This window comes from Homalodisca vitripennis, chromosome 4, assembly GCF_021130785.1.
Source record: "Homalodisca vitripennis isolate AUS2020 chromosome 4, UT_GWSS_2.1, whole genome shotgun sequence".
In the NCBI taxonomy this organism is placed as follows: Eukaryota; Metazoa; Arthropoda; class Insecta; order Hemiptera; family Cicadellidae; genus Homalodisca; species Homalodisca vitripennis.
Genome location: NC_060210.1, coordinates 30836137 through 30908225, shown reverse-complemented (window position 1 = coordinate 30908225; position 72089 = coordinate 30836137). Strand labels below are relative to the sequence as shown.

The window sequence follows — 72089 nt, the reverse complement described above, 5'->3', positions numbered from 1 at the left end:
CTAAGGTAAGAGTGGACCTCTGGTCCAAACCGGGGCAGGGTAAATAAAGAAAGTATCAAAGTATCTCTCTCTCTCTCTCTCTCTAGACAATCCGCTGGAGTATAGGCATTACAGATCAATTAATATTTTATGTGTATTGGGCAAGATCGCTGATAAGTTAGTTTACAAACAATTGTGTGATTTTGTAAATGAAAATAATATTCTTTATAAGTATCAATCAGGTTACAGAAAATCATATAGTACTCAGACCGCTTTAATTAAAATTACTGACGACATAAGATCAGCTATAGACAAGAGAAAACTGACAATTTTAATGCTTTTAGATTTCAGTCGTGCTTTTGACTGTGTCAGTCATAAATTGTTGCTTTCTATTCTTAAATCATACAATTTGAGTGAAGTAGTCATAGATTGGTTTGATTCGTACTTGAGTGACAGGTATCAAAGAATTAGGACTGTAAATGGTACCTTTTCAGATTGGAAATTAAATTCAGTTGGTGTACCCCAAGGTTCCACTTTGTCTGCTCTATTGTTCTCATTGTATATAAACAGAATAAATGAACCAATTGTTTTTTGTAGATCGTTGCTTTATGCAGATGATATGCAGTTGTATATTAATTGTGACATTGATAAAATTGATGATGCTGTTAATATGATGAATGTTGATCTGGAAGTGTTATTTAAATGGTGCAGTGATCATGGTCTTAATCTGAATATTTCAAAATGTAAGCCAATCATCTTTGGTACTCAAAGACTGTTGTCACAATTAAATTTAGAAAATATTACACGAGTTAAAATAGATGGAGAAGATCTGGAATACCAGAAATCTGTAATTAATTTAGGAATAAGGATAAATAATTCTTTATCATGGACAGATCAAGTAAATTATGTCCATAAAAGAGTTTACAGTAGTTTGTACCAATTTAAGAAATTGTGCTTTAACCCACCTGTTTATGTTAAAAAGTTGTTAGTTATGTCCTTAATTTTTCCTGTTTTTGATAATTCTTTGGCCGCTTATTGTGATGTAAATAATACGTTAATTACTAAGTTACAGAGAGCACAAAATGCGTGCGTACGGTATATTTATGGTTTGAGATTAGATGATCACGTCACACCCATTTTATAGAGATTTAGGGTGGTTAAAGATAAAAGAAAGGATTGAATATAATGTTTTAACAGTTATGTACAGTATTCTTAAGGAACATAAACCTGATTATTTGTTTGAAAATTATACCAGAATGGATCAAGTACATGCAAGGCAAACGAGATTTGGAAATGTCACGTTACAGTTTCCAATTCATAGGACTACTACGTACTCCAATTCTTTCCATGTTCAGTCTATAAGAAACATGAATACACTGGATGACGATGTAAAAAATGCTACAAGTAAAAGATTGTTTAAAGAAAAATTGAGAGGAATCCTTTTACAGAGATATACCTAATTATTATAAACAATTTAATTAATTTGAGACAAAAGTGTGTTTTTTTTGTGATTATACTGTTTAATGTTATTATAAATTTTTGTATTTAATAGATTTACATTATTCATATGCAGAAAAATATTTTATTTCTACATTTTGTAAAATTTATTGTTATTATTATTATGTTGATTCTTGATACAACTTATATAATGTCAATACTTTGATAATTGTGGTAATTTATTTATTTGTTTTGTTTTGTTCTTTTTTCATGTACAGAAACAGATTGTATTACTATTAATTGTTATTATGTAAAATTTTGTATACAATTTTAGTACAGTTAAAATATTATTGTAAATGATGTATTCGTCACAACTCTGTTTTATTTTGTAATGTATTATTTTGGAGCCTGTCCTGGCGGAAGAGTGGTCTAAGCCAGGGCAGGTAAAATAAACGAATTGTCAATTGTCAATTGTCTCTCTCTCTCTCTCTCTCTCTCTCTCTCTCTCTCTCTCTCTCTCTCTCTCTCTCTCTCGTCTCTCTCTTCTCTCTCTCTCTCTCTCTCTCTCTCTACATGCAACCCAACAAACCCTGTGACTCAAAACTTGATGTGTCACATTTCTACATTGTATTATATTAATATTTTATTTGGCATATTTATCATACGTCATACTATCTTGTACTCTTGTACTTGACCACACAAATGCCTTGATTTCTATTAAACTTCAAACATCATAAAAAGGGTATAAGGAGCCGAATTGCTATTTGACAACTTACAATTTGAAGATAGTATATATTTCTTATTTGCTAAAAAACTTAAAACTATTTATGCCAACAAATAGGATGACGTAAATCACTTAATTGCATTGAATTACCTCAATCACAAACAAATTAACATTTATGGCAGTAGGAAAACAAAGGAAAGCTGGGTAATTGCTGATTTGGAAATAGCTATAACATAGTAAAATGTCAGAGAGTCTCTTAAATATAATTGAGGTTTAACCTTCACGTATCTCCTCTCTCTCTCTCTCTCTCTCCTCTCTCTCTCTCTCTCTCTCTCTCTCTCTCTCTCTCTCTCTCTCACTCTCTCTCTCTCTCTGACTCTCTGTCTCTCTCTCTCTGTCTCTCTCTCTCTCTCTCTCTCTCTCTCTCTCTCTCTCTCTCTCTCTCTCTCTCTCTCTCTCTCTCTGTGACATCTATTAGATTATTGAATGTACTAGAAAGAGAACTGCGGGAAAGTGATAGGGAAAGCAATGCAGCTTTGTTAAGAAAATACAAAATGAAACTTTTAGAAAGATATGAATTATAAGTTCATAGTACATCAATACTGTGTAAATTATTCTTTCTTGTGTAAGATAAATTTTTCCTATATGTATAGGAATTTAGAATTGAGACCATACAAAAAAAAATAATAAAAAAATAAATTATGATTGTATTGAATAAATATATAAAGCAAATAGTAAAATATAGAACTTAACTGTAAGTAGGGTATATTTAAGTGATAAAATTAAATATATATATATATGATTTAAATAAGAATATAGTTATAGAAAAAGAGTTTTATAACACATAATAAAATAGAATAAGATAATATATATAAAAAAATGTAATTTGTAAAATCAGGCTACTGCTCAAATATTGTATTACATATTATGAATGTGTTGCCTGTCATGGTGGTGGAGTGGACCATTGGTCTAAACCATGGCAGGATAAATAAAGAAAGTATCAAAGTATCTCTCTCTCTCTCTCTCTCTCTCTCTCTCTCTCTCTCCTCTCTCTCTCCCTCTCTCTCACTCTCTCTCTCTCTCCTCTCTCTCCTCTCTCTCTCTCTCTAACTCTGAGATCAGTAGAATCTCAGAAGTTATTGGCTTCACTTTTAATGAAAACATGATTGATAATGTGTTCAGATACAAAGGAGCCGGTACAAAACTTGGAAGTATTGTTGTTCGATTCGTACGCAAGTTGGACAAGGAAGCAATGGTGACAAAACGCAGAGAAAAAAGGAACCTTAATTCTCGTGACATTGGATTTATGGAAGGAGAGGCGACCGTCATTTACTTCAATGATAGATTGACGATGGAAAGAAGAAAGTTATTGAATGCAGCACGTGCTTAAACGTGGTTTAACCTTCACGTATCTCCTCTCTCTCTCTCTCTCTCTCTCTCTCTCTCTCTCTCTCTAAGGTAAGAGTGGACCTCTGGTCCAAACCGGGGCAGGGTAAATAAAGAAAGTATCAAAGTATCTCTCTCTCTCCCTCTCTCTCTAAGGTAAGAGTGGACCTCTGGTCCAAACCGGGGCAGGGTAAATAAAGAAAGTATCAAAGTATCTCTCTCTCTCTCTCTCTCTCTCTCTCTCTCTCTCTCTACATGCAACCCAACAAACCCTGTGACTCAAAACTTGATGTGTCACATTTCTACATTGTATTATATTAATATTTTATTTGGCATATTTATCATACGTCATACTATCTTGTACTCTTGTACTTGACCACACAAATGCCTTGATTTCTATTAAACTTCAAACATCATAAAAAGGGTATAAGGAGCCGAATTGCTATTTGACAACTTACAATTTGAAGATAGTATATATTTCTTATTTGCTAAAAAACTAAAAACTATTTATGCCAACAACTAGGATGACGTAAATCACTTAATTGCATTGAATTACCTCAATCACAAACAAATTAACATTTATGGCAATAGGAAAACAAAGGAAAGCTGGGTAATTGCTGATTTGGAAATAGCTATAACATAGTAAAATGTCAGAGAGTCTCTTAAATATAATTGAGGTTTAACCTTCACGTATCTCCTCTCTCTCTCTCTCTCTCTCTCTCTCTCTCTCTCTCTCTCTCTCTCTCTCTCTCTCTCTCTCTCTCTCTCTCTCTCTCTCTGACTCTCTGTCTGTCTCTCTCTGTGTCTCTATCTCTCTCTCTCTCTCTCTCTCTCTCTCTCTCTCTCTCTCTCTCTCTCTCTCTCTCTGTCTCTCTCTCTCTGTCTGTCTGTCTGTCTGTCTCTCTCTCTCTCTCTCTCTCTCTCTCTCTCTCTCTCTCTCTCTCTCTCTCTCTCTCTGTGACATCTATTAGATTATTGAATGTACTAGAAAGAGAACTGCGGGAAAGTGATAGGGAAAGCAATGCAGCTTTGTTAAGAAAATACAAAATGAAACTTTTAGAAAGATATGAATTATAAGTTCATAGTACATCAATACTGTGTAAATTATTCTTTCTTGTGTAAGATAAATTTTTCCTATATGTATAGGAATTTAGAATTGAGACCATACAAAAAAAAATAAAAAAAAATAAATTATGATTGTATTGAATAAATATATAAAGCAAATAGTAAAATATAGAACTTAACTGTAAGTAGGGTATATTTAAGTGATAAAATTAAATATATATATATATATATATATATATATGATTTAAATAAGAATATAGTTATAGAAAAAGAGTTTTATAACACATAATAAAATAGAATAAGATAATAGATATAAAAAAATGTAATTTGTAAAATCAGCCTACTGCTCAAATATTGTATTACATATTATGAATGTGTTGCCTGTCATGGTGGTGGAGTGGACCATTGGTCTAAACCATGGCAGGATAAATAAAGAAAGTATCAAAGTATCTCTCTCTCTCTCTCTCTCTCTCTCTCTCTCCCTCTCTCTCACTCTCTCTCTCTCTCTCTCTCTCCTCTCTCTCCTCTCTCTCTCTCTCTAACTCTGAGATCAGTAGAATCTCAGAAGTTATTGGCTTCACTTTTAATGAAAACATGATTGATAATGTGTTCAGATACAAAGGAGCCGGTACAAAACTTGGAAGTATTGTTGTTCGATTCGTACGCAAGTTGGACAAGGAAGCAATGGTGACAAAACGCAGAGAAAAAAGGAACCTTAATTCTCGTGACATTGGATTTATGGAAGGAGAGGCGACCGTCATTTACTTCAATGATAGATTGACGATGGAAAGAAGAAAGTTATTGAATGCAGCACGTGCTGTGAAGAATGAGAAACAATACACTTATTTGTGGGTTCGAAATAGTCGAATCTACATGAGGAAAAATCAAGGTGATCGGTATGTGATTATCCAACAGTCAAGATGACATTGATAAACTTGTATGAAGAGTGAGAAGTGTCATACAGAATATTTGTATGAAAAATTTGTTAGAATGCAAGATGTTCATTTGAGACAAACAAGATTTGGTGATCATATCTTGCAATTTCCAATTCATAGAACGGTGATATATTCTAAATCTTTTCGTGTGCAATCAATTAGATTATTAAATAAACTAGAACGAACATTAAAAGAAGAGCAAAATGAGAGAATATTTGTGAAAAATATAAGACGTTTATTGCTTTTAAAATATAGTGAATAGGGTTAGAAAATAAAAATGTTATTATGAAATCATGCTTAAGATAAACAGTGTAATAAAATAAGGCTATATTTGAGTTGTTAATATAGATTGAAGTGTATTTGGATTATAATTGTTTTCTTCTTTATATTATGTGTTTGTTTTGTAGATTGTATTTACAAATACACCTAGCAATGCCTAGCATCCAAGTTACAAATTTTGTTTTAAAAACAATGTGAAATTAATATATTGTGAATGTTGAGTATAGCTTTTAGGTTATCTCACTAAGCGGAAGGTGAATTAGACATTGAATAAACCTTTCCCATCATAGTTACGTTAATATATTTAGTTCAGTTGAAACGTCATTCGTTAGAAGAGGAATTATACACATAGTAACTTTATTAAATAGTAGACGCTAGTTTAACGTTTATGCTATAAAATATATTAAACATCTTATTTTAGCGTTTTCCTATAAAACATTCTGAAATATACGAGTACCACTTAGGTGTAAGTAATATGACCATGTATTTTAAACCCGAAATAAATTTAATAATAAACATTCATCTACTATAAAATTGTTCTCTATTTCATCTAATGAATTAAATAAGTAGAATATTCTACATGGGTTCAAGTGACTCAGTGATATCTGTTCTAATTCTTGAGAAAAACATCCACGTTAAAACTCGAAGAAAGAAAGAAATTCAGCAGGTGTATTACTTGCCCATGTAAATTTTGATGTTGAAGTTATTGTTACCTAATTTACGTTTTCGATACATCATCTTAATAATATTATAAATGCAAAAGTCCTTTGTTTGTTTGTTTTTTTTTCACGTGTAAATTACTCAACCGATTGCAGTGAAGTTTTACATGGACATTCTTACGGTGCCTGGGATAAATATTTAATATAATGATAATATGAATATAAATATAAATTCTTATTTCGAACACCCCTTTGGGTTACTCGCCACTGGTCTTTAAAATAGTGAAAATTCCCATCTTGATCTCTAAAGTTGTGTAATATCAGCCTGTCAAACGTAGTCGACTATTCTATGTAACCATTGTTTATTATTTGCATTTTATAATAAGTATCTATAATTTATCACACCGTTCTAGATTTCAGCGATTAAGTAAGTACTAACGTACTTAGAAAATGTCCTAAAACATAAGAGAATTTGACACTTAAGTTCCCCTTGAAGTTCGCTGCACTGTTATTTTGAACTAATGTACCAATTATACCTCTAAATGCTCTAAAATATTTTAAAACTTTTGCTATAAATTTAGACTGATATAAAACCCATCATTGTTCTCTTTTGACAGAAATAGGCTTCTCCGATCTGTCATATATATTTTCTTGATTGGGAGACAAAATAAAATCAACTAAAATGTACTACGAACGAAGTAAATTGCAATGGCTATAGTTATAAACTGAATGGTATATTTTTTGATCATGGAAACAAGGCAAACTCAAAATTGGTAAACTCGGAAATATAATCCACTCGAACCAGCAGTGATCATAAACGCGTACTAAATTACGTGCAAAGCAACGGGTAACTAGTAGCAGTGCACGTATAAGAAACAATTACTATAACGGATTTCGTTAACTTTTACTATATATGAAAACTATCTAAGTTGTCTTTTAACAAAAGTAGGTTTCTCAGATCTGTGTATTTATATATTTTTTCTTGATCGGGAGATAGAGAAAATCAGCATTAAAAACATTAGAGCGGAGTAAATTAAAATTACCATAAATATACACTTTTTAACATATTTTCTTGATTGTGGGAGAAGGCGATCTCAATATTGGCGTCGGAAATATAATTCACTCGAACCAGGAAGTGCTCATACCGGTGCAATACCTACGAAAGTGCGTACGAAGCTACGGGTATACACTGCTAATAAGTTTATATAATATGTATTGTATTAGTTGTGCTATGAAATCGTTTTATATCAAGTGGGCAAAGGTCCATGTTATCCTACTTTCTATCTTGGCACAATAATATAAATTGAAGCTATAAAGCAAGCTGCAGCTGGAGATATACGTATTATTTTAGCTAACTCTTCTCTTGCGCAGATTCAACAGAAATATACAGATTAGAGCAATTAAATATAAAATTGCTAGATTTAATATTAAAACACTTTTGTAAAACTTTCGCAATCACGCCATAAATTAGCATCAGTGGATTATTTCATCTGACTTATATAATTTTATGTACGACTTCCTTTACTACCTATTGTAGGAGGAGACTATTATAAACTTTACATAGTTTGTAAGTAGGAACATCGGAAGTTAAGTTGTTATCAAGTGCTAGTACATACTATCAAGTTATTGAGATTTAACACTTTCATTAACAAAGTTTATAATAGCAAGATACTATAATCGTGTTATTAAACTATATAATGTGTCGGTTGATAGAGAAAGTCTTATCGTATATTACTTATAGAATATGTAAGATTAGCATCTGTGTCAGTTGGCGGTGGAAACTCTAGTATGTCGTCATTGATAATAGTGTATTTTCATTAGAGCCTTATTCATATTCTTTTGCTTTCCCATGACTTATATTTCATAAATAGAATAGAATGGAAGATGTATGATTAGTTTTTGTGTCGGTTGGAAGTGCATTATCTTATTATTATATGTACTGATATTAAACCTTGTGTCAATCAACCGTACATAATTTGATCAAACAATAAACAGGATGACATTACTTAATTAATTGAGCTATATGCCAGTACTTTATGAGCTATTGGTAGAGTTACCTGCATGAACCTGGTCTCCGACTACAAAAATAATTAACATCGTAGCAAACATTTAGCCTTTCATTATTATTTGATTATAACGTGTAATTAACAGACAGCTCTAACTTTAATTACTAGATTACTAGGGGTTTCTATTGTATCCACACAGAATGGTAAGTGATTAAGAGTTTTATAAATTTTTAGACTGTTTATTGCATTTATGCCATTATAAATCTTTTTTTTATAGAAATTACATTAATATATTAGTATATAGTATATTAGTATATATATATACACACACACACACACACACACACACACACACACACACACACACACACACACACACACACACACACACACACACACACACACACACACACACACACACACACACACACACACACACACACACACACACACACACATATATATATTAAACATTAAAGTACTATGTCGTACAAACTAGAAAAAAGTAATCTTAATATGTGTAGTTTATGGTGAAATGCTTACATTTGATTATTTCATCAGAACCTACAAGCTTAAAAGATTCATTGAATTTTAAATAAAAAAAGATTGGTATAAGCCTACACCACATCTCGTGTAACAGTCTTCACTGAAGTTGAATGAAAATTTTTAAGTTTATAGCTCCTTTTATTCCCGTAATATCCAATGGACAGAAGAAGAGCCATATGAGCAATAACACTGAACAAAATATTACGAATCTACGTATAAATTTGGAGATTGAACCATCATAAAACACAATCTCTTTTTGAAAATAAAGTTTATACAAAATTATAGAAACATTTCTAAATTATAGCTTAATCTATTCTTGAAACATGTTGTGGGAATTTAGGCTTCGATAACGGTCAGCCACATTCTTTGCAGGGACATGCATCATCATCGAACGTGATGTTGCCTGTGTAGAAATGAAGATTTGTACAAAAGTTCTACACAGCTGAATTCGTTATCGAGATATTTGGACAGACATAGACACAGAAAATACATTTTGCGAGCCCCCTGAATTATAGTCTTTGCTAATGCTCAGCCAATGAGATCAACAAAGGTGTACTCACATCTATATTTAATTTAGTGTCTTATAGACTGTAATTTCATAGAGGAGTGATTTCAACTAAGCAAACTACACAACGTATAGATTTACATTACATAAAGTATGCCTCATCTATAGAAATCCTTAAGATCGTGATTAATTGAATGACAAGTTGCCGCGGGCGATATTCCATTGCGACGGTGAAGAACGGGCCTACTTCTCCATAATGTAGCCGACCGCTTTGTTAAGGAATGCTCTTTTGTGCCCTCGGCTCTCTTTTGCATTACTCTTTTAATTAAGAACATTGGCAGGATATTTCATCCTTTTTTGCATCTTGCCACAGTTGTACTGAAATAGAGACTTTTGCATATATTTAAATATGAATTGTACGAGGGGTGATCGGTATACGACGCCTGTATAAGTGGTTTTTATCATCATAACACTAATTAGAGAACTCAAGTGACCTTTTAATATGTTTATGATATATTTTAGCAGGGTTTGTGTCAACGCCATTAACGCAGAAATTCAAGCTTGTCGCTAATTTCATCCTGGAGATATCCTGCTGTCAGATAGGCAGCCATACACCATACAGAATAGAATCTTTTACATCCCCACGGCCCATAAAACAGAAATTTTATCAACGTTCTAATTGCTTTAATTCCATGGCTGGACATGTACCATCATAAAACTTCTTCTTGCCTATGTAGTAATTTAATTTAACGCAAACTTTAAAGCCTGCAGATGATATTTATCAAGAAATCTTGTGACATGATAGGTTTCATAGCACTGTATAAGTAAGAAAAAAACGGTAAGTTAGACAGTACTACCCCGCAAGAGTACACTTTTACTGTATGAATAATCTACATGTGTTAATACGTACTTGTTCAAACCTCATTTGATCGTACTTAGATCTTTACAAATGTATTTATTCTACTACTAGCAGTTACCCGCGGTTTCACAGGCAATTTTCAAAATCAAAGACCATAGCTTTCTTAGTGAGATAGCATTTATGATGTAATTTGATGAAGCCCTATATTCTTTATACGCTAGTCGTTTTTCTTCATATATATATTAGGCTGATTATATTTTAGGGGTTTTTGTATGAATATGTATAAAGTTTCGAAAAACTAATTTGATAAAAAAGTTTCAACTTCCGTCTATTTGGTATATGGTCTGTCTAAACTATTTCAAGTGCCATATTTGAGTTTCAAGAGTGCCACGATCAAGAAAGTATATACCAACAAAAACCAACTTCGATTAAAAAGTGTCTACTTTTGGCTCTTTTACTTCAGTTCCTGTTTAAATGTTTTTAAGTCGCATAGTGATAGTTTGCTTTTTTGTCTCCGTAAAGAGAATAAGTAATTTAAGTACAACTGAAAAGTTACTGCTGTCCAAAAGAGTAAGACACGACCGATTAAGTTCACTTCCGCTCTAATTTATTTACGGTTCCACAGTTGAGTTTATGTTGTTGCACTTAACAAGAAAATAAGCACATTTGGGTTTTAGAATCCAACTTAACGTATCCAACTAAACGTATATAAAACAACTCAAGACTGAGTATAGAAATAATTATTTTTAAAGCTTTCACTAACAGTCTACTATTTTCATAAATATCAGCAAATTCATAACTTCAGGCATTTGTTAATTAAGAATTCATTATAAATTTAATTTATTGGCTATTCATGATATTTCGGTACGGAATATTTCTTACAAAAAAAAATTAATATTCCCATTATTTACGAGCTTAATTACACATTTATGAACATTATAAGATCATAATAAACATAACCTGTGTGGTGCCTGATTTTATGTTATGTTATGTGAATTTGAACTTAACATGAGTTTTCTACTTATTCCTAAAGCCATGTTGCGCGATGATTAACCTCGTGTTTCAGTCTGCACATCGGATATTAATGACATACGAGTGACTTGTTTCTTATAGATCATCTGAATTCAAATTACCTATTAATTATTCACTTTATTTGGGCATCTGGTATGCAACCAATTTGACCATGTATATGCGAATCTATAGTTTGATTTATAATGATTCAGTTTTTAATGTCAATTAATTTAAACGAAGTTCTGTAGAAATGTATCAGATAGTGAAAATTAAAATTAAAATATTAATTACTGAACACTGTTTCTTCGGACCTTTTTTAAACCAATTTGGTGTGAGAAAATCAAACCATTATAAGAATAGAAACCATTATTCAAATCATATGTAGTCCAGTGCTTTTTAAACCTTTTCCTACTAAGGAATATTAAGCCCTAACAAATGCATTACATAAATAAAGATATATGACAGGGCTTATTGAGAACATACACAAAATGTTGGGCTAAACCTTTATAAAAGACGAATTGGACAAAACGAATGATGATGTAATTTTAAAATAAAAATGATCCATTAAGTATAAAATAAAACTAAGCTACGACACACGAGCTAAACACGAGAGTATATTTACCCTCGATTGAGGTTACTATTGAACATTGCATCATAAAGGCTACGTTCTTAGAAAGTTTTTTAATGAATAGTAACGTATAGTAAAGTACTGGCCAAGTGCTGAATACTTAATATCTACACAGAGAGCCGAACAAATGAAAAGCGGTGAGCGGCATAACTGCAAACCGCGAGGCGACCAAAGTGGCGGTCAATTAGTGAAAAGCTTAATCAATTAAGTAGGGAATATGCGGCACGATAGGTTTAATTATTACGCTAACTTACATGCTCTCACCTGAGATTCAGCCCCTGAATCACCCAGGCTGCCCGAGCACCGTCTGTTGCTATCATCCAAGCAGGTTGATTGGCAGCCCAATGAGAAGTCTGATCTGGTTTCAGGCTTTACATGTGATTTTACCTGTCCGGTTTATGATATGCAAAATATTATTAGAAATGTTATATTAAGAATAAATGTGATATTTGAAATTTCACACACATGGTTATTATATACTTAAAAATCCCCCTGATACTTTTATTTCAGAGGCATTCAATGTCATTTTTAAGGCCTCTAATAATATCCTGAATAATATCGTGAATCATGTAGAATAAATAATTATTAAATATAATTGAAAAATATCGATCCTGGCTTAGCTATTCTGTACTTATTTATATTGGATGTTATAAAACTAATTGAATTAATAGAATTGATTAGAAATTTTCTATAAACAGTTACTGGAAAAAGTCCAACCTAATTATTGTTTAAAATAACCAAGAAAAATATATAACAGTGCTTCAACTAAAAAGAAAATAATAATGATGTAATATTCTCTGAAAATTACAACGGATAAGAATTATTATTAAGAGAAACATGTCGGAAAGTCATCAATTTACATTGAAAACATATAATCAATTTTTAGTTATAGACGTTGAACTAGATTTAAGGTAACATTTGGTCTTTGTTTTAAAAATATTGTTAGATTCAAAAATGTTCACCAGTGTCAATAATACTTTATTAAATTTTATTTTTAAATTAACGAAATGTTCCTTGCTGGTTAGATTTTGAAATAGAGTATATGTTTATGAAAAAGATGTATTGTGATTACAGTTTTACTATATGTATATTTATACGTTATAATGTAATAACTAATTTCATTTAAAGTGTTATGTTTTACTCTCATTTATTGTAGGCTCTATGTCTTTTTAATTAATAGCGATATTTAACATTAACTTTGATTAATTATTTGACTGCAATCATGTGTACATAGTATGTTTATGTGTATTTATTTGATCTTCAGTCAAATCTAAACACTGTATTACATAATACAATACCTCTTGAAAGAGGTCTGAAAATAATTACCAGAAAAATGATTTTATTAAGCTGCCGAATGAAGAAGCACGTCCTGAAAGCTTAAGTATAATATCCTTAAGTGGGGCAGTAAAGCGGCTAAGTAACATTAACTGAATAGGAGAACTTTACAAAGGGTTCTTTTTAGCGGACTTAATTAAATATATCCTGGAGTTAAAAATAAAGCTATTAATTTAAATCTTTTCATAGCCTACCTAAATAATCTTCGATCTTTCTGAAAAATCTATATTTGACCTAACGTAGTATTAATCTTATAGCTAGATGTGTTTTGCTCCGGAAGTACCGTACGTTTAAATATGAAGAAACATGTAAGTTTATAAAAACATTCTTAATGTAATATCCGCATAAAGGTTCAAATAATAATATTCCTCCTTTAAGAAATGTTACCAGTAGTGTAAGTACGTCATCAGAGTATAATAATTATGACGCTAGGTTATAAAATAATATACACTATTAGATAGAAAGAATGATAGGGTATACTAATTATACTTAAATAGGATATGAAACAACTAGCTGAAAAATAAATTTACATGTAGGTTTTAGTTTTCACTTAAATTATTTATTTACACATTTCTAGCTCTCATTTGTTGCGAACAGGCAAATTATCATTGAATCCATGATGCAGGCCTTTCGGAGTGAAACATTGTTTATGTGTAAACCGATAAGTGCTGTTTCCGTGCAAGGATACATTTAAAATTTCTTGAAAAAGTGTGACATTACAAGTAAAAACTTGAAGAAATCATGTCAACAAAGTTTAACATAGATGATGTAAATAAGTACTTTGGTGAAATGGGTTATAATAATGGTACCGATTTAGATATTGATGGGTTCTTCTGGTAAAATAAAAAAAATGAAATGATAACAGATTTTAAATTCGTAGCTGTGAGGGGAGATGAGGTTAAGTCTGCTATGGATGAAATAAAAAGTAGAGCTGTGAGGATCGATAAAGTTTCCACACAAATGAGTCTATACGTATTAGGGGTGTTTACTGATTTAGTAAAGAAATGTTTAGGAACTGGTGGCTTCCCTAAAGAATGGAAGAAAAGTATTGTTCGGCCACTGCCTAAAGTTACAATCCCCAAAATAAAACAGTAACTAAGATGCATCTCCATACTGCAGACTATGTCAAAAATTGTGGAAAAAGATAGCAATAAAACAGATTTGGACTATTATGTCATATTAACAGATTATGCCCAAAATAAAGAAATTTTACCAAAATTACAGTCTGCATTTATAAGAAATCACAGCATATATACTGCCCTTACAAATTTGTTTAGTGATTTATATGAAGCTAAAGATAAGGCCATATATAGCTCTCTTGTAATGATAGATTATTCCCAAGCTTTTGATTCAAGCAGTCATGAAATACTTTTGGCTAAGATAATCCATTATGGCTGGGGGGTGGAGGGGTTGGAAGGGGGGTGGTGGTTGTTTCATGGATAAAACCATATCTTCAAGAAAGACAGCAGGTCACAAAAGTTGGCAATGAGATATCTCAGCCCCTTTTCAAATTGCTTGGTGTAAATCAAGGCGTTTACCCAATTTTGCTCAACTTGTGACATCAAACTTCCCGCTGTATATGCAAAGTAGCACCGTCCATTTGTATGCAGATGACTGACTGTCAGCTGCATCTCGCTTATGAGTCGGATACGATCGAAATGGCCATCGGTCAGATCAATGCTGACCTATTCATACCACGTGTCAACTTGGTTAATCCAAAATGGACTCAGGCTTAATATAAGCAAATGCACAGTCCTGCATATCGCTCCGCACAATCTGTTACAGACCCTTAGTGAAAGTCTGGTGGCGGTGGTAAGTTTGGCCATGTGTGATAAAGTTAAGGCACTTGGCGTCGTGTTAGTTCGTGACCTCACTTTTTCCGATGACTTTTCTCACGTTACCCAGCGTGCGCTCTGCAGATTGAATGGTTTGTGCAGATTCAGAATATTATTGCCAGAGACAGCGAACTGCGGCTAATGTAAACGACAGTCCTGTCAGTCTTGTTGTACTGCCTACCTTTTCATGGGAACAGGATTTCCAGAGAGGACGTTGGCAGAATCCAGAAGCTGCAAAACTCAGCCATTAGGTTCATTTTCAACCTGATACGGGTTGATCATATCTCCCCTTTCCGGGATGCTCTCAAGTTACTTCCCGTGGAGGCAGTGTGCAGGCTGCTGACGTGTTGCATGGTCCACAAGGTTTTCAAATTTAGAGAATCACAGTACCTCAGCAAGAAACTCTTGTATCGGGGGGGGGGGGGGGTGTGTCTTTAAACGAAGCATCCGCCAAGATAGAAGCCTCCCGAATGTGAGGCTGGAAGTTCGAAGAAGAGGCATCTATTACTTTGGTCCCAGCATTTTTAATGGTCTCCATGAATATATTAAAACTATTGCACCTTGTTCGTCTTTTAAAGATAAGACGAGGGAGTTTTTAATCAATATCAACTAGTATGGGATTACTGAGCTGTGATTTACTTACTTTAGTAAGTTTCAGTTAGTATTTAGTGTTGACCTGAGTAGATTTGAAAAACAGTTGTTTCCTGAATTACAGTCATGAATAAATGAAGCTGTATTTAATTATTATTTATTTACAAGTTGTGTACAAAAGAGTTCTGTGAAAGCAATTAAATGTGCTTGCGTGTGTATTTATAAGTGAATTTAAAGTCTTGATTATAGTTTTTGTATTTTATCAAAATTAGAATAATAAGTTAGATTAAATGTTAAACGTACCTAACAACACGGTACAAGCTGTATCTATCTAATATTTCTCTTTAAAACATGATAAACGATCAAAACAACCAACTGGTGTTTTAATGGTTTAAATGGTTGGCGATAGTTCAAATGAAACACACATAATAATAATAAGTTTTTGTAACAAAAAGAAATTTAAAATATACATTTTAGATTTAAGTTTAAAGAGCTGTGTTTTGGGGACGATTTCAGCTGATAGTGAAACAGTTTTTATGAGTATCATGAATAACTCTCCAATATTTCATGATAACGATTTGAGTGATAATTAAACTGTTTACTATTTTAGACCACCGTGGAGGGTTCCTAAAGTTGAAGTTATTATCTTTTCAGTTAATATACTTATGATGTAATGAATAATGTGGCACTGTCATTTAGAAAAAAATAATTGATTTTGCGACCGAGGATATACATTGTAAGAGTTGAAAATATACAACAAACTTTATTAATGTTGCTAGTATGAACCCTGTTTTTTATTTTTTTGTTATTGGGTAAAAGGCTCATATATAATTTTATTACTCAAGAAGATACTTTATTTAGAGTTGAAAGTATCAGAATATATTGTTGAGGAGCCGGCAGAAGTACCAATACAGTACAATAAAGTACCCGCTTCGAGACTTGTACCATCAGTTAAGTACCGGCGCTGCAACCCCTGCCTCGCAGTGGAAGGGCTCGAGAGGAGTGAAAGGACAGAGCTTGGGTCGCCGGGAGTAGCCAGCGGTCAATCCGATCCTGACCGTTACGCTGAGTGGTAGGTGGAGCTCACGTGTATGGTAGCCATAGACTTTTAATCTGACTTGCGCGGAGCGTTACATTATGAGGGGCGTGGGAGAGAGGCGACGTAGGCAGAGGAGTAAACTTAATTTGGGGAATAATATCTGTTATATAAGCGAATTCGCCAATGGTTACGACGAGAAGATCAATAAACAAGTCTCCTGGACTTGTGACCAGTTTCGACAGGTAGTCATAGTGTAGAAAGAAGCGTTGCTGTGGTCGTAAGTATTAAGTTACTAGAAACGGTGTAATCCACCGAGAGTTGCTGAGCAGAGGAATACTCTGAGGTTAGCATGCTGCTTACTTTGCTTCTTACTTTCATTTAGCGATCAGGCGCCTCGAGGAGTGTCGAGATGGCCATAAGTACTAAGTTACTTGACAACGGTGTAATCCACCGAGAGTTGCTGAGCAGAGGAATACTCTGAGGTTAGCATGCTGCTTACTTTGCTTCTTACTTTCATTTAGCGATCAGGCGCCTCGAGGAGTGTCGAGATGGCCATAAGTACTAAGTTACTTGACAACGGTGTAATCCACCGAGAGTTGCTGAGCAGAGGAATACTCTGAGGTTAGCATGCTGCTTACTTTGCTTCTTACTTTCATTTAGCGATCAGGCGCCTCGAGGAGTGTCGAGATGGCCATAAGTACTAAGTTACTTGACAACGGTGTAATCCACCGAGAGTTGCTGAGCAGAGGAATACTCTGAGGTTAGCATGCTGCTTACTTTGCTTCTTACTTTCATTTAGCGATCAGGCGCCTCGAGGAGTGTCGAGATGGCCATAAGTACTAAGTTACTTGACAACGGTGTAATCCACCGAGAGTTGCTGAGCAGAGGAATACTCTGAGGTTAGCATGCTGCTTACTTTACTTCTTACTTTCATTTAGCGATCAGGCGCCTCGAGGAGTGTCGAGATGGCCATAAGTATTAAGTTACTAGAAACGGTGTAATCCACCGAGAGTTGCTGAGCAGAGGAATACTCTGAGGTTAGCATGCTGCTTACTTTGCTTCTTACTTTCATTTAGCGATCAGGCGCCTCGAGGAGTGTCGAGATGGCCATAAGTACTAAGTTACTTGACAACGGTGTAATCCACCGAGAGTTGCTGAGCAGAGGAATACTCTGAGGTTAGCATGCTGCTTACTTTGCTTCTTACTTTCATTTAGCGATCAGGCGCCTCGAGGAGTGTCGAGATGGCCATAAGTACTAAGTTACTTGACAACGATGTAATCCACCGAGAGTTGCTGAGCAGAGGAATACTCTGAGGTTAGCATGCTGCTTACTTTGCTTCTTACTTTCATTTAGCGATCAGGCGCCTCGAGGAGTGTCGAGATGGCCATAAGTACTAAGTTACTTGACAACGGTGTAATCCACCGAGAGTTGCTGAGCAGAGGAATACTCTGAGGTTAGCATGCTGCTTACTTTGCTTCTTACTTTCATTTAGCGATCAGGCGCCTCGAGGAGTGTCGAGATGGCCATAAGTACTAAGTTACTTGACAACGGTATAATCCACCGAGAGTTGCTGAGCAGAGGAATACTCTGAGGTTAGCATGCTGCTTACTTTGCTTCTTACTTTCATTTAGCGATCAGGCGCCTCGAGGAGCGTCGAGATGGCCATAAGTACTAAGTTACTTGACAACGGTGTAATCTATCGATAGTTGCAAATAGAGTAATCCTTTGATAGCTTAGTACTAAGAACGGTGTAATCCACCGATAGTTACAAACAGAGTAATACTAAGATAGTTTTGTACTAGAATCGGTGTAATCCACCGATAGTTGCAAACAGAGTAATACTCAGATAGTTTTGTACTAGAATCGGTGTAATCCACCGACAGTTGCAAACAGAGTAATACTAAGATAATTTAATACTTAGAACTCAGTTTAGTTTAGAACTCAGATAGTTGAAAACAGAGTAATACTCCGAACGCTACAGGTTCTTTAATTGAATATAACTAGCAATTTAGCAGCAGGCCTTCACCGGAAGTATGAGTGAGGCCGTATTAGATTTCTTGGAAACGGCACTGTGCACTGTGTTTTTGGATCGGTGTTCCACTGAGGGTGGTATTTACGATTTCCAGTCGTTAACCTAGATAAATACGTTACACAGATATCGCACACGAACATGGCTAAATTGGGCAGGTGGGGTACACAATAAATCCTCAAGCATTTAGGCAAGTAGACGAGTGGCTTTGATGAACTGAAGTTCTCTGAATACTTTCTGTTTGACCTGTAGAATTTGAGCGCTCACCTACAAATAGTTTTAAATCGAAATCAAAAGACAGAGTTGAGCGGCAAGTGGTGAGATCTTTTTTATTTAGGGCTGGAAATAATCCGGGCTTAGAGTTACCGCGCAACCAGGTTTCAACCGGCTGTAGATTTAATTATAGCCTGAAAACCCCCTATAATGTACAGGTACATTTACGCAGGTCTGAGAAGCCTATTTCGGTTAAAACGTGAAGAAGGCCTAGGGCCATTGTACTTTATTTCGGTCTAAGGTAATTATTACGATGCAATAGCTGGGCTTGTCTAAAAGGCCTACTTCAGTCAAAAAACAACTGCGATATGTATTATAATAATCTTTAAAAATGTAGCAGAAGTTTGTAGAAACTTTGTCTTAGATATCTGCGTTACACAACTTACTTAATATGTGATAAAATTTGCAGTTAAAGTATGTTTTGTACTAATAATTCCTATTTTATCATATAATTAACCTCCGTGTCCATCAATAATTACAGAGAAGGTTAAAATACCATTGTTGTTATTTTAAACTTAAATAAATAACTATATTTATTCCAACGGTGCAGACCATTTTATAATAATGTGAAAATTAGATGGCAAATAATACAATGTAAATAAATACACACGTTACTCTATGTTTCGATATTATAAACGTAACGAAATTTAAAATTGTAATTAAATGATGAAACATACCATTGCATTGTCACATTGTAATGTTTACAAAGTTATAATATACAATAGTTAACTAGAAAAAACAAATTTACTATCTACTGATTAAGCCAAAAAGGTAAATTTCAAGATACTTGGGATTTGGTAGCCGGAGTGATTTTCAAAACAGGCATAGGCCTATATGTTAACCAGGGACTCTTAGAATGTCCATGTGAAATTTCAATAAAATCGGTCCAGTAGTTTTTACGTGGTTGAATGTTACACACGCATGAACACAAAAACATGCACTTTAGATTTTAATATAATAGTATAGATAACACCATTACTATGCAAGTATTACAGATGGTTGAAATACAATCAAACATGACTTTATGCTAAAGCCAATTCCGATATGAGTGTGCACGTACAAAGGGATCAGTATGGATTATCGAGAAAGTATGACCGAATTCTATACAGTTGTGGTATTCGTGATCACATTTTGTCATCGTTGGATTAAAGATTTCCATTTTTATACTTTCGTGTTAATTATGCGTATTTAAATGAAAATTTTGTGTTAAGTAAAATAATAAGCAGTGCAATTGACGGTTTGAATGTTTCCTCTGAGGTCGTCTAAGATCATGTTTTATTCAGGAAAAAGTTCATATAAAAAATGGTATAGGACTGTAGGGAATGATCTGTACTGACACCTTTATTGCTATGAGCACTCCCTTGCCAACCAGCCGTCGTGTTCCTAGCCACAGAAATGATAGTGTGAGACGGTAAATTGACTAGAGAACTTGCTGAATACATTTTGAGATAGAACAAACCTCAATTCATATAACAATTAAGGAGAGCAAACACTAAGTCAACCTTGCAGATGCCACTGATGCTACCAATATTAAAGAAAACATTTTTTAGAAAAGATAAAAATCGCAACAATTGAAGAAAAATTAGAAAATAAAATTAAAAAACCAGAGATAAAGAATGACATTAAGGCAAATTTTTTTAATTAATTACCTAAAAGGTAACCATTTTCGAAATGTATGTATTTTTATTTTCTGTGTTGTAACGTAAAAAGAATTGGGAATTTCCAAAATCCTGTTATTATTTTAAATCGCCCATAATAAATAAAATATTGTAAACAAAGAACTCGATGGATGTTAACGCGACGTATTAATCAATAAGGGTTCATTACTTACTACCCACGTATTCATGAAGTACAGGGGTGGTTTTGTTTCACAGAGACTGTATGTTACCACATCCACAACAGTATCCAACAACTGCAACTATACAACAGGCCAACCGTGATTGGATGAAACCGCAGACATCGTGTTCCAATGACATTTGTGTGACCAATCGTTACGATTGAGGGTAGCATATTTGTATACTTAGAGCAAATAAGAATTTAATTATCTTTATTAACTACTCAAAATGCGGAGGACTAACACCTACCAGTTATTCTTTATCAAAATTATATGACTTCTGGTAGAACGAACGGATCTAACGGTTATATCAACAGCAATTTTCCAATTATAATGTAACAATAGATGATAGGGAGTGAGTAATGGTTTCTAAATTTTAAACATAGTATTCGTTGCTGTAAGTAAAATATTTGAAGTCCATATCCAATTTCTTCACCCACATCAATGACCTAGACATCTCCTTCAAGACAACACTAAATTCTAAAAACGATAAATGCCAGAAATCACATATATATTTTAGTGAAGTCACAATCAGCACTGCAAATAAAACTATTGTTTATTATTGACGGTATACACGTAAATGTAGATTTATCCGCAGTAACTTAACCTTATACTAGTAACATAATATCACTTACTCTCTAACAAGACATGAAATTAATATTTGAAATATTATCATTATTTGATCTAAAATAGAATTACGTTCCCTGGAAGTGTTCATAATAATGATTGTAATTTATTAAGTTAATTAGTTTAACATTCATAAACAACAATAACAAAAGTTGTGTGTTATGCATTATATGTGTTAAAGATTGAACATATAATTCATAAACCTAAATTTGATGTTTTACCTCGTCTTCCTGTATGGACATTAGATATTAGTAACACCAGTGACCTGCAGCTTATAGATTATATCTGAATTCGAAGTATCGGTTAATTATTCATATTATTTGGGTATCTGATACGCAGATAATTTGGCTCTCTCTCTCTCTCTCTCTCTCTCCCTCTCTCGCTCTCTCTCTCTCTCTCTCTCTCTCTCTCTGTGAATAATGCCATTTAATTTTATTATTTAATTATAATAGATATGGCTGTAGAAAAAATGTTGGGAATGGAAATTAATGCGACAATAACACGTTTAACAATTTACAGCCAGATTGACTGACAGACTGAAGTTATTCCTTGAATGCCGAATGTTTCTTTAGGGGGTTTATTTAAGTTTATGCGGATCACTAAAATTTGTGGAAATATTTTACAATATACGCCTGTATGAGTTTAGCTAACCTCCAACAGCTCCTTGTATTAGGAGTGAATACTCATTACGGTAGAGTAATGACATTTTATCCTCAGGCTGTTTTCATTTATTCAATTAGGCTTGCTCCAGTACAGGGTCGCTGTAGTAACTTAGTTGCAAGACAGGAGCTGATATTCTCTGCGTTTACTTTTTATAATATTAATTCACGTTAGACTTTTTATGAACCGAGTGACAATGATAATTGGCTTCGTGTTGTGTGCTCCGTTAATACTAACCACATCATGTTCCTTTTGCTACTAACCGATCACACCTACTGGTTTTTGAAGTTGAAGTTGAAGCTTCCGCGACGGTGGACTGAGGTGTCCAGTGCGAACCGTCACCCACTGCTGCGGACTGAGGTACGCTGTGCGACTTATCGCAACAGTCTGTCGAGTGTGCGCGATGTGCCGGAAACACTGAGATTATTCGCAGCATGAAAACGACCATAGAAGTTCTAGAAGCAGAAAATCAGTGCTTAAAACATCAGCAAACTTCGTGCAAGGTTTCAAGTTTTAAATCTGAAGAGAAATGGGCCAAATTAAAATTAAAAATAAAAACAACAAAAGTAATAAACAAACGTTAACAATACCTATACATAATAAATTCCAAATTCTATCACATGAAAAACAAATACCACCGAATCACCAATCCAACAAAACATCTCAAAATATAAAAACAGATAAGAAAAAAACAAATCTCACCATTAACAGGCAACCTTCTCTAAATCATAGCACTCATTTTACTCGTAAATCAATAATTATCAGAGGTGACAGCCACACCAGTCACATCGCTGGACTGGTGAGTGACTTGACCGCCCCTGGAACCTCAGTTGATGGCGTGTGTCTGCCAGGCGCAAAGTTGCTTGACGTTCTAAACTCGGACCAAAAACCCCCTCGACCCGGAACGCGCTGTGAGGTGTTGATCGCTGGCACCAATGACCTGGCAGTGGGCAAGCAGCAAAATATCTACCGTCACCTAGAGACATACATCACGTCCCGATCAAAAGACACCAAGATCGTTCTAACCATCCTTCCACGCCGTCACGATCTGAAACCAAACCACCCTATCCACGATGAGACCGTGCTCGTGAATGCCTACATTGAAGAACTGGCATTCCGACACAACATCCGTGTCATAAACTTCAATGACATCGACCGTAGGAATTTCACGAGACACGTTCAGCATCTTTCAATGCGGGGCAAGAAACTACTGGCGAGGATGATTGTGGGCGGCCTCGTACTCTCGGGTTCTGCCTCTACAAGACTTGAGACGCGTTCACCACCACCACTCCTAGTGACTGCCCCAGCAGTGACCGTCTCTCCCCACATCTTGCCGACGCCTGCTGCTACCCACAAGGAATTCTGTTTTGCCCCTCGGCGGTCATCTGGTCTCCAGCTACTCACGTACGCGGAGGTGGTCAGAGTACCTTCTACACCGGGAGGTCCGGGACAGCCTGCGCCTCCACAGACACAACTGCATGATGCAAACATTAGTAGTATTTCACACCAAACTGTTTTTTTAGGGACTCCACTTGCCAACAACAGACTAAATTGACAGACACCTCTCCATCAAAACAAACAACCACTTCAAAATTTCTTAATCAAAACAATTCAGTCCGACTGCTTCACCAAAACGCCCAATCAGCGAGAAACAAACTGGAGGAACTGCAACTCATTTGTGAGGACGAAAAAACAGATATCCTCGTTGTGACCGAAAACGGTTTCACCGACAGAAACATTGCCCTCTGCAAAATTCCAAATTTCACTTTGGCCAACGCATTCTGTAGACAACTCTCCAAAGGAGGGGGTGTCGCCATTTTTATGAAGGAAAATTTTAAGTTCAACCTTTTTCCAGTCAAGGAAACAGTGGAAAAAGATTTTGAAGCAGTTGGAGTAAAAATTTATACAAAAAAGTCAAAATTAATCGTCGTTGGCGTTTATAGGTCTCCCAACGGGAACGAAGATGCTTTCATGTCAAAATTTGAAACATTGCTGACAGAATTGACTACCCAGCAACTGAACTTCGTTCTGATGGGTGATTTTAACATCGATGCGATGAACCAAACTCATCCGTCGACTAAACGCTTTGTCGATATGCTACAATGCTTTGGCTTGGAGTTGCTGGTCAAAAATCCAACGAGAGTGACGCCAACAACACAATCTGCTATCGACAATGTAATTTCAAATCTCCCAAATGTCGAAGTGTCCGTGATCAACACAGCAATCGCGGATCATTATGGCCAAGAGGCTATAATTACAGGACAACAAATCGAGAGGGAGCCCAAAATTAATAAAACAATAAGAGACATAAGGCCTAGCAACATTGCTCTCCTAAACGCCTCTCTTTTTAAAGAACAATGGCATTTTCTAAATTCAAGCCAAACTGTAGAACAGCAGTTCCAGGCATTCAATAATTGCCTAAATTTCCATCTAAATCTTTGCTGTCCTACAAAAACAATTAAAATATGTCAAAAAAAGACAAGAAATACTTGGATCACGAAAGGAATATTGGTTTCAAGAGATAAACTAAAATTCATTTCCGAAATTTATAGATCAGATTCAAATGAAAATTTCAAAATTTATTACCGAAACTACAAAAGAATTTACCGAAAAGTGATCCAAGCCGCGAAATCATATGATGTCTCAAAAAAAATTCTTTCTTCTAAAAATGTTTCTAAAACTGTTTGGGACATTATTAACAATAAAAATAAAGCTCACAAACAGATCAAAATTTAAATTGGAGATACCTTGGTGCAGGATGAAGCTGAGATCGCCCACGAGTTTAATAGATTTTTTGCGTCTGTTGCTTGTGGGCGAGGTCCTCGACCGTCAGAGCCCCAGGTTACTCACACGCGAAGACGTAGTCCAGTAGAATCAATGATACTGGCACCTGTACTTGAGGAAGAGTTGGAAAAAATTATTCAGCAGCTCCCGGCCAAAAAATCAACCGATCTAAATTTATTGTCTATGTGGATTTTGAAAGAATGTGCCAAGCATATTGTGAGCCCTCTGACTCAATTGGTAAATCTGTCTTTTCAAACAGGAGTTTTCCCCTCCCTCCTGAAAAATGCTAAAGTACACCCCATTTTCAAAAAAGATGAACCATGCTCCCTTAACAATTATCGGCCTGTCTCTATTTTGCCAACTGTGAGCAAGATTTTCGAAAAACTATTTTTGACAAGAATGCTTTGTTTTCTTAGCAAACACAACCAGCTCTCTGAAGACCAATTTGGCTTCAGAACGGGAAAATCGACGGTAGACGCGGTGGTGAGTCTGGTCGAAATGGTTGTTGAGGGGTTAGAGTGTCGGAATCCCACCATAAGTGTGTTTCTCGACTTATCCAAAGCATTCGACTGTGTTGACCATAATACACTTCTTGACAAACTTGAATCTCATGGCATTCGAGGTGTGCCCCTGCTATGGATTAAATCATTTCTAAGTCGTAGAACACAGACTGTCCAAATTACAAATCACCTTTCAAGTCCATTGGATTTGAGATATGGAGTTCCCCAAGGCTCCATCCTCAGTCCAATCCTTTTTCTGGTCTATGTCAATGACATCGAGTCATCACTTCTGTACGGGAATCTCGTGCAGTATGCTGATGACACGACTCTCTGTTTTAACGAAAAATCAAAAGAAGTTTTGGAACAAAAAGCTTTTGTTGACCTTAACAATTGCGTCCAACACTTTCATAGCCTCAACCTGACAACAAATTCCACAAAATCTAATTTTCTGAATTTCGCCCTGCGGTCAATGGACGTTGGGTGTGGACCTTCCGTCATGCTGGGAGACTCCACATTAGAAGAAGTTTACTCCTCCAAATTCCTTGGTATATACCTTGATCGAGGTTTGACATGGAATGTTCACATTGATTCAGTTTGTTCAAAATTAGCATCTGGCCTTTATGTTTTAAGATCTTTAGCCAAATACTGCCCAAGTCAGGTGCTGATGGCGGCGTATTACGGCCTGATTTACCCACATCTTTCCTACGGAGTGATTTTGTGGGGAGCTTGTTCAAACAATCAAATTTTGAGAGTTTTCAGGCTTCAAAAGAAAGCGATCAGAACAATCGCCAACATGAACTTCAGAGAGTCGTGCAGACCTGCTTTCAAAAAATTGCAGCTGTTGACTCTGCCATGTCTCTATATCTTGGAGGCAGTTTTATTCTGTAAGTCAAAATGTGCCCTGACTAGGGGCCGTGACGTGCATGAATATGAAACGAGAGGCAGAGATAACTACCGTACTGGGCGACACAGAACGGTGGTTTATGAACACCTGCCCTCGCAGGCAGGTGTCCGTTTCATCAACAGTTTGCCTGATTCCATGAAAAACGTACAAACGCCCAAGGCGTTAAAAACTCGTCTGAAGCGCTTTTTAGCATCTAAAGCATTCTATAGCGTCGACGAGTTTTTGAATTTTAGTTGGGAGACCTCCAATCTAGAAGACTGACACTGGCGTTGGCGGTGGAGAGAATTGGCGAGTAAGTGGTATGGATGAATGTAACGATTGTATGTCTGAATGTGGTATTGTGAACGAATGTAAAAATTTTAGATTTATTCGGTATGACCTTTGCCACACAATTGTATTATTATCAACGGCAATAAAAGACTTGACTTTGACTTTGAAGTTACATTTAATAATTGTTGTGGTTTTATTACATGATTTTGAAATTACTTTTTTTAAGTGCCGAGAAATGATTGGAACTAGCGTTTAAAATTATTAACAGTATTTGCAAACATTAACACGTTGTAAAAAACGGCTTCTAATTTATTCTACAAAATATTATGTAGCAGAATAAGAACATAAATTATAACGTGGTTGCAAAGTACATGGACTAATTTTATAAGAAACTAGTATACAACAATGGTCAACATATATCTTTACAACCCATAAAAATATTCCGATACAAAAAGTTAAGTTTCTCTAAAATACATCTCAATGATCCTGGTTAGGTTTTCTGAGCATGTAACAAAATTCTTACATTTTAATTTCTTTGTGAGAGAGTTGTTTCAATAATGTGAACAGAGTGAATACAAACATACAGACAAAATAATCTGCTAGCTGTCCATTGTGTAATTGTTGCACTGTTTGTTACCTCATCGTAAAGAAACTTCTCATTGAACATGCGTGGACTGGATAAACTTGCAATAAGTAAGTTTTAATACTGAAATATAGTAATTTTATTTTCACAATTTTGCTTGAAACTAGACGATTAATTCTAATAGTAAAATAAAAAAATAGAAATTATCTAAACAGATAAATGGTAACGAAAATAGATATGTATACAGTTGCTTACATTTATTTTAGCTCCTCTGGATACATGGCACAGTATTGCGAAGTTTGTAGTATACGTACAAATTGTATAAGTGAATTGTGTATAAGTATACATATATACAACTTAGTGTTAGAATTGTAATCTAAACATTATATAAATAACAGTATTCTCTTTCTCTCACTTTGTTTCAATAATGTTGTAACCGACGTAAGGTACGGTCATCACCATAACTATCTTGACGAGTTGAAATCGTGCAGTAACTGTCTAGTCAGTGGCACTAATTTCCTATAGCATTCACCGTTAGTTAGTGCAATATTGATGGGCAGCTGCATGAAATTACTTCTGAAATAACCCATTTAACAGTATGTGTCCCTCAACCTTCATTGTGGCTTCTACGTAACGTATTTTGTGTTACATTGTATTACTTGTATTAAGTACATTATGAATATATACACAATGTATAATATCGACCACTCCAGAAAATGCCCAGTGTAGAAGGAAGTTTTCTCGACGACCGTGGTGAGTGTGATGGATTGAACTCGGTGTCGAGATGACATCAGACATACATTTTGTTCTCAACTTCTTTCTATTCTACCTCGATTTGTGCTTACTGGTGAAGGCACGTTTCTTTTACAGCACAAACTATACAATATTAATAATGAAAGAGATATTATTATTTACAGAACCAATAACGCATACAATGCTTTAATTAGACTTATTAAGTTGTTTTGTATTTATTATATAATCAGTAGTTGTAAGATCAGTATTTATTTTATAATCGGTAGTAGTGGTTGTTAAAGTAAAAATTGTTTGACTTAATTACAAAAGAATATATAACAAGTATTGTTGCTGTAACTTTATCTAAACTAATCTTTGGTTCAGGACACTTAACTGTCTTAAACGACTTTCAAATGTTCTGTGACATTTTGATTTCGACTAGGAATGCACCAAGATGGACGGATGTCTAGAATACATTAAACTGGAAAAAGAGGCAAATACATTGAAAATTCTGTCTTAACTACTTAAACTGAATTAAAGTAGGTGTTATAGTGATATTAGGCACGAAACGACGGTATACCCAATGCAAAGTGAAACTTGTAGCTTGTGATGGTTTGGAAATTAATACGAGTACGTCACCAATATCAAATGTATAATAAAATGTTTCGAGCTAAGTACTCTCCTGTAATTCCTCAATTCAGAGTTTAGACACAATGACACATGATGTAATAAATAAACCAAGTTTATGTTTTCTTTAAAAAGAATATTAGGATGTAACAGCAAAATCCCGATGGCTTCTTTATAAAGAATACTACGGTGAACTAGCAATATCGGTTATACAAGTGCTATTACAGATATCTCTGCCACCAGATCGTATACCGCCGTCAGTCAATGTCAGTGCGGGTTCTGCCCCTTGAATTATTGAGAGTGATGTACAAATGGGCGATGATCTCTTTTTATCTCCTCCCATTCTATCCCCTCCATTCTAGCCACCCCTTTCTCTCTCTCTCTCTCTCTCTGTCCGTCCGTCTGTTTGTCACCTTACATGGGCTGGAGCACTTAGCATTTAACTGAAAGTTATTTGAACATAGAGGGCTGTAAGGTGTCATGCCTCCTCTTTTCAACAACTTGAGTAAATATCATACACTTCAAAATCTGAAACGAACATTGATGTTATAAAAGCTAACCAAGTATATCTGTATAAGCTTAGTCTACAGCTACTATTATAACTCTATGTGAAATGTACTACGCGATCTCATAAAACTATATATTCAGTTCAAAATATGTCTTGTAAAACTACATTGTTGGCATGAAAAGCTGAACTGTAAACATAAGCTTAGTCCATAACGTTGTAATGTCAATTATAGTTAATGAGCTCGATACATTTTATATTTTGATTTGAAACGCTTTGAAAATGCAACAATGTAATGTGAATAGTTATCCAAATAAACCAAGCATAATTGCACTTAATTGAGATTGTGAAGCAGATATAGATATCTGATTTATGAAAAGTTGAGTTTTGGTTGCGTGTTATTCAATTAGCTTTTCTCCGGACTAGAGTCGCTGTTGTAGTTTCACAACTTGGTTCCTACAACAGACTAAGTAGGAATGTAATTGTTTATGGTAAATTGCCAAATTATAACTTTTGTAACGGTTTATTAATAAAACAATGTGAAAATTATCATATTGTGTTTAATTGAAATGTAGTTCTATTTGAAGAATAATTATACACAAAATACTAACTTTTATTAAATAAAAAATGTACCGTCATTTTAATCTGTCAGGCAATACAAAAGTACAAAAATGTATATGAATATATTCTATTAGTATTTTATAATAAAATATTTAATAATCTTTTATTGAGTAATTAAAATTTTGTCCTTACAATATTTTAAGTTGAGCCGTATTTAATAATGCGTTATAACCAAACATCAGAAACGTGTACATTGCTTTCCGAGTTAAAGATACTAGTTTCACTTTTAGTGTCCTAAGTAAAGGCATTATCAGCATTGAGTCTAACTGACTATAATGCTTTTAGACTCTTGTAAGACATTAGTGTTTACTTTGCCATTTAAATTATTCTTCTATGATAACATTTATATTTTCTATATCCTACATTAATAATTTGTATCATACTTCTTTCACTACATTATCGTATCAAATGAGTAAAAGTCCTGCTATTTACTGAAATGTACCACGAAATTAAAATTAAACAAATAACATTATTTTTATTTCTTTATCATCAATTACATTTAGATAATCAAATAAATATTTATGGACTTTTAAAATAATATCCGACCTTTATGATCAGTAAATTGTATGTTACTATATTTACATGAAACGTGATTATCACATAAGTGTATATTGTTTAGAAATTAAGTTGCCAAGTACAACGTCCATTTGCATCAACAAACTTTATAGAAACTTTAAAGTGTCCTGGTTATTCCTTAAAAAGTTAGACCAGCTCCATAAAAGTTAAAAGTTTTTATGAAGTAAAATATTCTCCTGCTCGTATTAGTGTTTATAGTGGGATAAAACTTTACTCCATGTAATATATTAAATATCTATTTTACTTTTGTAAATTGTTATAAAAAAGTAAAATTGTCTGTATTCAAAACTTTACTCATTATTTCTGTTATATCTTTGATAAAAAGCTTATAATGGTCCACTTTTTTTATTACTGTAAAGATTTTTTCTGATATTTTGCGATGTGGAAATCACAACAATTAACAGGATATAATCTAAGGCTACATCTTCAAATGTTCTAAGACATAAATATAGCTGGATTTATTTTAAATCCTACATTAGAAAATCGCTCTTACTCACTTCGATTAGAATCATTTGTTATGGCCGATACCTAACAACTTTTCAAAAGTGGCAGGCAATAAAGTATCTTATGCTAGTTCTAAGGACTCATGAATTTTCTAGTGCAGTAGATTATATGTTGCCTTTTGTTTCTTACTTCCGTTTTTTACATTGCACTGTTCGAGATGAGCATTATCTGTTTGTAAGTACGTTAAAAGGACCTATCAAGAAGAAATGATCCTTGTTGTTGATGAGATAGAGAAGCCTGTTACGAGGAATGTGGTCTAGAGTACTTCGATATTAGCTTTATATTTAGTTATTACCGAAGCCACGTAAAACGTGATGGGGTACCCGTCATTCAGTCTACACATTAGATATTAATTAATAAAAACATTTATAATATGTAAAACTACATTACGAGACATATCTTTGCAAGTCTGGCCGTTCGGTTTTAATTGTTATTAATAACGTAAAGAATTCTCAATTAATATTCTAATACTAGTGTTATCGGAAGAAACTAATCTTCTATACTCATGCAAATTTTAAACGAATTCCTCAGATCTAAGTGCACTAAACAACAGTTTATTTGCCATAACCAAGGATTGCAATGATATATCTCGTTCTATAGTGTACTGTTGTTTATAGATTATAGATTTAAATTCAAGTTATCTCTTAATTATTTATATTATTTGGGCATCTGGTACGCAGACAACTTGGCTATGTATGTATATGTGAATCATTTTATATGCTCATGTAGTGCCAATAAGTTTAAATGATGAACTTAAATGAAGTCCTCAAGACCCTTATCAGATGATGAAAAAGAGATTTTAAATATTAATAAGTAAAATATGTTCACCACAGAGCTCTTTTTGAAAAACCATCTTGGGAAAACATTTTTAAGCACTCCCTGTAGTCATATTAATGCCTTAAATGCATTATATAAGTAACGACATGTAACAGGTTACTTATTAAATATTACGTCATCAAATTAGAATTAACCTTTTAATTTCCTTAATAAATATATACATCAAAATATGTCACCAAGATATGGAACAGTAAAATATTAAAGATTTGAAACTCTTACTTTATTGTAAAAAAATATGCCTTATGGGATTATTCTATTTAAATTGTCCGACGTACCTTGTTACTTTGGGTATACCCATAAAATACAATACAGTAGCCATCTCCTGTATTTTAAACTGCTACATATTCTGAATCAGAAAGTGCTATATACTGTATATCGTAGTAAGTATATCACTAGTAATAAAGTCTTATTCGAAACATATGTTCCCTTGTAATCAATTATTTAAGATCAAAACCTATAAAAAGTTAAGCTTTACTATTGTCACTAATAAAATTAAAATTTTCTTTTTAAATTGATAAACCAGAAGACAACTGCAACATTGTCGTATGAAGGAGACAATAAGCCGATGCTTGTATATCCGGCCCATTATGTCACAACCTTGAATATCTGAGAATTCTGTGAGTGACAGCTCTATTAGACCATTTAGAGCGGAAAATTGAGTCTTCAACGGTTTTAAATCCAGCTAACTGCCTTACTTCTGTAGTTGTCTTACGCTTGTCAGTTAATGATATCAAATTATATGGAACCACTATTCTGGTATTCAAACTATTTTTCGAATTTAAAACAATCAATGGTACCTAAATAATATTAATTTTAACATTATTTAACGAAGAAATTAAATTAAAGCTTTTCTTTAGATAGGCGTTGCTAGCGCTTAGTCAAATAGTAGAATCTCATTTTATATATCATCATCAAAAGATATAATAAAGTGAAAGAATAACTGAAACTTCTAACATGGGTCTGGTATTTTATCATAGTAGATAACTTTACCCTATAATCTGCAGAGAAATATTTCTGAGTCGTTTTCTTTAGAATATTTTTATTAGATCTTCCGTATCAAATAATTTTTTGTCAAAATTAATTTATGTAGTGAGAGTGGTGAGATAGGCAGTGTACCAAGTCTTAACAGGCTAATTTTAATATGTATGTTATATGTCAACTTTAAAAAGTAACAATTTAAAAATACGATACCTCTTGAACAGCCATATAAATACATATATTTATGTTTCATTCTTTATATACTTAATGAGGTGATTTTAATAGTTAGTGCACACGAGGAAGAAATATTTTAACGTATTGATATACGACTCTCGTAAATGATTTATATTTTAAAATGTAGATTTTATATTTGATTTAAGTTACAGTAAAGTATTTTTATGTCAAAGTGAAAGAAACTTTACAAAGTAGTTAATTGTATTACATTGCCTTTGAAAGTCGATCTTTATTTGCGTGTATACGAAGCACTCATAAAAGTTTCTCAATTATATTAATGTTACCCTCTATCCGCTTTAATACCAGGTATTTAATTCATTTATGATATTGCACGAACTTTTTTGTTCTGGTAGAAGGTGAATAATTAGTAATGTAAAAGTACTGTTAATTATTGAATTCGGTATTTGTCTTTCACTTAGTTTTCATTTCACACGAATCTGCTTGTTTATTTTATTATGTCTCTTAACGGGATTTATTGAAAAGTTTGCATACATTTTTCAATCGGGACTTTAATACACAAAATAAAATTTATTTATAAAATTGGCATACATATACGTGTATCTTTTAAACCTAAAAAAACTTTGCCAGAACATACTTATTGAAAATTCCTAAAAATTCTAAAACACTTGACAATGTTACTTTGTTGCTTCATTCAGAACTGAAATGCGAAGTAACTATAACTAATATATAACAATACCAGTTCTAAAATTTAAATATGTGCTGATTTGAAACCCATAGTTATAGAAGCACGTGAAAGAATACGTTTGTTTTTTTACAGCTTTCTGTTACACTTGCCAACTTTAATTACGCTCTAGGAAAGTTGTTCCAAATAAATGTAATGATATATTCGGGGCTGTAAAAATAACGGATTTATAATGTGAATCTGGCCAAAATAGGCACGTCAGTGGTATTTACACAAGATTGGGGGATATCTAACAAGGTCCAGACACTAAACATTTTTAGGTACTGTCGGTTCGTATTTGTAGTTATGTTCAAAAGGTTTTGGCTAATAATACTTTAAAATGATACTTTACATTAGATACTCGAGATTGTGGTTGGGCAAAAGTTATACACTTGTATAACTTGTACAACTCGTATGTACTTACATACGAGTACTGCCATAACAGCAATACAAGTAAACATATTTAGGATATCAAATTGTTATTAATTCCAACCAAACTACCATGCCACTTTGTTTTGTTCAGTAATCAGCCTTAGTCGGTAAACATTATGAAGATCATCACCGTCCCATGTTTAATAAATTGTTAGTTCAAAATGTCAAGACAGCTGTTGCTTAAGGTTTTCAAAGATTATATTTATACGTCAGTTGTTTAAGCATCTAAAAACAAAGATTAGAAATGGTTTTGAATTCTTTGGTCAGTTACCATACATTTTCTCAATGTATATTCTTTGGCAGGAAATAATGTTTGAGGTGTCGGATATACGAATTCTTATATGTAATTTTATTTGTTAACTGAAACGACCAGCTCGCTTTTAATCAGCACTTAAAACATTAATGACTCGGTTAGTGTATTTAAGTGGGGAGTGGCGCTCATTAAAATCATTATTACTATTCCGTTATCATTTGACGTAGTGAAATAAACATGGTATAAAGATGTTTATGAACATTTAAATTGTTATTGTTCCACAAGAGGAAGGTAAACTGGAGCTAAACTCATTATTCACAATTAATCAGCTTTTCTCACTAAAACTACATTATGTGTAGAAAACTCGGTTGCTCCGTCCTTATAGATGTATAAAACATCGTAGAGCACTTAATTGTGCATGTGCATCTAAAAAAGCAATCAGAATACCTCTTCACCTAGACTACGTAATATGTTATAGCATAGGTGTATATGATGTCAAAACGATGTAGAGTTCACTTTCAGCGTTTTCGTAGCCGAATTTTTTTGGACCTCCAGACGAACATGACTCTAGACTGCAGGAGTTATGTCTGTGACAGCGTCTGACTCTAGACTTCAGGAGTTATGTCTGTGACAGCGTCTGACTCTAGACTTCAGGAGTTATGTCTGTGACAGCGTCTGACTCTAGACTTCAGGAGTTATGTCTGTGACAGCGTCTGACTCCAGACGTTGCCTTAAGATGAAGATGAACTGGTGGTATACCTACTCAACATTCACATTAAATCTTCATATATAAGTAATATATTTTTCATTATACTTCTAAATTTTTGTTTTCTAGCTGCTACAGTTTACACATTTATCATGTAAACCACTTTGAAACCAATATAACATTTTTCTGAATGGTGTTTTAGAAATAGGTCCTAGACTAAATATTTAACAAAGTTTGGATATCTTTATTCACTTTAAAGATATGGCATTTTCCCTAAAACACATAAAGGCCGATAGAAAAATATTCAAGATTGGGCTATGATTTATGGTATTTCTTACTAATATTCACCACATAAAACAAGTGTTAAAGTTCGATAGAGTATAGTTTATATAGTAAATACGGATACTGTATATTAGCAATAATATTGATCAGAAAAACTATAATATGGTAAAAGATAATTTGATAACTACCTGGAGCGATTGTTAAATACAATCATGCGCCCTGAATGATTTTGTAAGCTATCTTTTCAATTAAAGGACTAAACCTGGTGGCTAATTATATTCTTTGGTGGAGTTTTTTTATTACACAATATAGAACTCTCAGTGAAATTAATTTAATTGTTAGACTTTAATATTCTAACATTTGTATCTGCTTGGTATGACCCAATACCAAGCAAAATTAAAGTGCTTCATAAGGTCTCTAAGTAGAAAGTACTTCCGTGCTTATAACTATTTATAAAAATAAGTAATTTATAAGCAAGTTAGTTAAATATAAGTAATTTTTATATAAGTTAGTTACACATTACGTACGTTACGAGTAGAAAACTCGGTTGCATCGTCGTGATTCGGGATCGTATCTAAAACATCGTAGACTTTACTTCTTCAACTAAATTACAATGAATACAATGGCTTGGTAACCTAACCTCTATTGCAGCATAGGGTGTCTGTGATGTCTCCTGACACTCTAAAATGTATTTCAGAAGCATTCACTGTAATTTTTGAAGGCCTTTAATTAAATATCCTTCAAAGGGATTCGGAAATATAATAAAACAAAGTGGAAATGGATATGAACGGTAGCAACATACGCCGTGAATCATGTCAAATTCATAATTATTATATCAAATTGAAAAGTAGCGGTCCTGGCCTAACGTGTTCTGTATTTGGTTAGATTGGTTGTTATTAAAATAATTTCATGAAATAGAATTGATTGGAAATGTTCTATAAAAAATATAGTGGTTAACTTAAACCTAATTAATGTTTAACATAAAAAAATTGAGCAATGTTTCAAATTAAAGAAATGTATCAAAATTTTCTAAACATTATGACAGGTAAGAATTTTTTACAGTAACATGTAGTAAAGTCATCAATTCACATTGAAAACATAACTTCTATTAAAACAAAGTTTAAAGTAATATTTGGTTTAGCTTTTTAACGTTTTTAGATTAAAAATATTTATTTGTGTCATATGTGTATTTATAAAGAATCTAAATGTTCCTTAGAGGTTTGATTTTCAATTTTATATATGCTGTGTTTGTGAAATATGATGAATTGTTATTAAAGTTTTATCGTCTGTTTATATTTATCTGTTACAATGTAATTACTAATTTAGTTTTCTTGTTACTGGCATGTATTGCAGTATTGTAGGTTCTATGTTTCTTTCAGATAATAGCAATTCAATTTACATTAACTTGGATTAATTTTTCTGCTGCATTCATGTAAACATAGTACATTCATGTGTGTTTCTTTGATCTTGAGTGAAATCTAAACACCGTCCTGTAAAAATTTAAAAAGTCTGAAAATAACTACCAGTAAAATTATTTTATTAAGCTGCCGAATGAAGGGGCTTGTCCTGAAAATTAAAGAGGAGATCCTTAAGTGGGGCAGTAAAGCGGCAGAATAACATTAACTGGATGGGAGGACTTTATCAAGGATTCTTTTTAGTGGAACTAATTAAATATACTTCTATATCCTCGAGATATAAAATAAAGGTATGAACTTAGATTTTTATATGAAAGCGTCAATAATCCCTCGAGCTTTCTGGCAACATTTTATTTTACTTACCACAGTATTAACCTTATAGTTAAATTTTACACACAGTATCACTCTGGAACTACCGTACGTTTAGAGATGAATAAAATATTGAATGTATTGCAGTAATATTAACGTAACATCCGCACATAAGTTAAAATAATAATCCTCCCACTTTAAAATATTTTATCTGTAGACATTTATGATGACGATCTGTAAAGTTATTTAATCATAAGAACGGCTGTTTTTTTTCACTTTATTATGTGAATAAGTGTTCTGTCTATGAGAGTTGTGTCCTATGGAAACGAGAATTGTGAGCTTTGGTCATACACGCTTGTTAATTTTTGGCAACCAGCTTAATGATAAATGTTTTTACATTTACATTTCAAGAGTAGAAGCAATATAATTTCCTATTATTAGTTACTGTAAGTCACTTTCTTGTAATATACTTGTCTTTACCGAGAAAATCTTTACAACCATTATGTATGAATAGTACTCAATTAGTATGAGTTATTGTGATTGCGATGCTTAGTAAATTAGCTGCATACCGCTTGGATTTGTCATCAGGTGTGTAGTTTGATCATTGATCATTTAATTCATTAAAATCATCACAAACCAATATCGAAATATAGCCCAGATTTATCACTATTTGTGTTATGAATTTTGTTACATCACATGTTCACAATGTCTGGTATATTTAAACATATTTAATGAATAACAAAATTAGTATTTTTCTCTAAACTTAGTTAGAAGGTAGAAAGAGATAAAGGGATTCTATTTTAGTAAAAAACACCATAATTAAAAACTATATAAATTAATTTACAAATTAGTGTTATATAATCTGAGTATGGTAATAGCTCACAATGTGAGAAATATTTTAGGTCAAAACCAATATACGTGTTCAGATTAAGAAATATGTATTATTATATTTCATGATGTGTTCATTATTAATTATTTATCCTTTTTTTTAAAAAAAGAGCCCTGAATTTCTATATTTTCTGTCCAAAAACTCTTTTAATAATTGTTTCACAGTTCTTAATTAATTTATTTGAATTATTTTACTACAGAGTAGTAACTTTTAATTATTAATTCCTTTATAATACGTCGTAGAAAGCTGTTATTGTTAACAGTTTTAATCCTTTTTTTGTGATCACTTGAATATGAAAAACAAAAATAGTTAAATAATATTTGATATAAATATATATCTTATATCTAGACAAATAGTTTTATCTCATGAAAACTCGATATTTTTTATCAGGTGTACTAAAGAATTAATAAAATTAATTCAAATAAATTGTTCTTATAAAAAGTAAAATAGTATATTTTTTGTTTTATAGCAAGAAAGAAGCTGATTTAGTTAGTCAAAAGCACAAAATTTACCGCTATACCAAAGTCTCATGTATACTCATAAAAAGAGTAACGTAAATTAATATTACAAAAAGGGAGCAAGGAGAATTCTGCTCCTGTCTTGTAACCAAGTTATTACAGTAATCCTGTCCAGGAGCTAGCTTAATTGAATAAATGAATATAGGCTGAGGAACAAATAACACTAAAGTAGAGAATATACTCTTGATACACAATTTGATATACAGAAGGTTAGTTAAACTCATTTACATTATAAAATAATTTATAATATGAGAGAGAAAATAAATTATATAAATCATGGATTTGAGAATATGTCAAACATCTTGTTACTATTTAATTTGTAGATTCTTAAATAAAATACAAAGTTTCATCCAAGTTCTAATGTTTTGATATTGTTTGGAAAATGAATTACATGCTATAGGATTAAACTGAATGGGATATAACAATACACATACAGTGCAATATTGTATTTTATTTAATAGTATCGCTGTAATATTATTACTAATCTACGTTGTAGACGATCAGAATTAACATGGCGTTAATAGGCACTTAAGTACCTTCATGTGGCTCTGACCTTAAATGTGAAATATATAATTACAGATTATTAATAAAGAAAATTTGTAATTTATATACAATTTAGTTTTTAAGATGTACATATGTTCTATGCTCATTTGAATAGCTTAGTAGTAAGGCATATTGACAAGTGTTTCACTCTAACTTCTAGAGATAAATACCTGTAGAGAGAGAAGAAGCATACCGACGCAATTACTATTGCTTCGGTATGCAAAAAAAAAAGAAACAGGTGTCCTCCGAAGCCACCTTGAACTATCGTTAGCATTGCCATAACCTCGTATGTACCATATTACCTTTTCCCACCGCATTTTTGCAGTTTTTTGAGTTCTCTAATTAAATAAAGTTTCCCTGAAACTCTATATTTTAGAAGTTAAGTGCAGTCAACATAAACAAGCACTTTGGCCCCCTTCAACCAAGTTTACATCAAGAGCCAATGACGCATCTTACATGCGTTATACATGCGCTGAGGCCCCGTAATGCTCAAAATTACGTTTTAGTTTTTCTCCTCATATATCTGTAAATAAACGATAATGACATTTCAGGGACTTTATTCCCTTTATCTTACTCGTCAAAAATGCACATTTCCCGTCACATATAATTACAATGGTTCTCACTACAAAATTGATAAATAAATAAACATGCCTTTTATTTCAAGCGAATATCGGATATATCTGTTTTTCATAATAACTCACGTCAACATAATACAATATATTTTAGACAGTAAAATTATTTAAAACAGTTAAAAGTACAAAGTTAAAAGTATAAAACGTTCACTCCAGTGAAAAGAGGTGCTTCTTTAGCTGAAGTTTAAAATGGCGACCTTAAAGCAATTTACGGTCACAAGTGAGACCGTTGTATAACTTTGGACTAAAATGGAAAAAACCCCCTTCGACCAATCTCCAACCTTACTCGTACTTTGTTAAAATGAAGTCGGTCACTCTGCCGAGTGTTGCGGCAAACGATCTCGGAACGACTGCACAGCCTTTCTGCCAGGTAAATTATTACTGTTAAATTATTTTGAACCTGATTTCCTTCAAGTTTTATGGCTGAATTTGCTCGATTCCCAAATAATTATGTTATACACGTTTATTTGTAACATAATCCCTTTACTTTGTGACTTAATTTACAAATGTTTATTGAAATGTAATTCAGATTTGCAGTAACAGTTTCTGTTGTACTTGGTGTACCTAATACCATTCTGATGCAGATCCTGTTCAATGATTCATGTGTCTGGGTAGCCACGGAGGTCTGGCACTGTATATTAGCTTGCGCTATTATTTAGTTACAATAGGATAAGGCTTTGTATTTATATTTTAAACAGATGGGTATAGAATAAGAGATGGAAGAGAAGAATTACTGCGAATATTGGGCATAACACTTTTTAAATAAGTAATACAATTTGAAATAACTATATTATTTTTCAATATAAACATAAACAATATTGATTTCCAAACTTTACCAGAAATATAAAATAAATAACTGAAGTGAGGAATAAATGAAAACGTGGATGTTTTATATAAATTTTGTTATACTTGTCATTGGGTTTCGGAGGATCATTGTTCAAAGGATTAGTATATTTTTCTTATTTAACAAAGCTAAATTAGTTTTTTATATACTCATAAATAATAATAATAAATAACGCAATTTTAAAGATAAATATTATTTTTAACGTAAAAACATGTTTTTGCAACAAACGCAGAAATTTAAATGATCCATTTTTGATTTAAGTGTTTTGGAACTGATTGGAGCGTAGAGTGAAACACCAGTTTTTATAAGGAGAGTGAAATAACTCGATATATCACGGTAACTCGAAATAACTCTCAATATTTCATGATAATGATTTTAGTGAAGATTAAACTATTTTAGGCCAGCGTACAGGGATCCTGAAGTTGAAGTTCTTATATTTTCAGTTAAATTACCCATAAAGTAATGAATAATATAGCACTACGCCAGAAGTTGATTTTGCCTTGATTCCCCGATCAAGAATAAATATACATGTACACGTGCGCAGTTCTGAGAAGCCAATTTTGGTAAAAACAAGTATACCTACGGCCATTGCAGTTTATTCCGGTCTAAGGTGATTACTATGCCATAGCTGGGCTTGTGTAAAAGGCCCGTGTAAGTCAAAAAACAACTACGATATGTATTATAACAGTCTTTAAAAATGTAGCAAATGTTTGTAGTAACCTTGTCTTACATATCTGCGTTACACAACTTGCTCAATATGTGATAAAATTTGCAGTTAAAAGTATATTTTTTACTAAAAATTGTTTTACTAAAGAGTTTTGGGGCGTAGCTCGGAGGGATTTTCGAAACATGCATCGGCCTCTTGGTAACAAGGGACTCTAAGAATGTTCATTAGAAATTTTAAAACAATCAGTCGAGTAGTTTATACGTGATTTAGTGATACAAACACATGAACACACAAACATACACTATTATATTTTAATATAATAGTATGGATAACATTATTACTACGCAAGCAAGTATTACAGATGTTTGAAATACAATCAAACATGACTTTATGCCAAAGCCAATTCCGATATGAGTGTACACGTACAAAGGGATCAGTATGGATTATCGAGAAAGTATGACCGAATTCTATACAGTTGTGGTGTTCGTGATCACATTTTGTCATCATTGGATTAAAGATTTCCATTTTTATACTTACGTGTTAATTCTGGGTTGAAGTTCGGTTTGAAAGTTTCCTCTGAGGTCGTCTAAGCTCTGTTTTATTCAGGAAAAAGTTTATTGTAAAAACGATATAGTACTGTAGGGAATAATCTGTACTGACACCTTTATTATTGTTATTGATCGTGTGAGACAGTAAATCGACTATATTACTGAATACATTTTGAGATAGGACAAACCTCAATTCATATAACAATTAAGGATAGCAAACAATAAGTCGACCTTACTTACTTACTTACTGCCGTGGCTCTTGGTACCCAAGGTGGTACTTTGCCTCGCCAACACACTGCCTCCAGATCTCTCTATCCATTGCCTCTTCTTCCCAGTTTTCTTATGTCTCTTCTGATCTGGTCTCGCCATCTCAACTTGGGCCTTCCTGGTGGTCTTCTGCCCTCCGGATTGATTACAAGGACGTTCTTGACTAAGGAGTTGTCCTCCTTCCTTAGTAAATGGCCAGCCCATCTCATTCTCCTACTTCTCACCTCGGCCACTGTGTCTGGGTCCATATATAGTTGCCTCAACTCTACATTATGTTTTATCCTCCACTCTCCATCTTCAAGGGTTGGCCCATAGATTTTTCTCAATAATTTGTTCTCAGATACTATCAAACGTTTTTCTGTTTTTTTACTTAACACCCAGCCATATAACAGAACTGGTCTTATAATGGTTTTATAAATACGGAGTTTGGTTTTGTGTGATAGTAGTCGAGAGCTTAATAGCTTGTGGCATGCTGATAAAATTCTGTGTGCTGCATTTATCCTTTGTTGTATTTCCATGTCTTCTTCATTGATTCCAAGTCGACCTTATGTGAAGTAATACCACTTTTGCTACCAATATTTAAGTAAAGATTGTTTAGGAAACAAAAGAAATCGCAGCAATTGGGGAAAAATTAGAAAACAAAATATAAACACACTAAACATTTTTGTGATCAAGAATTTGAAAACTTTAATGCTAATTGTGGTCATTAATTACCCAAATTTCAACCATTTTGAAAATGTATGTATTTTTATTTTCTATTTTGCAACATATAACGATAGGAAATTTCCCAAATCCTGTTATTATTTTAAAACACCCCTAATAAATAAAAAATTTAAAGCAAAGAACTCAATTGATGGTTATCAGGACAAACTAATAAATAAAGGCGAATTACGTACTACCCATATATTAAAGAAATAGATCGGATTTTGTTTTAAAAAGAGTGTATTATTACATCTAAAATTAATATCGAACAATTAAGTAGCCCAGTTTCGAAACTCGTTATGCCCATATAAACAAAAAATGTCAGAAAGGGCTAAAAATAGTTTATTTAAAAACTCTAAGATTATTATTTTTATTTAAAAATATACTTTGATTAGGTTATTGATGGCAAAAACCCGATATTGATAGTTTACTGAAAAAAAAAAACATTTGGACGTAAAAATATTTGCAGCTCTTTTGGGAACTTAAAGTTTTTTCATCAGTCTTGGACATAATAGGTTTTTATTCTACATATATACTGTCATCTTTACTTACTTTTTTGTAAAAATGAGGTTAAATAGATTAGAGGACGTGTTTTATTTAATAAGTACAGTAAAAGTTGTTATTTTAAAACTTTATTTTACAAACCTTTTAAATATTTTACACAAAAAACATTTAACTAACAATGAATTAATGATGTTAAAAAGTAGTTACAATAAAAAATTACAGTTGAACTTGTGTGGCGTTTTGTACTATGTCACCCGTTTTTTCATCAAATTTTCATTTGGTTCTCTAGTAATTTTTATAACCTACTTTAGAGAAAGATATGTGGAGCAGAAGTCTGCAGATAGAGATCCGAATCCAATGTTGTAATCTGTGTCAAAAACAGACTCCAATATTACATTATTATGAGGTCACATGTTTCTTCATACTTCTCTCACAGTACCTTAATGCTAAGTTCACTAAAAAGGTGCTGCCCACTGACTTGGCTTCTCCCACAATACAGTAGTATGAATAAGTAGTACAATAGTATTAATGGTAGAGATTCAATGAAACATTATAAACTTGTTCTTTTTACAATTTATCATTCAGCTTTCTTGTTACCTTCTCTAACTTCTGGAGAAGCATATCCAGCTAGAAGTTGAATCCTATCTGTTGATATGCTAAGTGTTTTTATGAATATATTCTTAAAAACAGAAACATTAATAGTGATATCTGAGCAATCAGGGCATGTTAATGTTTTGGCACGCAATATTTAGTAGTCACTACCTTCTTTTGAGTGGAATTATCCTGTACTCGTGGGATTACGCTTAGTAGTTTCTACTGTGATGTAGTGAAGTATAAAGACTTTTGTTCGAAACTATCAGGTGTTGAATATATCTTATGGTAGAAACATCTGACATCTTGAAACTGAATCGCACACTGATATTCCTCTGATGAGCGACGTTCACATGCTAGTGACAATGGAAAGTACTGTACCTAAAAGAGAAAAGTACAACATACTTAGTGCGTTGAAAAATGTATATTATATACTAAACCGTATTTATTATATAATATATGTTTGATATAAGTACAATTTCGCCCTAAGCTACATTACAAACAAAGGTCTTAACCTGCTTTTTAAGCTTTAGTTCTTTTCGTTTTCTATTTTTGCCCTAATTAACTGGTTGAAAATTTAGTGGGTAAATTTTTTATAATAATTACTAAATATAATAGTAATCAAAATTAATAGTGAGATTGTGCAAGTCATCTGTATTAGAGAGTTCATTCAGGTAGTATTACATACTGAACATACTGAAAGCAAATCAATGTTGTAATCTACAAAATTATGGCATAATAAGAAAGTTAAGAACTAAAACTTTGACCCGTATAGGACTAAACGAGTTTTGATGCAGTACAGTAGCCTTTCATTAAAACTAAATTTAAAACCTACATGATGGGTTTTAAAGATGATTATGAGAATCCAATACAAGTTTTGTTTCAGTTTGAGGTTTATTTATTTACGGACAACCCATTTTAACAAAATATAGTACAAAGTTACAATGGCTAATATAGATAAGCTGCAACACAAAACAGTAATATTAACAAAGTAATGTAGTATGATAATAGATACAAAACAACCTAAGATGAATTAATACATGTAAGATGTAAAAGACCAAATGAATTAGCAAACAATAGAGGTAACAATAATAAACTATGAAAAACAACATGATGACTAACAGACAACAAGGCAATAAAATATGAAAGAGCTAACAATGATCAACAATGAAGAAATAAAACAAAACCTAGAATATCAACAAACAAAAGAGAAAAAAAACACAACTTTTAAACATTATAATAAATAACAATGATAAATAATTTATGAACAATGAAACATAAATAAATAACAAATGAACAATTTGGTACTAATGAGCAGTGCAAGCAAGCAGAAATAGATATGAATCAATAAATTTTAAACCGCGATTAAGGACAAATTAGTTAATATACTGTATTAAAAAAGATAGAAATAAAATAAGTATTAACAGTAAGAAGCGTTAAATAAAGTGATTACAAGCAAGAAAGAAATCTAAAAATAATAATAAATTAATAGTAATAACAATTAACTAAAAAAAAAAATGGAGGTAGGGAAAAATGGATTTTTCAACATTTTGTATGTGTTGTGTCCTTATAAATTAAAGTCGTTTAACGGAATTTTACAACACCTGAATTTATTATAGTGTTTCCATTGAATTAATTCATAAAATGGTGCCCAAAACTAAATTTTTGGACATAACGACTTTTGTATCTGGAATACTCAATTGCAACTATTCAATAGGCCAACCATGATTGGATGAAACCGCAGAAATCGTGTTACAATGAAATTTGTGTGACCAATCATTGCGATTGAGGGTAGCACATTTGTACACATAGAGCCAATAAGAATGTAATTATCTTTATAAACTCCCATCTAAATGCTAAGTTATAGGCACATTTTACCGGTATCTACAGATATATTGAATTTAAGAACGAACGGAACATATAGATATTTGAACATGTCCAGTGATAATGTAATAATAGATATAAATGACGGGGAGTAGAAAATTTTAGACAAAAAAGACAGTCGTTTTTGCTATAAGAAAAACAATTGAAGAGTATTTCCAACGTATTCTACCCCGTATACGACCTAGAAATCTCCACTAAGGCAACATTACATTCTAAAGGCACTTCCGGAGGCATGCCTGAAACCAGAGATAAATTTTAGTGGAGCTACAAAAGTACATTGCAAATAGAAGTAGTGTTTATTATTGACATTATACACTTAATTTTAAATTCATCAGCAGGTCTCTAACTTTATACTAGTGGTATAATATCACTTCCTCTCTAATAAGACATGATATTAATATTGGACTTAAAACCGAATTAAGATCCATGGAAATGTTTATAATAATGATTAATAGATAAATTTATTAGGTTAGTTAGTTTTAGTTTCATAAACAGTGATACAAAAAAGTTATGTAGATTACATATAGAATTCATAAACCTCTCTTTCTGTATGTACATTAGATATTAGTGACACCAGGTAAACAGTAGCTTATAGATCATAGATCTGAATTATATTTACATCTTAATTATTCACATTATTTGGGCATCTGGTACGCAAGTAATTTGGCATATACAGGGTGTTTGAAAAGTATGGGTACGGCTTAATATTTTAAAAACCATAGGAGATAACATCTATAAACTTTGCACAGTGTCAAATGGCTATGTAAACTATTTTTCCTTGCTATTACCATGACATGCCAACCATGGGGGGACGGCCCACAGAGGAAAACATGGAAATCTTAAATTGAAGCATGGGTCGAGTGATACCTCATTTGAAAGAGCTCACTTAGTAGTACCTTAATGTACCTAAGTACCTTAATGATAAGTTCACTAAAAAGGTGCTGCCCACTGACTTGGCTTCCCCCACAATACAGTAGTATGAATGAGTAGTACAATAGTATTAATGGTAGAGATTCAATGAAACATTATAAACTTGTTCTTTTTACAATTTATCATTCAGCTTTCTTGTTACCTTCTCTAACTTCTGAAGAATCATATCCAGCTAGAAGTTGAATCCTATCTGTAGATATGCTAAGTGTTTTTATGAATATATTCTTAAAAACAGGAACATTAATAGTGATATCTGAGAAATCAGGGCATGTTAATGTTTTGGCACGCAATATTTAGTAGTCACTACCTTCTTTTGAGTGGAATTATCCTGTACTCGTGGGATTACGCTTAGTAGTTTCTACTGTGATGTAGTGAAGTATAAAGACTTTTGTTCGAAACTATCAGGTGTTGAATATATCTTATGGTAGAAACTTCTGACATCTTGAAACTGAATCGCACACTGATATTCCTCTGATGAGCGACGTTCACATGCTAGTGACAATGGAAAGTACTGTACCTAAAAGAGAAAAGTACAACATACTTAGTGCGTTGAAAAATGTATATTATATACTAAACCGTATTTATTATATAATATATGTTTGATATAAGTACAATTTCGCCCTAAGCTACATTACAAACATAGGTCCTGCTTTTTAAGCTTTAGTTCTTTTCGTTTTCTATTTTTGCCCTAATTAACTGGTTGAACATTTAGTGGGTAAATTTTTTATAATAATTACTAAATATAATAGTAATCAAAATTAATAGTGAGATTGTGCAAGTCATCTGTATTAGAGAGTTCATTCAGGTAGTATTACATACTGAACATACTGAAAGCAAATCAATGTTGTAATCTACAAAATTATGGCATAATAAGAAAGTTAAGAACTAAAACTTTGACCGGTATAGGACTAAACGAGTTTTGATGCAGTGCAGTAGCCTTTCATTAAACCTAAATTTAAAACCTACATGATGGGTTTTAAAGATGATTATGAGAATCCAATACAAGTTTTGTTTCAGTTTGAGGTTTATTTATTTACGGACAACCCATTTTAACAAAATATAGTACAAAGTTACAATGGCTAATATAGATAAGCTGCAACACAAAACAGTAATATTAACAAAGTAATGTAGTATGATAATAGATACAAAACAACCTAAGATGAATTAATACATGTAAGATGTAAAAGACCAAATGAATTAGCAAACAATAGAGGTAACAATAATAAACTATGAAAAACAACATGATGACTAACAGACAACAAGGCAATAAAATATGAAAGAGCTGACAATGATCAACAATGAAGAAATAAAACAAAACCTAGAATATCAACAAACAAAAGAGAAAAAAAACACAACTTTTAAACATTATAATAAATAACAATGATAAATAATTTATGAACAATGAAACATAAATAAATAACAAATGAACAATTTGGTACTAATGAGCAGTGCAAGCAAGCAGAAATAGATATGAATCAATAAATTTTAAACCGCGATTAAGGACAAATTAGTTAATATACTGTATTAAAAAAGATAGAAATAAAATAAGTATTAACAGTAAGAAGCGTTAAATAAAGTGATTACAAGCAATAAAGAAATCTCAAAATAATAATAAATTAATAGTAATAACAAATAACTAAAAAAAAATGGAGGTAGGGAAAAATGGATTTTTCAACATTTTGTATGTGTTGTGTCCTTATTAATTAAAGTCGTTTAACGGTTAGTTAGTTTAAGTTTCATAAACAGTGATACAAAAAAGTTATGTATATTACATATAGAATTCATAAACTTCTCTATCTGTATGTACATTAGATATTAGTGACACCAGTAACCATAGATCATAGATCTGAATTATATTTACATCTTAATTATTCACATTTTTTGGGCATCTGGTACGCAAGTAATTTGGCATATATATATATATATATATATATATATATATATATGTGTGTGTGTGTGTGTGTGTGTGTGTGTGTGTGTGTGTGTGTGTGTGTGTGTGTGTGTGTGTGTGTGTGTGTGTGTATACGTATGTGTGAATCATGTCATTTGATTTGCTCATGTAGTGCTAGTGACTGAAAAGAAGTTCTGTAACCTGTATCAGATGATGAAAATCAAACTTTTATTTTAAATTAATAAAACTGTTTACAACGGACCTGTTTTTAAACCACTTTGGCATACAAATTTGAAATCATTATAAGAACAGGAACCATTATTAAAACATAGAAAATACGTTACAAAAATGTGACCAATATACGTTATGTATCAAATATAGGTTATATGAATGGATTCAGTAACTGAGTCACAGGACCGTCATTATTATGTAAAGCGAGATGAATCGTTTTGGGAATGACATCTTATGTGACCAATAGGCCGTGTTTACTGCATTAAGTTACATATTCTTTTGTTGAACGATGAGATTTGTTTGAGGTTTTATTCCCAGTAACCGATAGATATTTAAAAATGAATCTGTTGAAGTCGTTATTTATGAATAAAACTATAAGCTATCCAAAAATAGGATAGAATGAAGCACAACCAAAAGTTTAAAAGACATTTAAAATTCCATAGTTTATTTGCTGCTAATATAATAAAGTATCCATCTAAAAACCTTAATATAATCTAGTGAAATTTCTATCCCTTCTCCTACAGTTTAAGTAAGTTGTTTTTCTTGTTAATTGTTTCTAAGTCCATAAAATAATAATACTGTTACCTTTATATTTAGCATTTCGGTCAGAAGAGTGAGGGTATCCAAAGATTAACTGTAAAATATATTCCCTGTTCCAGGTAAAATTAAGAGCTCTTAATCTTTATTACTTTTTTTCTAAAAAAGGAGAAGCCGATCCCCTTTTATGCCTTATTCTGCCCGTCTCTCCCGCACAACCCCCCGCATGGGGGGTGGGGGTTGTGTCGTACTTCACTCCTTAGATCTTGATGCAAAGGACTACTGCTATAGCGGTGGACATTGTCAGTAAAACTATATATTTTATATCTTTCAGTATTAAATATTGAGTCATGGTCTTGAAATTAAAAATTTAAAACGTAACAACACAAAATAAAAGTGATGCCCACACGTTTTTATGTCAAAGATTGTAGAAATGTGTCCGTAGAATATTATTATATAAGTTGAATACTGTTTGCCCTCCTAATTCAGCCAAACAACCATAATGAAAACTCTTTCATGATGTATTTTGCATTTGTACATTGATATCATGAAAGAGTTTGAAACTGACCTAACCCAAAAAATTATACTTAGGAATGGTAATGTTTAAAGATACTTTGTAATGAAACATTACTATAATACTCTTCTGTAAAATGTTTTGAGGCAACAATGTTAAAATGCAGAATAGTATCACTGATGAATGAATCGAAATACAACATATTTAAACCCATAGGGAGTTTCTTTAATGTTTTGCGAATTATTACATTTTGTGGAAATATTGTACGCAGATAATTTGGCTCTCTCTCTCTCTCTCTCTCTCTCTCTCTCTCTGTGAATCATGCCATTTAATTTTATTATTTAATTATAATAGATATGGCTGTAGAAAACGTGTTGGGAATGGAAATTAATGCGACAATAACACGTTTATCAATTTACAGACAGATTGACAGACAGACTGAAGTTATTCCTTGCGTGCCGAATGTTTAAACCTTTAGGGGGTTTATTTAAGTTTATGCGGATCACTAAATTTTGTGGAAATATTGTACAATATACGCCTGTATGAGTTTAGCTAACCTCCAACAACTCCTTGCATTAGGACTGTATACTCTACCGTAATGACATTTTATCCTCAGGCTGTTTTCATTTATTCAATTGGGCTTGCTCCAGTACAGGGTCGCTGTAGTAACTTGGTTACAAGACAGGAGCTGAACTCTCTGTGTTTACTTTTTGTAATATTAATTTACGGTACTCTTTTTATGAACCCAGTGACAATGATAATTTGGCTTCGTGTTGATATTAATCTTGTTTCTATTTGTAATATTAGTTTTCGTTACTCTTTGTATGAACCTAGTGAGAAAGATAGTTTGACTTCGTGTTGTGTGTTCTGTTTAAATAATCACATCACAAATATAATTCCTTTTCCTACTAACGATCACACCTACTGGTTTTTGAAGTTAATTTTATAAGTTTTGATTTTATTAAATGTTCAGTAATGAATAATTGTTTTTGAGGCGAATGAAGTATCATATAATTATTTTACTTTTTTAAGAGTCAAGAAATGATTAGAGATAGTGTTTAAAATTATTAAAAATATTTGTATTTATTGACATAGTGTAAAAAAAAACACCGTATAATCTATTCCACAAAATTTCAGGTAGGAAAATAAGAACATAAATTAATAACGTGGTTGCATGGTACATGGACTAATTTTATAAGTTTGCAGCATTGTTTAACATATTTATTCACAATTTATGAAAATATTCGGACACTACAAAATAAGTTTTCTCAAATAAATCTCTTAAACTTAAAAGTTTAGAATGCTTGTTAGGATTTCTGCGCACAAAAACGTTGCATTGAAATATATTTGTTAGATTATTGTGTTTATAGTGTGAACAGAGTAAGTAAATAGGCCTACATACAGACAAACTAATTTGTAGGCTGTCAATTGTTCTACTGCTGCACTGTTTGTGACCTAATTGTAAAGAAAATTTACATCGGACATGCATGGACTGACTAACCTTGCTATATGTAAGTTTTTTCTTCTCTGATTTCAATACTGAAGAGTAATTTCATTTTTTGTTAAACATTTAGCAAAAAATCTCTTTAATATTCTTGTAAAAATATAACTTTTATGGACATTTGACTTTACATTCTAAAATTAGAAATCTCTTCATCGCTTTCACTCTGTTTCAATAATGTAACCGACCCAAGGTACAGTCATCACCATAACTATCTTGATGAGCTGAAATCATGCAGTAACTGTCTATTCAGCGGCACTAATTTCCTATAGCATTCACCGTTAGTTAGTGCACTATTGATGGGCAGCTGCATGAAATTACTTCTGTAATAACCATATAACAGCATGTCTCCCTCATTGTGGCTTCTTCGTAGCACACGTATATATGTTACGTGTATAACTATATTATAAATATATATAAAATGAGTAATATTGACCCCTATAAAAATGTCCACTGTAGAAAACAAGTTTTCTCAACGACCGTGGCGAGTATGTTAAACATACATTTTGATCTCAACTTCTTTCTATTTAAGAACTATTCCACCTCGATCTAGTCTTACTGGCAAAGAAATACTTTTAAGCCACGAACTATACAGTGTTAATAATGAAAGGGAGATTATTATATACAAAACTGCTCACACATAGGATGACTTTTCATGTTATTTTGTACTTATATTTTAATTAGCAATTGAGATTAGACTATAAATCATGTTGCTATAACTTTATCTAAACCAATCATGGGTTCAAGACACTAAACTGTCGTATATGAGTTTCAAATGTTCTCTGACATTTTTTAAATGTAACTAGGAATCCCCAGAGGTATCTTGGAATCGCGCAGCTTATTTGCAATTGAAGCAATTGCGATATGGATGTTGAAGGTGTCTTCAATACATTGAATCGGACAAATAACAGATAAGTAATACATTAAAAATTCAATATTAATATATGTACACAAAATAGACACTATTTTAAGCGATATAGTCATATATAGCGAAAAAATATCCGGGGAAAACAGTATATCCAATGCAGAGTGAAAATTGGAACTTTCATTGCTTTCGACTTGAATATTGTATACATCTTAAATGCATAATTGAACGTTTTGATCTGAATATTCAACTGTACATGTTTAATTTAATATTAAGAATAATGACACAATGGCCCCCGATCTTAAAATTTCTCCAAGTTTCAGATGCATTATTTACACAGTACACCATGCATAAATAACAGCATAAATTAATATCCTGATGGTATCCTTATAGAGAATAGTGGGTTGAAATAGCAATATCTGTTCCACGAGTGCTATTGCAATCAGTTATCTCTGCTACCAGATCGTCTATCGTCAGTCAATGTCAGTGCCGGTTCTGCCCCTTGAATTATTGAGAGTAATGTACAGATGGGCGATGGACTCTTTTTATCCTCTCCTATCTCTCTGTCTGTCTGCCCCCCTCTCACTCTTTTTCCGTCTCAATGATATTATCGTAAATAATCTTGAGATTGGTTGTACATGTTTGGAATAAACTTACAATAAGTTAGTTACTTGCTATCAGATTTCAAGATTTAAATAATAATTTGTTCATGAACATTTGTCTACAAGAAGTAATTCTTGTTATGGATTTGTTTAATTAGTACTTTTAAAGATATATAAGTTTAAATCTTTTAAATGGCCGCTATTTTGCAACATTATGTACTTTGCTGATTGGCCACTTTTTATTGGTAGATCATGTTTATAGAAACATAATCATGTAATAAGGTTGTATATTAGTTTGACAAATAAAAAAACACATACAGAGAAGGTAAACAAAAGAGAGATAAACTGTTGGTTCGTTTAGCTTTTGGCTCTGTTGGCCCATGAACCAATACCACACAGTATTTAGTGAGATTTTTTAAACAGAATGTATATCAGCAGTAGAGTTTCATAAAATTGAATCATAAACATCAATTGATTTTTCGCCATGGTAGTACATTTAATGAAGTCTAATTCAATTCATACGGGATAGGCAATTTTGTGCGGAGCTGTTGAAATTGAAAGTGCAAGGTAAGGCCTGTTACATAAAGGAACAATTTACTCGGACTGTTCGTGCTGGAGCACATTTAATAAGGGCCAGGGAGGTTCCACAACTACACGCTTGGCAGTAAATACACAATGTGGCTGAACCGGGCCTGGCTCGCACTGCATTAACAGTACGTAAATATATATATATATATATATATATATATCAAATTTGGACCATGTGTTTTGACAAAGAATTGATGGATTGGAGTACTTAACATTTGGCAGCTTTCTTTGAACATAGAGAGCTGTAAAATGTCATGCCTCCTCTTTTCAACATCATGAGTAAATATTATACATCTTGAAACACGAAACGAGGTGATACTGTCTGGTAAGTTATTATTATGATACCAAAAATAATGCGTACGACAAAAAAAGAAGCAAATGTTGGCTGTACAGTGCGGAGCAGATTTCTTTGTGTCAAAAACGCCACTCAAAGGTAATAAGGTAATTTATAAATAACTATGACACTGACTAACCAGACGCTGGGAATCCCTTGGATGATCGGCGATTTTATTTGCGGAAAATGTGTATGGGAAAAGGGCAAATAAAACTGTTGTAACTATTTAGAAATAAAATAATATGAAATTATATGACTGTGTTAAGCTGAAACGTAGTTTTATTTGAAGAAGAATTATACACAAAATACTAACTTTATTTTAGTAAAAGATTCCCCCTTATAATTTTAATCTGTCATGGAATACAAAAAAGAAGAAAAAACAACACTAAATTGATGTAAACGTTTTCTATTATTATCTTACTTTAATATATCCAATAATCACTTATTGAGTCATTTACATTTTGTGCTTACAATATTTTAATAGAACGTAAACATAATAATGGCTTTTGACTAAACACAAGAAAGTTTACATTGCTTTTTGACTTAACGAAACTAGTTTTAATCGTAATTTTCCAGGTAAAGGTGTTATCAGCATTGGGTTTTTAAAAGAATGAAAGACATTAATTTTCTCTTTGATATTTATTTCATTTTTCCACAAGTAATATGTGTATTTGTACGTAATAAATCAATAATTATATTTTATTAATTTTACGACGTTGTCTTATCAAAGAAGGAAAAGTCCGGCTTGTTTTATTTAAAATTTACGAGCCTTTGATTTGACTCGATTAATATATTCGGTAGACATAAAGATAGAAATATTTTACTTTGAAAGAAGTTTGCAATAATATATACTTAGGTAGATACCAATAGAAGATACGAGTACATATGCATATTCTAATTTTTATTTCTCTTGTGTAGGGTTAAACATATAATCGTAAAACTTTTACTGCCATGTTAAAACAATACAACCAACAGAAAGCTGCAACCATAAAAATATTTAGTCTTATTGTAACACTTTGTAGTCGAAGTACTAGCGTAGTCAGTGAAATAGGTTCAAAAGTACAATTATCAATTTCAATATCACAGAATATAATTGTAACCTGTTAGAATTGTAGGTCTATTTTGATCCTACTGTAATGCTTGATAGTCAAAGTGATTAGCGCAGCAGTTATATAGAGTCAGTTCAAAAGTACAAAAGTACATTTATCACTTTCAATATCACAGAATATAATTGTAACCTGTTAGAATCGTAGGACTATTTTGATTCTACTGTAATGCTTGATAGTCAAAGTGTTAGCGCAGTCAGTTATATAGATTCAGAAGTACATTTATCACTTTCAATATCACAGAATATAATTGTAACCTGTTAGAATTGTAGGACTATTTTGATCCTACTGTAATGCTTGATAGTCAAAGTGTTAGCGCAGTCAGTTATATAGATTCAGAAGTACATTTATCACTTTCAATATCACAGAATATGATTTTAAACCTGTTAGAATTGTAGGACTATTTTGATCCTGCTGTAATGCTTGATAGTCATAGTGTTAGCGCAGTCGGTTATATAGATTCAGAAGTACTTTTATCACTTTCAATATCACAGAATATAATTGTAACCTGTTAGAATTGTAGGTCTATTTTGATTCTACTGTAATACTTGATAGTCAAAGTGTTAGCGCAGTCAGTTATATAGATTCAGAAGTACTTTTATCACTTTCAATATCACAGCATATAATTGTAATCTGTTAGAATTGTAGGACTATTTTGATTCTACTGTAATACTTGATAGTCAAAGTGTTAGCGCAGTCAGTTATATAGATTCAAAAGTACATTTATCACTTTCAATATCACAGCATATAATTGTAAACTTTTATAATTGTAGGACTATTTTGATCCTAATGTAATGCTTGATAGTCAAAGTGTTAGCGCAGTCAGTTATATAGATTCAAAAGTATGAAGGAAACAGGATTTTCCGGACATTTGCCATCGTTCAGTGAAACAATAAATCAGTAACACTACGTTTCGAGATCTGCAATCTGATCTCTTCTTCAGGTCAAACAGGTCTGATCTCTTCTAACAGAAAAGTCAAAAATTGCACACCATTGTTGGTCCGAAGGCCATCATATGAATTGGGATGAAGCCAACATAATACATCGGGAACCACATTTCTTCAAAAGGAAATTAATTGAGGCAACATACATTAAATTTGCAGACCAACCAATCAGTCAACCATCAGTCGAGATTAGGCCGCTTTGGTTGCCAATTCTAAAAAATGAACTAAAGAGAAAACCAAAAGTATCAAACGGATCAGATATTTGTAATAAACCAATGCGGAGTCACAATATGGTTTTAAGAAGTTCATCTCGCATGAACCAATAATAACGAAAGGGCCCATTCCTGTCCCCCTACCTTTTTATTTCCGCCATCTTGTTTTAGTCTGCCGTCACGATTACCATTGGCTAGCCCCTTTGGTCAGTCGTAGGTGGTTAGTAGACGAATGAAGACGTATTGTGACCTGTATTCCGTAGTTCTGTTTTAATGATTAGTGTTTTGTATAGTTTTTTAGAGTGCATGTTTATAGAGTTAGTGAAGTTGACAAACAACATGTAGGTTGTGATTCCTGACTTAGGCGTGCCACAACGCTTTGGTAAGATTTGTTTATTTAACCAGTTTGTAATATTATGTATTAGGTTAGTTCTTACCTGAAGAAGAGATCAGATTGCAGATCTCGAAACGTAGTGTTACTGATTTATTGTTTCACTGAACGATGGCAAATGTCCGGAAAAATCCTGTTTCCTTCACAATCCTTCCATCGTCAAAAATAACCTTCATTCAAAAGTATATTCATCACTTTCAATATCACACCATATAGTAGTCACCTACTAAACTGTAACTTTAGCTTATTCTATTGTTTCGCTTGTTAGTCGATACTATAAATAGAATGTACCAATTCTACAAGCACTACTTAAATTACCTGACCATTGTAAACGTTGTACTGTTGGTCATTCATAGTAGTCAGACTGGTTATCTTATTCAATTAACACTTACTGTATATTACAAAAATATCACATATTTATATTATACGTTACATTAATTTTGTATAGTACAATTAGACTCCTATTCATATTTAATTTATTTATTGTATCAACGGTTACACCATTTCCATTCAATAACAAATTATAGACTCAAGAATACTTGACTACTTACTTAATAATTATATTATATCAATGAGAATTTACCAAGATAGTCTAAATAAGTGACAGATACATTGATAAGAATATTAAAAACAACTAAAATCCATAACAATAACGAGTAAATTAAATAATAACAAAAAGCAACTAACAATATACACTGCTCAACCAATCTACTTATGTTGTTACACTAACAGAAAAAAAGCATCAAATTTAACAATGTATAAATAAATAAGTTAGAAACAATAACAATAATAATAATAATAACAATAATAATGATATTTTAACAATAATAAATAGATAAAAATTCAATAATTTGATGTGTGTGATAAATTTAACAGTGATAAAAATAAATAAGTTAACAACAATATAAATAATTTAAACAATAACATAACATATGACAATATTTAATAATAACTATATAAGCAACAACAATGACCAATTAATCTACAAATCACAAGATTTATAGATATTTATAGATAATTTTATAATTTATTAGTTTACAGTATTAGTATTATACATAGTAAGATCCCTGAAACAAAAAGAGGTTCGATTGGTATTAATTGCATCTAAGTATTGTCTTATTGCACCTAGAGATGTGCTGATATTTAATTACACCTTGTTCCAATACCAGTGAAAGAGAAATAAGTACTGTGTCCCATCTCTTGTTTGATTGAACAGTAAACGAGACGACATTATTTCATTAATTGAGCTATATCCCAGTACTTTATGAGCTATTGGTAGAGTTACCTCCGTCATGAACCCGGTCTCCGATTACAGCAATTGAGATCATAATGTAGTACTTCATTCAGTGTCTGGTCATAGCACTATGGGCTCTATCGACCTTTAATTGCATAGCAGTGTTGTTGAATCTATACAATGTAATTCTTGTTTAAGAGTTTAATCTATTTTTAGTCCGTGTATTTCATTAAGCTACTTTAAAAAATTGATGTATAGAAATTTTAATTTTATATTCTGTCATACGCTGAACGTACATTTATTGGGGAATACTTATTTGTTGTTTTCATGAGACCTTACGCGCTTGATAACATGTGCATTGTTGAGATGTACAATAATATTAGGAATAAATCATTCAGATCTCGCAAAATAAAAATATTTCTTTGATATACACATATTTCATTTAAAAAATCATCATAATAGCAAAAAGTTCATTTAGAATTAACATGATTATTGGTTAAGCGTTAGCGAAGTATAACACTCGGGGGGGCTGGAAATTTCATTTCTGGCTGTCTGTCTGTCCTCCATGCGATACTTTAAGTTGTTCTAGAAGTTTTATTTTTATATAGGCATCATCGAATATATGATTTTTTTTACGAAATGAGTACATTGAATGAGTACTGAAAAAGTCGTGGAATATATAAATTTGTAAACAAGGTGATTGTATTCATGCGGCATTTTAACATGTAACATATCAATACATGTACCCTGTTAGGTGATGTAAACCACGATATTGAATGACAAGGTGCCGCGAGCGGTATTCCATTGATAGAACGGGTTCAGGTCTCCATAATGTAGGCGGCCGCTTTGTTAAGGAATGCTCTTTTGTGCCCTCGACTTTTATATTACTCTTCTAATTAAGAACTTCGACTGGATATTCAATCATTCTTGTAGCTTATCAGGATTATAACGGAAGTTTTAATACAGTTGCATGTTTATGTGTGAACTGTACGAAGAGGAAACACACAGGTCGTAATAAATTAAGCTGCCCTTATTATAATACTGATTACAGAATTAAATTGATCTTGTGTTAAAGGTCAATACATGATTTGAACGTTTTGTGTCAACGCAAAATATTTTAAAAGTTGATAAGATGCAAAACCGTAGAAATAAAAGTTTGAGTGTAATTAAATTATGGAAAATGTAAATTTTTAATTTATTTTACATTTTTATTACTAACTGTAATAATGTAATTTTTCATTGTTAAAGATACTTCAATCGCTCTTATTTTTCTTAAAAGATTTATTTTATTTTTCAAGTATTTCTGCAATTCAGTATTCATAATTGTAAATTTGGTTTTAATTTGCCAAATTTTGAATATAATAAAACCTATTGTCTCTTATTTTGTTTTTTCATTATTTTCGAGAATTTTCTTAGAGTTTTAATGTCAATGACAATTTTTCTTTAAAATATCTTGATTGCAGTAAGGACAATATTTTCTAGTTTTGCTCAATTCAGATGAATTTTACTATCTATAAAATAATGTTTTTTTAAGTATTGGTTTTCATAACATTTTCATAAATCCCTTAGGATGAGCTTTTTGAATGCAATTTGTTGAATTTGAACGATTTTAAGTCAAAGGTTTTAAGAATTGACTTCTTTAAATTTTGTTAAATATTCTTTTAATATATGAAAAAATTAAGAAAAAGTCAAAATAGCCATTTCTACACATATTTTAAAATTTTGTATACTAAAAAATGTACAGATGTTGGAATTGTTGAAACATTTACTTTTTGATTCTTAAAATTCAATTTTAAGAAGTGCATTAAATATACATTTGTGGTTCATTTTCTGATGGCTCCTAAAAATTCATAGATATATAGTACCATATGGTTTTATGGTATTTAGAACTCAGTATGTTTATTTAAATTTGGAATTACTTTAAAATTTGACTAGGAGTGGTTGACTAGGTACCAAGAACGTAGAGGGAATGTAATAAAATATACCCATACGACATATATTTATAATGATATGCTCTTTACTAAGATAAGTACTTTAATAAAATACTGTAATGACGTTATACTCGTATGTTTCCTAGGAACACATTTTTATGAATAAGCCATGTTCCTGCATTATTTGATTTACATGTTTCTAGTAATATTCGTAAATTAATGATCACTGTTATTTAATGATGACATTTTAATAACATATTTAATGATTTATATAGCACTTATTCTAGTAAGCAACTAAAAATTTTCACGCACCACTGTTTTGAGACTCTGAATTGTGTTTTTAGCTAACAAATTAATCCCAACCAAAGAAATGTGAATGAATAATGAATAAAGCTATGGTTCAGTAGTATCCTACATTTAAATAGAGGTGTCATTTTTGTTTCTTTTACTAGTCTCTCACCAAAATAGGGGTTTTGTTACGTAGGAGTATGTTAAATATTTGTAACAGTAACATCATCCGTGACCTCAACTCATTTCAATAATCTTCATATTAGAGCAATAATTTAGAAATTATTGGTGTCCAAGAGACTTTTTTAAACACTATGCAATTAGGTTACGAAATAACGTATTTTTTCGTGGTTTTTTTACAAGACCTTTAATTAGAATTGTTAAAAAGATGCTATCCAATCAACAATTTTAGATTTATCCTCAAAACATGTATTGAATTACATGAAAAACGTGCTTAGATGATGTCATATGTCATATTCAATTAATTATCCATCATAACAAAGTATTCGTTTTTTAATCATATTTTAAAAGTATTGACCCAAAAAGGGACATTTAAAAAATTTTACTTCAAAATATTATGAAAATGGGAAATTGATTATATTTTTGGCATTGCATTTAATTGTTTAAATATAGACTGGTAACTTTGAAGCTTGTTGCTCTTGAAGCTGTAAGAAGAGGAGGAGGAGTACCTTCTTTACATTTTACTTAAATGCGGACGTAACGTTATAATTATGATGTTTGTCATATCCATCCATTATGGATAAAAGCGGTAAAAATATGTTCTCAACAAGACAAACAAGCAAATTGAGCAATAATATTTAAGGAACTGAAATGTTTTAATCATACTTGAATGAGATAAAATTTTTAATTTTTAAATTAAGTTTTATATCCATATTGGAGCTTAATCTGAAAATAGTTTTGAACATATATTTCAATATTAGTATCGTTTGATCGTTTGACTACACATTCTCAATATACCACTGAATAATTGGAATGGAATCAAAATTAAACATTCATCATTATTTTATTTTAATTTCTTTATTATCAAGTACATTTATATAATACCATCAATACTTATAGACATTAAAACTAATATCTTACCTGTATGATAAGAAGTTTTATGTTACTATATTAACATAAACCGTGATTACCACAAGAGTGTATATTGTTTAGAAATGAATTTGCTTAGTAAAACGTTCGTTTGCGTTAAGAACCTAAATAGAAACTTTAAACTGTCCTAGTGACTCCTTAAAAAGTTAGATCAGATCCAATAAAGTTCCAAAGGTTATTATGAATTGTATACTCCCTTGCTCGTATTAATTCTATAAGTTTGTAATTGTTTGTTGTGGAATAACATATTTAATCAATGCAAATTAAAAATATTATAAGTATATTTACTATGGTAAATTATTATAAGTATTTTAAGTAACAATATATGTATAAAAAAATAACATTATTCATTTGCATTATTAGATATTTTGATAAAAAACATTATACCAGTCCACTATTTTTACTATCGTACGAATAGTTTTTCAATTTTTAGCGATTTGGAAATCATAAAAAAATAACTGGATTTCGTCATAAGCCACCGCATATTCAAATGTTTAGATATAGAACGGTAACATTGAAGCTTGTTGCTCTTGACACTGTAAGATGAGGAGGAGGAGTACCTTCTTTACATTTTACTAAATCAGGATACATACAAAGTACATTGCAGTAGTCGTGTCCTGTATTTTAAACTGCCAAAGATTCTTAATCAGAAAGTGTTATATACTGTACATCCGTAGTTATATTCCGTACTGCTGTCTACTAGTAGAATACTATTGGGGATATGTGTTCCCTTGTAGCCACAAAAAGACCTAAATCTATAAAAAATAAGGTTTAATGTTGTTACTAATAAAATGGAAGTTTTCTTTTCTAAAACAATAAACCGAAGACAAGCGCAACATTGACCCAGTAAGGAGACAATATGACGATGCCGGTAAAGCCAGCCCATTATGTCACCAGCCTTGAATATCTGAGAGTGCTGCGAATGGCGGCTCGATTAGACCATTTAGGGCGGAAAATTAAGTCTTTAATGGTTTTAAATCCAGCTAACTGCCTTACTTCTGTAGTTGTATTGCGCTACTCAGTTAATGAAATTGTCAAATTCTGGAGAACCACTACTGACCGGTATTCAACTATTTTTCGATTTCAACACACTAAATTGTACCTAAATATACAAAGTAATATTAATTTTAACGATACATTCGTGTTTAATGAGGAAATTAACTTTAATTAAGGCACCTTGAGTAATAGGCGTCTCTAGCGCTCAGCAAAGTATTGTAATCACTTCTATACATCAAGTGAAAGAATAACTGAAACCTCTACCATGGGTCTGGTATTATTTCATGATTGATATAATATTCCCATATTAACTTCAAAGAACTATTTCTAAGTTGTTTTGCTTTTGATTATTTTTACATCAACGACATGAAATAATGTTATGTAAGCATTAATTTATGTAATGAAGAGTAACGAGATAGGCAGTGTAACAACTATTAGGACTAGTTCTAAACTAATGTCACCCATCTCGACTTTTGTAAAAGGTAACAATTTGATGTTCATGTGACATGTTGAACTGCCATAGAAATAAGGATATTTACTCGTAGGTTGCAATTCTTTATATAATTAATAAGGTATAAGTATTGAATAGACAAATCTCCTAAAAGAATCACTCTTATTATTAAAATTTAATTTTTATATTTGGTTTAAGTGTTTATGTACTTTTTATGTCAAAATGAAAGAAAATTTACAAAGTTGTTAACATTGTTTTTGAAAGTGGAGCTTTATTTGCTTGCGTACAAAACACTCATAAAAGTTCCTCATTTCATTATATTAATGTTTCCCCAACTTCCGCTTTACTGCCAGGTATTTAAATAGTTTAAGATATTTCACGAATTCCTTTCTTCTAGTAGAAGGTGAATAATTAGTAATGTAAAAGTAGAGTTAATTATTATATTTGACATTTACATAAATTATGGAATGTAGAACACAACATAAAATGTATTTATAAAATTAGCACATATATATGTTAACCTCATAAAATATCTTTTCCCTATATAACCTATCTCTATACTATTTTAAAAATTATGTAAATTATAAAATTTAACGTTCGTTATTTAAATGGAGCGAAAAAATATCAAGTCCCTAGAGAAAAATACATTTGAAGACAAAAATATAAAAGACATTACAACTCAAAAATACATTTGAAAAACATAGATATGTATAAAAATTAGCTGAATAATTTACGAAAATGGGTTGAAGAAAAACAAATTAACGATTACCAAAAATGTATGATATAGAAAAATTACGTGAATTAAAGAAACACTTTAAGGAGAATAAGAGAAATTTTGAAGAAAAACGTAGATATGAAATTATCGAAGAACTAGCTAAATCGTTTTAAGAAAACCAGTAGAAAATTCTATTAGTGTTGAGGTTTTATCCTCAGCTATACATGGCCTATTTAAGCAATTAATTTCAACAATTTCTACAGTACCATTTATGCCAATTTACAAATATTTATCTGTAATGCGATGTGAAATTAAAAATTTGATCGGAAAATTCGTAGAAAACAATAGAAATAGAAAGTGATATCTCTCTTTAGAATGCGAATATGAAAGAACTTTAGTGAATGGCGAATCACAAACATTTCCAATGTATTTTACTATAAAATCGGATGATATCTTTAACGTAAACTATTTTATCACTAAAAATTCAACAAATTATCTCATCAAGAACAAACGAATAATTCAAATAAAGGTCCTGGTTAGACATTACAACGCTGCAAACAACTAATGTTGAGCCTAAAAAAAAAACATGGAATTTCAAATTCAAGATCATATACCGATTTAGCAATGGAAATAAAAAATAAAAACCTTGTGTGAATTCAAAGAATAAAGGTAATTCTTCCTTTGTTTACTTATACGAATGCGCAATAAAAAAATAATAAAAGCTCATTTTGATAGAGCAAAACAATGTGAACAATTTGTAGATGATGAGATAATTTCTGACTTTCAGTATCCAATAATATAGTTACAAATGTTTATTCCCAACTTAGACCTAAAAGAGTGCAAGTTTTTTTAGATATATTAAATTATTATAAAAAAACTTTAATTCTTAAAATATATTTTACGGTTTGAAGATGACTGCTATTTAAAGGTACAGAAGTATACAACTGAACCGTTATAAATGAATATGTTTAGAGACACAATTTCGGACCAAATGTAACCATACCATTTTTAATGCTTATAAGAATCTTTCTCTTGGAAAGTTTCAAGATTATAGAGTTTCTTTACGTTTCAAAGTATTATGGATATATTAACATGCCAAAAATAACATCACCATTCAGCAAATCTAAACTAATAATGCATCTTGAGTTTGACATTTAGAAATTACAGCCACATGTTAAATCTACCTTTCTTCCGGTTGAACCGAAAGCGATTCATGTAAAGAAATTTATCATATCAAAACAAGTTTTAACTTTTATTATTTGTTAAACCCAGATATTTTAAAATATTTTATAATCTATTATTACAGAACATTACCAAAGAACCTATAATTAGAAAAGCGACTTTCATTTGGCTAAAAATATGCCCATTAATCAATGGAAATCTTTTAGTTTTTCATTAGTACAAGCCCATACTCACAATGTTTCACATTTTACTTTTTCTATACAGTAGTTTTAGAATAACGGCAACTTATTTTATTATGTAATAATATAATAGTAGTATTATATAAAACATATAAATTCACGTTTATAGGTGGAAGTACAATAAATACAGTAACGTATGATATCTATTACGTGTATAAGCCTCAAAGAAATAAAAATATCAGGCTACCAGTTAAAAATATTAAACAGTTTTAAAACTTTGAACCTAATCCACATACTTATTGTTTTATACTATAATTTTATATCAAGAAGTAAAGCGAAGATAATTTATACACATTACTATACCATTGTGTCCAGAGTTTTTGTATCAAACAAATGTAGTTTACTGCTGTTATGATGAAAGGTACAGTTAATTATTTTACATCATTATATTTTGTGACGTGACTGTTTTCGAAGACTGTGATGTGTTCAATGGCGCAGCACTGTTATTGCATTAGTCTCGCCATTAATCTTACTTAGGCCTTTGTTCAACTCGGCAAGTCTAATTCTATCGAACTCAGTCATCTATTTCTGCTATCTTTGTACATGAGTTACATTGTCATGCTTAGCAATAACTTGAAAGTTAAGCTTTTCAGCAATTGTGTTCTTAATGATGTCAACCAGTAAAGTTATATAACCGTTTGGCTAGTAAAAATTCTCACTTTATTATGTGGTCTTGTGGTCTGCGTTTTCTGTCAATGAGAATTGTGTTTTGCTTACACACATTCCTTGTTAAATTTTTGGCAGTCATCTTAGTTATCAAAACTTTTTACATTACTTCTAAAATGAGGAAGCATAATAATATTTAGCTATTAGTTACTTAAAATACTGATTGCAAAATAAATTTCTTTACTGATAAAGTGTTTAGACAATTTTATATAAATAGTACTCAATAAGTAGAAGTTGTTGCAATTACGATATAAAGTATATTATTGCTTAAGATCACTTGGATTTGATATTATTTATGTCATTTGATAATTTATTTAACCATCAAAAAGTAATATCGAAACATAGCAGAACGTTATAACTGTTTTGTGACAAGAATGTGTTTTACATCGCATGTTCACAGTGTCTGATTAAAAATATGTTTCATGAACGAAGAGTTTTTAAATTTTTCCCCATACTTGGAAAAGCGAATTCAATCCATTTATTTTATTAAAAAAAACTCCTCTTTAACATCTTAATTAAGCATGATACAATCTCATTACCAATTAATGTTATGTTATCTGAATATGGATTAATAGCATAATGTGATTTCCCTTCGGGTCTAAACCAGAATGTATTCAGGTTAAGGAATAATTATTATATTTCATGCCGTATTCATATTTTCACCCATTTTTCCTTAATTCTAAAAATGTTGTGCCTGTTCATTGTTTTAACATTTGTTCCGCAGCTTTTAGATATTTTATTTGAATAAATTTTCTTTATAGTTTAAATAACTCCCAATATTAATTAACTAATATACAATGCATTATTTAAAGCTTTAATCATTAACCATTGTGACACATACTGCAACCATTGTTTGTAAGAAAAAGAAGAAATAACTATTTTATGCAGTTTTATACGTATAAAACTCGATGTATGTTTATAAGCTACACTATAAAATTAATAATAGTAAAACCAGTTTAAATATATTATTTTAATTAGGAAAAAGGTGTGTTGGTTAATGGAAAGAAAGAAGCTGATTATTTGTAAAAAGAACAAAATGTACCGGTAAGACAAAGTATAATTTCCACTCGGTTGTAAAAAAGAGTAACGTAAATTACAAAAAAATAACGGAGTTCTATCTTATAACAATGTTACTAAGGCGACCCTGTCCTACATACACGTTTAATTAAATAAATGAATATAACCTACGCTTCAAATAATACTAGAGTATATACTTTTCATACACTATTTGACATATAGCTTGTTGGCTAAAACCTCACGTACTTCAAGTGTTCACGAAATAATAGCGAATAAACGAAAGGAAATAAAATATATATTATACCTTAAGAATATGTGAAATATCTTGTTAATACTTTTTTTAGATTTATCAATAAAATATAATGTAGTGTAAGGTATAATACATTTCCTTTTGTAAAGCTTTGACAGTAATTGTCGTTTTTTAAGCATGTTACTAAGCATAATACACTCAAAACTATCTGTGTATTAGTTTTAAATTAACCAATTACCCGTGGCTTTGCACCCAATTTCGTAAATTTTGCTTAGTTCTAGTCGACTGCTTCAGTATCTTTGGAGTCAAATTCTAACCATCTTATGTGCCACCAATTGGTGGTATTAAATGCCATTAAAGACACAATTTGTGCGGATTCATGAAATAATAGTTGCTTTATTACACAGTTACTACATCCAATCATGCAGTCCAAAGGTTCTACCGAATGTATAATGGTCGTATTAATAAAAATCTCGACGCGTCTGCGGTTTCAAGTAATTATATTGGTCTACTACAATTGTACTGTAACCACTCATTAAACCCAAATGTGCTCCTGAAAGTATATTCATTATATTAATTGTCATTCGAGACAAGATATCTGTGTTTTAATGCAATAATAGTTGGTCTATTACACATTTGCTATATCCAATCATGCAGTCCAAAGGTTTTACCGAATGTATTGTACATTATAAATTATGTTCACGTGAATGTATCTACTCATGCAATTCAAAGATGCTTTCGAATGTTAATGGGTCATATTAATTGTTATTGGCGATACAATTTGTGGGTTTCCATTCAATAATAGTCGGACTATTACAATCTCATTGTAATCACTCATGCAGTCCAAAGTCTCTACCGAAAGCACGATGGTGGTATTAATTGCCAATAACGACACAATATCTGCGGTTTCATCCAATAGTGGTGCTACCGAATATGCATTGGTCATAATTATTGCTGACCGCGACTTGATGTCTGCGGTTTCAACCAATAGTAGTGCTACCGAATATGCATTGGTCATAATTATTGCTGACCGCGACTTGATGTCTGCGGTTTCAACCAATAGTGGTGCTACCGAATATGCATTGGTCATAATTATTGCTGACCGCGACTTGATGTCTGCGGTTTCAACCAATAGTGGTGCTACCGAATATGCATTGGTCATAATTATTGCTGACCGCGACTTGATGTCTGCGGTTTCAACCAATAGTGGTGCTACCGAATATGCATTGGTCATAATTATTGCTGACCGCGACTTGATGTCTGCGGTTTCAACCAATAGTGGTGCTACCGAATATGCATTGGTCATAATTATTGCTGACCGCGACTTGATGTCTGCGGTTTCAACCAATAGTGGTGCTACCGAATATGCATTGGTCATAATTATTGCTGACCGCGACTTGATGTCTGCGGTTTTCAACCAATAGTAGTGCTACCGAATATGCATTGGTCATAATTATTGCTGACCGCGACTTGATGTCTGCGGTTTCAACCAATAGTAGTGCTACCGAATATGCATTGGTCATAATTATTGCTGACCGCGACTTGATGTCTGCGGTTTCAACCAATAGTGGTGCTACCGAATATGCATTGGTCATAATTATTGCTGACCGCGACTTGATGTCTGCGGTTTCAACCAATAGTGGTGCTACCGAATATGCATTGGTCATAATTATTGCTGACCGCGACTTGATGTCTGCGGTTTCAACCAATAGTGGTGCTACCGAATATGCATTGGTCATAATTATTGAGTGGTGCTACCGAATATGCATTGGTCATAATTATTGCTGACCGCGACTTGATGTCTGCGGTTTCAACCAATAGTGGTGCTACCGAATATGCATTGGTCATAATTATTGCTGACCGCGACTTGATGTCTGCGGTTTCAACCAATAGTGGTGCTACCGAATATGCATTGGTCATAATTATTGCTGACCGCGACTTGATGTCTGCGGTTTCAACCAATAGTGGTGCTACCGAATATGCATTGGTCATAATTATTGCTGACCGCGACTTGATGTCTGCGGTTTCAACCAATAGTAGTGCTACCGAATATGCATTGGTCATAATTATTGCTGACCGCGACTTGATGTCTGCGGTTTCAACCAATAGTGGTGCTACCGAATATGCATTGGTCATAATTATTGCTGACCGCGACTTGATGTCTGCGGTTTCAACCAATAGTAGTGCTACCGAATATGCATTGGTCATAATTATTGCTGACCGCGACTTGATGTCTGCGGTTTCAACCAATAGTAGTGCTACCGAATATGCATTGGTCATAATTATTGCTGACCGCGACTTGATGTCTGCGGTTTCAACCAATAGTAGTGCTACCGAATATGCATTGGTCATAATTATTGCTGACCGCGACTTGATGTCTGCGGTTTCAACCAATAGTAGTGCTACCGAATATGCATTGGTCATAATTATTGCTGACCGCGACTTGATGTCTGCGGTTTCAACCAATAGTAGTGCTACCGAATATGCATTGGTCATAATTATTGCTGACCGCGACTTGATGTCTGCGGTTTCAACCAATAGTAGTGCTACCGAATATGCATTGGTCATAATTATTGCTGACCGCGACTTGATGTCTGCGGTTTCAACCAATAGTAGTGCTACCGAATATGCATTGGTCATAATTATTGCTGACCGCGACTTGATGTCTGCGGTTTCAACCAATAGTAGTGCTACCGAATATGCATTGGTCATAATTATTGCTGACCGCGACTTGATGTCTGCGGTTTCATCCAATAGTAGTGCTACCGAATATGCATTGGTCATAATTATTGCTGACCGCGACTAGATGTCTGCGGTTTCAACCAATAGTAGTGCTACCGAATATGCATTGGTCATAATTATTGCTGACCGCGACTTGATATCTGCGGTTTCATCCAATAGTGGTGCTACCGAATATGCATTGGTCATAATTATTGCTGACCGCGACTTGATGTCTGCGGTTTCAACCAATAGTAGTGCTACCGAATATGCATTGGTCATAATTATTGCTGACCGCGACTTGATGTCTGCGGTTTCAACCAATAGTAGTGCTACCGAATATGCATTGGTCATAATTATTGCTGACCGCGACTTGATGTCTGCGGTTTCAAACCAATAGTAGTGCTACCGAATATGCATTGGTCATAATTATTGCTGACCGCGACTTGATGTCTGCGGTTTCAACCAATAGTAGTGCTACCGAATATGCATTGGTCATAATTATTGCTGACCGCGACTTGATGTCTGCGGTTTCAACCAATAGTAGTGCTACCGAATATGCATTGGTCATAATTATTGCTGACCGCGACTTGATGTCTGCGGTTTCAACCAATAGTAGTGCTACCGAATATGCATTGGTCATAATTATTGCTGAGTGCGACTTGATGTCTGCGGTTTCAACCAATAGTAGTGCTACCGAATATGCATTGGTCATAATTATTGCTGACCGCGACTTGATATCTGCGGTTTCATCCAATAGTGGTGCTACCGAATATGCATTGGTCATAATTATTGCTGACCGCGACTTGATGTCTGCGGTTTCAACCAATAGTAGTGCTACCGAATGTGCATTGGTCATAATTATTGCTGACCGCGACTTGATGTCTGCGGTTTCATCCAATAATAGTTGGTTTATTATAAATTAACAATTTCCACTTATGCAATCCAAAGGTGCTCCCGAATGTACTTGTACACTGCTTGTATATCTATTACACAATTATTGTACCTAATCTTGCAAGCCATAGGTGCTACCAAATGTACTTGTACACTGGTTGTATATCTATTACACAATTATTGTACCCAATCTTACAATCCAAAGGTGCTCCCGAATGTACTTGTACACTGGTTGTATATCTATTACACAATTATTGTACCTAATCTTGCAAGCCATAGGTGCTACCAAATGTACTTTTACACTGGTTGTATATCTATTACACAATTATTGTACCCAATCTTGCAATCCATAGGTGCTACCAAATGTACTTGTACACTGGTTGTATATCTATTACCCAATCTTGCAATCCAAAGGTGCTCCCGAATGTACTTGTACACTGGTTGTATATCTATTACACAATCTTGCAAGCCATAGGTGCTACCAAATGTACTTGTACACTGGTTGTATATCTATTACACAATCTTGCAATCCATAGGTGCTACCAAATGTACTTGTACACTGGTTGTATATCTATTACCCAATCTTGCAATCCAAAGGTGCTCCCGAATGTACTTGTACACTGGTTGTATATCTATTACCCAATCTTGCAAGCCATAGGTGCTACCAAATGTACTTGTACACGGGTTGTATATCTATTACACAATTATTGTACCTAATCTTGCAAGCCATAGGTGCTACCAAATGTACTTGTACACTGGTTGTATATCTATTACCCAATCTTGCAATCCAAAGGTGCTCCCGAATGTACTTGTACACTGGTTGTATATCTATTACACAATCTTGCAAGCCATAGGTGCTACCAAATGTACTTGTACACTGGTTGTATATCTATTACACAATCTTGCAATCCATAGGTGCTACCAAATGTACTTGTACACGGGTTGTATATCTATTACACAATCTTGCAAATGCAATGTACTTGTACACTGGTTGTATATCTATTACACAATCTTGCAAGCCATAGGTGCTACCAAATGTACTTGTACACGGGTTGTATATCTATTACACAATCTTGCAATCCAAAGGTGCTCCCGAATGTACTTGTACACTGGTTGTATATCTATTACACAATCTTGCAAGCCATAGGTGCTACCAAATGTACTTGTACACGGGTTGTATATCTATTACACAATCTTGCAAGCCATAGGTGCTACCAAAATGTACTTGTACACTGGTTGTATATCTATTACACAATCTTGCAAGCCATAGGTGCTACCAAATGTACTTGTACACGGGTTGTATATCTATTACACAATCTTGCAAGCCATAGGTGCTACCAAATGTACTTGTACACGGGTTGTATATCTATTACACAATCTTGCAATCCAAAGGTGCTACCAAATGTACTTGTACACGGGTTGTATATCTATTACACAATCTTGCAAGCCATAGGTGCTACCAAATGTACTTGTACACTGGGTTGTATATCTATTACACAATCTTGCAATCCATAGGTGCTCCCGAATGTACTTGTACACTGGTTGTATATCTATTACACAATCTTGCAATCCTATAGGTGCTACCAAATGTACTTGTACACTGGTTGTATATCTATTACCCAATCTTGCAAGCCATAGGTGCTACCAAATGTACTTGTACACTGGTTGATATCTATTACACAATTATTGTACCTAATCTTGCAAGCCATAGGTGCTACCAAATGTATTGTACATTGGCTGTATTAATTAAAACTCGCAACACGAATTTTTGTGTTTTCATCCAATAATTCTATTATTAAAAGACAAAATTGTTCTGTTTTTGACATCATATTTCAATATATTACTATAATATAATAAAATCGGTGGTACTTTAATAAAACATATTATACTGTATACCTAATACTGTTAAAATTTGTGTTTGGTATTGAAAGGCGATATTTTACTGTATTACAATGTGTGGTATATAAATAAATACCAATATTTCACGATATGTGTAGAATGTATTGTATTTTGAAACTTGCTCATCACTTTTTGCATCCATAATAGGCTGAAATAGGAAGTTTAATATGATATCTTACTATTCGAATGACTTATGGAATCACTATCTATCAATATACATACGCAAATTTTGAGCTTCGCTCCATTCTGAACTTGACTGCTGGCATAAGGAGTCCACGTCTGTCTCA

At 32.5% G+C, this 72089-nt stretch overlaps 1 long non-coding RNA gene across 1 annotated transcript; it reads right to left on the bottom strand.

Moving 5' to 3' along the window:
* Window positions 1–43217: 43217 nt before the first annotated feature.
* Window positions 43218–51357, bottom strand: LOC124361423. The gene is made up of 3 exons (XR_006922302.1): window positions 51171–51357; window positions 46804–47013; window positions 43218–44063 (listed from the first exon to the last, which is right to left on the bottom strand). It is a non-coding gene; the product is annotated as an uncharacterized LOC124361423 (long non-coding RNA).
* Between the last annotated feature and the right edge of the window lie 20732 nt (window positions 51358–72089).